Source organism: Schistosoma haematobium, chromosome 6 (genome assembly GCF_000699445.3).
Source record: "Schistosoma haematobium chromosome 6, whole genome shotgun sequence".
Taxonomy (NCBI): Eukaryota; Metazoa; Platyhelminthes; class Trematoda; order Strigeidida; family Schistosomatidae; genus Schistosoma; species Schistosoma haematobium.
Window position 1 is genome coordinate 15,004,190 of NC_067201.1, and position 72,089 is coordinate 15,076,278.

Sequence of the window (72,089 nt, forward strand, 5' to 3'; positions counted from 1 at the left end):
AAATCAACACCATATTTTGACCAATCCTCTAAAAGACATGTTATGCTACTGACCAATAGTAGCAAACCACGTTGACATTCTAGAAAACTCCATCATGCTCTGATTGGCTAGGACTCTTCGGCTCCTTTAGGGCCTCTGGAGGCTCCGTTGCAGTTCTCGAAAAGCCGACTCAACAGTTTGGCGCTTAATTTCTATCAAGTTATTCGTTAACTTTCTGACAAATATTCATATACAGTCCCTTATTGATCAAATGTAATAATGAAAATACTGTTATATAGGGAATTTGTTTCACATATATATATTTTTAGACAAGATTTTATTAGCTGATAAATAACATCATTTCCAAGTGAGATCTTCATAAACACTTACTGTTCGTTGATCGTGTTAATTTCATGATTTCTATCATTGACTATTAAATATTATGTACAAATATAAACACTTTGAAAATTCTTGTTCTAAATCTGTCATACTTTACCAAACAAGTTTATTTTGTCAAATTTAATCTTCACTACACTTTTTCCCATATCGAATCAGACGAATTATGTAATCATTTATTCGTTTAATTGTATTCCACTGTAACTTCCACATGGAGTATCAGTTTCCTCAAGGAAACGAATATTAAAGATACGCCTTGTCGAAAAGTGTTAACTAGCACGAAACCTAAGTCCAGAAGGTTCCTGATGATCGTTTCCAATCACCTAACACTAAATTTTTGTTAATGTAAGAGCATTTTCAACTGTCATCATACCGGTTGAGTAAATAAATAAATAAATAAAACCCATTTAGTGTCATTTGTACTATTATCTTCTCCAGTTTGATCACTAGAATCTATACTAAACATGTAGTCTATGCACGGTGAACCAACAAATTTAAAATTGACCTCCATTACATAATCTTTGCGTTACAAATAAGATGATCATAGTTGGTATTACCAAGTTACCGATGTCAATTAAACTTACATGTGATTATGAGATACATCTAGAATACTGATGTATAAAATCCAAGTAACTAATTAGAGTAATCATAAATAGAGGCAACTGTTATCAAACTTCTCCCATATAGCCTATGTGTATAAAAGAGAAGTCCGACAAGCCTTTCTTTGAATGATAACTATGACTGTAAATAAATAACTCTTTTGTTATCCTTTTTGTTTTTTAATCCAATTCTATATTTCTTATATTACTTTGTTGACCCTCATATATTAAGATAATTCTGGTTTTAATTTGTTCAGAGTAATAAAACAACTATTTAGTTCCCTCTCCACTCCATAATACTATTCCTTTGCAACGTATCAAACTTAAATGTCGTTATTCATATATATCGTGTGTTCTGTTCTTCTTATCATGATTTTTGGTTCCCTTTTGAACATCCATCTCAACTTCACTATGGTATGTTAAACCTTTGTCTAAGACAATTAATAATAATCCTTGTAGTTTTAGACTGTTTGAAGTTGATAAGATACTATGAAACTTTGTTGCTTTTGCTCTGTTTGGTCACAAATTAACCATACAAATGAGAGTTTAAAAATGTAAAGTTAGAATTAACGATTGTTAGTAATGAGATAATAACGAATTTTAAAAAAGTATAGATGAAGATAATATCTAACAAGGGACAAAGACCATTACTTAATGTTAGTGGAAAACAATTCGATTTATAGGAAGTATGTTGTGTTTTTGCTTAGAAGGTAAGTTACTGAATCATTCAGAAGAATAAGCACGAAAGTGTCTAAACTTCACATTAACGAGACTTTATTGTATAACAGTGACTCAGCGACATAATTGGTATTCAAGGTCAAAATATCTATCCATTATGACTGAAAAAATTGTTAACGGAACGGAAGAAGGCAAATAGAAAGCATCATACCTGTAAAAATTTAATTTTTTTAAACCATATTTCACCAGACCATGACGAAACAGTGACTAAATTTATCTTTGCAAATATTCTGGAAAACTGGCATACTAAAGTGAAACTAAGACATTCTATTCTTAAATCAATATTCAATCACATGAGTATGATTTAACATATTTCATATGTTTTAGTGACCTACTTTTATCAAGAGAACGCGATTGGCTTAATGGAAACAATTACTATTATAACCAATTGTACCAGTGATTGTTTTACTGTCCTTGTTTGTTTAACTGTACTAAAGACCTTCTTCCTTCCGTTGATTGTGACCGTGCGCGAATTCGGTTACGCTCAGTAACCGCACTTGTAAACTGGCACGATCTCGGTATTCTTTTGATACCATGAAATCGCCAACAACTACATCTCGACTACAGCCACTAACTGCCTTCTGATATTTGGCCTACGGGGGATCTTATCAGTTGACTGGCACGTAGTCTTCCTGTAGTGGTGATCATAGTCAATCGCGACTCGACACCACACTACACATGTATGACTTACACTATAAAAATGATAGAATAACTTTTTTGTGTAATTTATCGCTGAATTACTTCACATTGCTCGAAAGTTGTATGGTCGTCTAATTCAAATACTGATATACGCGCTTCCTATATATATATGTCCATTAGATACATAAAATACTACCATTACAAAGTACATCAGAGGATTTCATCCAATAACGTGCCTTGTTTCTCGTTCATCACCCAATGTTTGGTCCTTAGAGAGAATATGAACATGGAATGTGATATATCTGGATTATATCAGTCTATCAACTCTTCCTCCTCAAAGACAGACTCACCATTTTGGATTCAGCTGCGTAAGATGGAGTCGAGTTCCATTAACTGGTACAAGGTGATGCTATGTTGTTGTGATTATTTATTGATTTTCAACATTGAACTCACCATAATTAATTCAAAATGTGGTCTATTACAATTTAATACAGAAGTAACATTACCATATTAGTTGGCATAAAACGTCGCTTTTTGGCTATATATAACGAGATATTGTTGTTTACCTCTTGATTTATCTATTTTACTCATCATTCAGTTTAAAATCATAAATTGATTACCAATAATGCATCCTAGATGCAGATGTCTTTGGTGAATCAGACTTGCTTCGATAATCTAGAATTTGTATGTGTTAAGGATTGGTTTGTAAAGTAAATATTTGAAATAACTGTTCTCGACTTTCCCTTATTTTTTAGATTGTGATAAGATAGACAATTATAGATGGTTAAGAGAAAACTCTGCACCTAGTTTTCATGATAGTTTATACTTGTCAGAAAAGAGTAATTGCAATGTTGTATGTATTAACATTTCCTGTGTGATTCAAATCAGCGTCGCTCAATATCACAGTCTGAGCTTTTTGGGACTAGATTGACATGTTTACCATTGACTGATCACTGGGTAGTGACAAATGTTATGTTTATCTGGTGATTTAATGTTGATCAAATTCAATTGATGAAGATGACCTCCTCCTTCCTTAACCTGATTCTGTAACATATGTTTGTTTATCATCTATCTTATCGTCTATTAGTAATGCTTATGCAGATAAGTCTACTATTTACAAGATAACCTAAATTAAGACATCTAAAAATAATTTGCTTTACCATGTGTTACCTTGCTTAATATTTTGACATTATTTTAATTGAAAATGAATAATTGCTTGCTAATTTTTATTAATATAAACGAAGATACACCATAGCGTTATGTAGCAAAGTAACTACGGATTGTGTACCTTATCGTCCGATATAGTGATTCCAACTGGTAACATTTTCGTGTTTGACTTAATATGGATTGATAAGATTCTAAAGTTTTATGGTCTACATACGTTCCTTAACAGCCGCCTTAACCGTGTAGTTGTGATCGTTTAGATCTTTGGCCCATTTCGTGATTAATGATATGCACTGGATAAAAATAAAGAGAATTCAGTGAGGAAATTTTTCTTTTCGACAAAATCATTTACTTATGTTGTATATTCGTATTTATTTATCCATTCATTTGACTTTATCGACTCGATTAGAAATATCAGTGTAAATGATGGGAAAATGATCGTAATAGATTTCACTTCTCGCTTTACAAATGTTTCACACAGTGGTAGTTTCATTTTTCTTTACTATTATAAACTCATTGAAAACTCCTCGAAGTAACACAATTAGTCAAAGAAATTTAACATAAAATATCTGGCAATTGTTAACCTATTAAATTTTGTTTCTTTTTAAATAAGATTTAAGTCTACTGAATTCAGTGTACATCTTGACTTCTACAAATGATAGCTTAATAACTCTTGATGGTTAAAGTACATCATCACCTACATCAGAAATATATTAAAATAGTTAGTAGGAAATCGTAACTATCAAATTAAGGTACATTTTCATCCATTCATAGTAATGGTATACATGTAACATATTTGTAATTTGTCTTGATTAGATCAAGTATACTTTCCTTTCCTATGTAACATCAGATATCTTAGTATCTGTTATAACACTTGGAAAATTGAATTACTGAATATATTATCGATCAACTTGCCGTCTGAAGTTGTAATGATTCTACACTATGCACAGGTTTCTTACATCATAATAATAATAATAATATTATTATTATTATTGTTACTATTACTATTATTATCATTATTATATTATTATTATTTCACTAGTTGAAATCATGAGTCAATTGAAGCTAGACCACCATGGAAAACCTGGAAGCACTGGACGGTCGATTCGTCCCAGTATGGAACTCCTCAGCAGTGCGCATCCACGATCCCGCCCCCACGAGATTCGAACCCAGGACCTATCAGTCTCGCGCCAGGTGCTTAATCAACTAGACCACTGAGCCGGCATCCAAAGGTGTCAATGTCTAACCGAGACTGATAGGTCCTGGGTTCGAATCTCATGGGGGCGAGATCGTGGATGCGCACTGCTGAGGAGTCCCATACAAGGACGAATCGGCCGTCCAGTGCTTCCAGGTTTTCCATGGTGGTCTAGTTTCAATTGACTCATGATCTCAACCAGTGAAATTTCTAAAACTCTCCACAAAACCCATTCTGATTTTATTATTATTATTATTATTATTATTATTATTATTATTATTATCATTATTATTATTATTAATGATCTATTCATCCTACTAGCATTTTTTCCATTAAAATACTTTTAAAGCTAGATTTGATAATCCTGTCTTATTGATACACTTGAAAGTCATATATGTCTTCTGAAATTCAATCCCATCCGTTACATAGATATACCCTTGTAGTGACTAACGGGAATTATCATTTGACATTAAGTAGTGGAATGATATGATTAATAATATCGTTGACATTTTATATTATACCACTAATTTGTCTTTAACCTTGTCAGTGAGGTACATCATTTCTGTAGAAACTATCATTTGTAAAACTGATTAGTCATACTTTACAATAGGTGGTAATTACTGGATAATGTCATGCAAGCATAGCATCATTCATAAATTTATGGGAAACAGTACTCGATCAAAAACACTTTCAGTACATCAGAGATAACTTTGGTAAGTCAACAAACTGAATGGACTGACATAATTAAAAACGTTAGAATTATTGTCATATTTTTTATTATATGAAATCTGGTTTCTTTCTTAACTTACATATCTGAGGAAGAGATATATATGTATATACCAATGAGTTGTGTATTTCTATTCAGTTTACCGATTATAACTTCCTTATTATGCCTAATCTTCTCATTCACATACTAAGTTGGGCATAATTACTGAAACCGTGTATATCAGAATCTCACTTAAACAGTTCGACTACTCATACAACTAATATTTAAATCGTTCCTATCGGTTACAGATATGGTTGGTTGTTCTTCTTCTGATTAAATTTTTAATACACAACAGTAATATATTATTCAACTAGTTAGTAAGTTGATTGGATAATACAGTTGGGAAATTTGCATTCAATAAATAAATTTCACACGTCATTTCTAACATAAAACGTAATTGAAATTTCATTCTTCTGAATAATTCAGAGGCTTATTTGAATTATTATTATTATTATTATCATTATTATACTACATGGGTTGAATTCACTGTTTATTCTTAAATAACTTTGTATCTAGTGCCTACATATTCAGATTACAACACACATAAAATACAAGTGTTTTCATTCAGTGACCTCAATAGAAAATTTATCAGACATGGTGACTCAGAATGGTGTTAATTACACTTCATATGATTATATTATTTACTGATATGATGATAATTCGGTGTATGGTAAACAAATATTTGTGATCATGTTAGGTTAAAGATATATTTAGATATGAATAACATAAAAATTGGTGTGTGTGTGTGTGTGTTGGTTAGAAAGAGTGGAGTGATGTCAGTGAATGTGAAATTTTAATTACAGTTAGAATAAAAATATTTGCTGGTACCCTGATAAGATTAAAGTACAGGTTTCTAGTCGGTCATTACTACTTATATTTAACCGGAATGATTAGTCGTAAATTACTCATATTAATCACTTAAACTTGTTTGACAGATTAGAAAATGTACAAACATAGTGTGCAACTATCCCACTTGTGTAGAGTCGACATCATCAGAACTATACTTAGTTACGTTATTTAGAACTAGGATTATTTAAAACATCCAAAACTGCCAATAGAAGAAAAATAGTTAGTTGCTACTGCTACTCGTTTTGAATAGTTATTAGTTGATTACGTCATCTTGTAGCTTATTCGTATTGTTATCGATGGCGTCAAACAAGAACATAGGAATCAGATTATACTGGAAGTCCCAACTGATTACTTTATGGGATCTTTAACGATACATTTGGTATAGGACATCTATAGATAATGATTTGGATGTACTGATGAAAATGCTTCTCTGATACCCACTTGTTGAAATCACAACATTCGATCATATCCTTCAGAGAGAATGCAACATAAGTAAACGTAGTGACCATGGTAGTATATTCGTAAGTGTTCATACTGAATGATCACTAAGGAAAACCTAAACTTAAGTTTATTTTATCGCTAGTTGAACATTATATTGGTCACTATTTATTGACCAATTATTGTAATTATTTAAATCTTAGATCCAGGGTTTGTTCCAGACTACGACTAACCACCACACATATATAAATTTATTCTATCCAGTTAATATTCATTCCCTGTGGATTTAACAGCTTCGGTATCTTTAAGGAATACCTATGCTGTGAGTAACTAGCTCATTTATCTGAATCTGTTGTTGAAGTATAGTTGATCCTTATTAGTTAGTTTTGTATTTTAATAGATAGTTTCACTGGATAAGTGTATGATGTCAGGCCATCTTTGTCTACATGTTAAGATCGCTTTAAAAAAGACTAATTCTAGATTAGCTGATGCCAATTGTTTCGTATGTTTTGATAGATCCACAGTTTTATGCTTTTTTCTATAAGGATGAAAAATGAGGAATTTAAGCGCGATTTTTCAGGGATTATTTGACAAGATAAAAGACGGGTAAAAAAGAATGTACCAACCTATCACTGACGTAAAAAGATATATTTATGCTGATTGCTATAGCTTCATATATATGAAAATATTATAGGTTATCTAATTGACGTACCTAACAAACTCAACTACGTATAAGAAGGAGATAAATAGGTTTCTAAGAGACCTGATTCTAATGATTACTAATCATTTGTGTTTAAAGGTGAACATGCTGATTAAGACAATGGTATGTAGATGGTAACCTTAGCTAGATAAATTATTTACTCACTCATAACAATAGCACTTCATATTTGATTCTCATATACAATGGACTCCTGAGGTATTCTCAAATCTGTCTTGTCTTATTTTGCATATCAATAAGAGAAGTCTTGAAGTTGAACAAAATTCGATGGATAACTCCAAAAGTTATTTTTACAATAATATAAAGTATATTGTTCGTAAGATGTACAAAGTTATGACATTCTGTTTTTAATGCTTGTAGACTGATTGATCATGATTTCTCGAAATTCAACAGTGATAGAATCACATTAAAATGGAGATTTAACGAGAAATGAACTTTTACACACTCACTGAATCTGCACACAAATGTGCATCATGTCACTGTACTCTAAATATACTTTAAAGAAAAGGTTAATTCATGTTGACAACTTTAGTTGTATGATTCTATTAATTCAATCTAATTCCAAACATAAATTATCCCCTTCAATGTTGTTGATCTTCTTAGGGTTAGTGAGCGGATACACCAAATGCAGTTGACAGTATATCAGAATAAAACACGAATATTTAATTCAGACACAACCTAGAACCAGACTAAAAAGTATAGACAGGATCTACGATACAAAACTTGAAAGAAGGAAGTTGAAGGTTTTCAATAAATCTTTGGACAGACAAATCAAACTTAAAAACATGATCAAGGATGCAAATAATAAGACTAAGACACGAGTATTTCACTCATAACATTATACATCGCCTGATTAGATGATATGGCTAAAATTTGAGTCAATTTTTAGAAAATAAGTAATCTTACACTCCTTTTGTCATTCTCTTATTAATAATTAATGCACATCTGAAAGCCATCGTAATTAGTGTATAAACATTCAATTTAATTGATTAACCAACTAGAATCATGAAAGTGAAGAGATGGAATAAAATATAAGATAATAGGAAAATTGAATTCACTAACATTCCACATCAGCATTCAAATTACTACCTATTTTAATGATACATGTATCCTGCTGGGTATTATTTATTTGTTAAAAAACTTATTCTTGTTTCTAACACGTGGAATAATTCTCATGGTAAGAGCTTCACGTGTTATCTCCTCTGTAATATTTTTAGCAACAAAATACCAGTGATTCTACTATATTAGTTAATGGTTAATACTTTGTACTATAAACCTTGATCAGAATTACCTTTCAGCTCTGTATAAACTGTTGGAGTGATCCAGGAAATTTCTTGCAAAAGACAAGCAAGGATCAGGAAACACTAAGAAGCGTTTCATCCAACCAGCGTTCACGTGGATTTTTAGCCAAAAATATCAAGGAAGTGAAACGTCACATGTAGAGGTTCTGATTGCTATACTGCTACTATGTTCAGTAGCATTCCAGAATCTTCGTGCAACCTAAGGACATTTAAAAATATTTTAAAAATCCTATATTTTCTCTGTTAAAGTGGACCTTGGAGTATAGTACTTCTGGCATACTTGCGTCTTCTCTCTCGTTGTTCAGGTCGCTGTATAGTTCTAGCTTGGGGGTCACAGAAAATAGCTTAGGAAACGGATGTAGCGTTCAATTTCCAAGACTTATCACAAACTATTTAGTTATGTTAACGAATTTCAAGTTGTTCAAAAAAGAATTTTTCATGTATTCGTTCACTTGAGAAGTGTATTTTATTAGTTTTCTTCACTGATTGACCACAGTTACACCACTACTGAAAACCAAGAAGCATGGGACATCGGTTTCGCTCTGGTATGGGACTCATCAGCAGTGAGCATTCACGACCCTACACATGATTGAACTCAGGACCTTCATATTTTGTAGAGAGCGCGTAACCTCTAAACCAGTGAGTTGGCAATCAATTGTTTATATTTCTCACTTCATTCGATACGTGGTACTGCACAATTATTTCCTAACGTCATCTAATCCCCAACATATTTAAATTAGTCACCAATGTACATATGATTACTATTGGTGATGTAAATGGTTTGTGGAGATTGTCGAACTATTAGTATTAACACTACTAAAGCACAAGAGAAAGACAAAATGAATGTTTAAGAAATACGTTATCACTGTGGAAATTTAATTAACCTTTACAGAAGTATCGCATAAATACATATTGAGAGTAAGCTTGGTCAAATTATCATTCAGTAAAATTGAATCAAATGGAAAATAAAGGTTTATAATCGACTTGTTATAAAAATGACCTCAGGAAACTAAGGCTTCTATATAGAGGTGAAAATCATAGAAAAGATGATACTTGAATGGTTATCCTACAGTGAATTAGTTTGCATATAGTGTAAGTAAATAGTGAAGGGTTGACCAACCTAAAGTCAGTCCCTCAAGGCATCGCATAAAAGTGGAGTGACCACTTAACTAACATAAATATTGTAACCATGGTACAACTCCTTTGTTATGGTAGACATTAAGCACGTGAGCAACAGAAAATGTGAGTCACCCATATCAAAAGCATTTTTATACCGAACAATAAATTTTCTCTCCCTTATCGCCATACTGATTGGTTGATCAATTTTATTTTATTTTTGCCTTTATACGCTAACCAGACTGACCTATTGAAATGTTAAACCAATGGCAAGTCAGTTATTTTAATCGATATATTATTAATAGACAGCGTTTTGACATCAAAGTATCCGTCAAGTCGTTTAACTGTTGTTTGGACTATTTCCCTACTTGGTTAGTCTTCTTTGGAATATTATAATTGCCAACGAATATACGTAAGTTATTCAACTTGTTAATAAGTTTGCCTTTGTTAGATTCTTGAAATGAAGTCTCATTGACTTGGAGTGTTATTTTAACAATAAAAAAATGACTTGAAATCAATAAAGATAGTTTTGTCAGAACAAATTATATATTTTCCCGTATGATTGAAAATATAAGATTGTTACTACAACCGCTTTATTATACAATGCGATGAGAAATGGTTGACTGGAAAGTACAAATTGTTAGATGGTCTCTAGTTGATTCGACCAAACCATTAAATATAAACTTGATTCAAGATGTATATACATGTAATATAGTTGCGTACAGTTCCGATCAGTGTTTATACGTTTGCATATATTCCCTGCTAGGTATTCGTTCGTAGTTATACTAATGTTAAACTGATTTCATAAGTATATAGTCAGTTAATAAACCGGTTGTGTAAAAAGCAATTATAAACTAATTGGCCGTCCTAACTAACAACCAGTGGATTTTATCTCTATAAATCCTAGATACCTACCTCACATAGCATGTTATTCTCTATGGTATGTCAGTGATGTTTACAACTTGTAATTCATTGCTGCTTTCCTGTACTTTAGACATTGGATTTTTAGTTTGCCACCAAATACTAAGTGATTTTGAACAAGTCACTTATTACTTATACTATTTGGTCATAGAAAATTATAATTTGTTTTTTCCTAAGCGCCCACTGCTTTTTTCCCCACAGATTACATTTTTTAAATGCTACGGTGTGTAGTTAGGTAATATTTCCTATTTACACAGTATATTTTTTGTCCTAATGCAAGTATGTAAATGAGTTTGCTACTCTGGTCTTTTTAAGATGTTTTTGTAACTTCTGACATCTCTGAAAATTTTCACACTTCTTAAAAACTGCCCTTCACTATAAACAGTTAAAAATAGATTAATGATACCAGTACCATTTGTCATTCGTTACGTTCAGTACTTTCTTTGGGTAAAATAGTCTCTGTGTCATTCATCCCTATCAATCTGTTAGTGCATTAATTAGTTGTTTCTTTTCAACTTGGAATAATTTGACCAAAATATACGCGTCACTTAACCACTATTTACAAACATATATAGTGTCTGGATTCATAAAAGCAGAATTACCAATCATTTAAATAGCTGTAAATTGATCATACTTAGGGTAAAATCGTACAAGACTGTGTCTGGGGTAAATTCTGTTCAAATATGATCTTGCTAACCATAATTCAGGATTTTTAGTCAAATATTTCAGTGGTAGCTAGGATTGTCTTGTGTCCATTGGGGGTAATAATCGGTTTATTATTATCGCAATCTATGTATTCAAAAAGAGAGTAATAAACCTATTATTACCCTAGTAATTCAATCTTGATCATTAGTTTTATTTTGTTAATGTTTAGTTTGTTATATTTCTCTTCTATTACATTTAAACCACCCCCCTTCACTAATACATTTTCACTCACCAAATTATGTGAACTCATCAAGTCTTGTTTAATTATTACGCAACCCATCTTACCAGTTTTTCAATTCCAGGAATCTTTTGCAAACCTTTATTACCTCTAAAATTATCACACAATTTATCTTATATGTCTTTGAACCTCACTCAATTATTACATCACTCATCCCTCATGTTTTTTTTATCTTAACACCAAGTGACCTCCGACCTGTTCTTGCATATATATGGTTATTATTGATAACCTTTGTCATTCCAATTATTTACATGCACTTATTTCGATTGTTTCACACTATCTTACCTCAATGTAAAATTTTAATACATATTTGGTTGTAAGCAGCTGATAAGAAACCACGAAATATAATGAATTCATATTACCCTGCATCCATGTGTTTATCTACTTTTCATTATCGATTAAACTAGTTATTGAGACTCCTTTGATATTTATCTTTTCTGTTTTGTTTCACTGTACTGATGTTTGATATGGCAGCTTAGGCCGGTACATATTTTGCCAGATCATAAGTTGTTTATGAGATTTTCCTTGGGTATGTTGTGACTACGGAGTGATCAAGAATGAACTTAGATGTAGGGTACTAGGCAGAGATAACAAGTCGGTTGATTCGATTGTGAGTCTTCACTGACTGAGATGGCTGCAATATGTATTACTAATGCTCAACCACTACGTATCTCAATGCCTAATATACGCTGGAACAGGTTAAAAAAACGAGCAACTAAATGAAAATGTAAGATCAGTTCATGAAATTATTAACTGTTGTACTGATCCATGTTGGCAGGTGGAGAACACCTGGTTGGAGTCTGCACAACTATTTTTTCGAAATTGTTTTATACTTCTAATTCCACGAATTCATTCTTTCTCCTTGAATCATATTGTCTATACCTTATCTTTTTTATTATCGCTGATAATACCAATTTCATTTCGCTATACCAATGTGGTGTGGCTGCTTATGTTGACGAGAATTTTTACTAGTTCCTACTTTGGTTATGAGAGGCTAACATACATTGCCTTCTAAATACATAGGAAAACATTTTGTCAATAGCCGGATAACCATCAGTTGTCCCATCATTAAAACGTATGGTCCATATTACCGTTCAGAATGAACCATGTTAATGTCATCGCTAAAAAAACGCAAGTCCGATTATGAAAAATATTTACGTTTTTAAGTACTCACTTTTCATGACTTTAGTTGGAACGAGCAATATATCCTTGAACGATTCTATATCTGTATGTTTGTTTGAATAACTTGGTTCTGATGTTCACTGGTGAGTTGGATGTAAGAAATTCACTCTTGAGAATAGATAATATTACTGGAAACTACCAGCTAAATGATCTGTTAGACATTGAAAATTAGTGAAACTTATTATTGAAGTAGAGATTATTTTACTTGAATTGGAATTATTCTTTTTATACAAGTTAAAGCTACTACCTCTCTATTCATATTCAATTTATTATGCATTGAGTTTGGGTCCCGTATTTCTCATTCAGAGATTCTTCTAATATTAAAAGATATCTATGCTAACTGGATAAACTGGACGATTAATGCACAAAACTTTAACGATAGTTTCCAACATGATTGGAAATAAAAGAAGTCTTGTAAGCGTGTGTTGGAAAAAGTTCCAGAAGAATTAAATTCCACTTTATTCAAACTATGTATCGATTAATGATAATTAATAATGACAGAATTTTATCAGCTATTCAAGATTTGTTTTCTAAAAATTGATTTCTCCAAAAACTTAGTTCTTGAGGGTTCCACATTCCTAACGGAACTAAACATACTAAACTTCAAAATGATTGTTGAAAATCACGCGCTCATAAAACGAACTGAATTCGAACTTACATAGAAATTTTATAACATATCTGTTCACATAACCACTCTCACTATCAGATTGGATATATTTTGGAAGACTGATATTTCATAAGACTATCCAGTAAAGTAAACTTATCGGGATTTTATCAGAATGGGTTTTGTGGAGATTTTTAGAAATTTCATTGGTTGAAATCATGAGTCAATTGAATCTAGACCACCATGGAAAACCTGGAAGCACTGGACGGCCGATTCGTCCTTGTATGGGACTCCTCAGAAGTGCGCATTCACGACCCCGCACCCCGCGAGATTCGAACCCAGGACCTACTGGTTTCGCGCGCGAGCACTTAACCATTAGACCACTGAGCCGGGATTTTCCAAATCAATTGCCGAAAATATAATTTTATTGAATCTATTTATAAAAGTATTTTTTAAATTCGTTTGTTGATTGTTTGTGTCATTCGAAATTAAGCTCTTTTTTATATCAAATTAAATTACATTTTGTTTACAGTTGATAAATGAGTAACAACGAAATTTATGAAGATTTTAATGAATGTCTTAAGATAGGAATTCTTCATATTCCATCTGGACGATTTCTTACAGCTGAAGTATTTAACAATGAAATTAATATTTCTGGAACAGCATTACGACGACGTCAAGTTTGGTCTTTAATTACGGATCGGAAGAATGCTGATACTTTGTTTTTACAAAATTCATTGGGTCGATTTTTATCAGTTAATAAGGATGGAAAAATAAGTACATCTTTAAAATCAGGTATTCTAGTTATTTTTCCTCTATTTCTTACCCTAATTCATCCATATACATTGTATGCAACGGAATGTTACCTACGAATTGCTACTACCTGAAATCTATATTTATTTATTTATTTATTTCGTTGCTCTGTTCCAAAAAAATTGACCTAAATTGGAAATGTTGATCGTTTAACATTAACACGCTCAGTCAGGGGATCTGTAGATCTTGGATCCATGTATCGACCCATGGATTTACGCTTCTGATAGGTCCCGAATTAGGACGAAATAGCTTTTTTGATGATTTCTGATCTCCAGTGGTTCACCACCTATGAAAATGATGCCGAAATATTTGTTTTCTAAATGTCTTCTACCGTTTTCTACTTTGTTGTGATTCACTTTCTTCCTGTTATGTTAATTGCCACTGGTCACTGGTTAATAAATTTAAAGTCAGATTTATGTTAAAAATTGGTGTTAGTCGACTGAGAGCCTACAGAAATTGGACGGCTATTCTACTCGTTATCATGTGCCCATAATCGTTACAATCTGTTGGAATGATTAGCCTCTTCAATTATCATATTAGCTTCTTAATTATTAAACTTCATTCAGGTAATTAAATAAGTCACAACTTATTCTATATTGTAATGTTGTCTTTTCAATTCACACATTTTGAGTTGGCTGTACTCTGATTGGTGAGAAGGTGGTGAAAATTAATTCTGAATTAAATAATTATGGATTTCAAATATTTCAGAATTCAGTGTATATCTTAAAGAAGTATTGGTTGATCTATCATTGTAAGTGAGGAAATGCAAACATTATGTACTGATCTGAAATTCTTTAACGATAAATACTTCATCACACACCTCGTATGGATGAATGTATCATCTTCTGGTCCCAAGATAGTCAAGCTGACATATTGGAGTGATATAGACATTTCCAGAAGCGGTTTTGTGGAGATTTTAGTAGTTTCAATTGTTGAAATTGTGAGTCAATTAAAGCTAGACCACTATGGAAAACCTGGAAGCACTGGACGACCGTTTCATCGTAGTATGGGATTCCTGGGTTCGAATCTCGCGTAGGGCGGGATCATGGATGCGCACTACGGAGGAGTTCCACACTAGGACGAAACAGCCGTCCAGTGCTTCCAGGTTTTCCATGGTGGTCTAGTTTCAATTGACTCATTATTTCAACTATTGAAATGTAGACATTTATTATCATAACTTACTTTTCAATCCAATAGTCCGAAATTTATTATTTAAAAGAAAACTTGATAAATAAATGAGATGATTGTTTATTTAAGTTTGTCTGAATAGTTAAATCAAATCAGATAGTTTGGTTAAGTAATTATTCTGTTTGTGATCGACTTTTTCCATATAGGTGTTCTTGCTATTTTCGGGCTTGTTATTCATTGTACTGAGCTAACATAATATCATGCTGTTTATTATTTTCTTTAAAAAATCGCCCTGATTAGATTCATTTTTAACTATTTTGGTTTCAACTGTCAATCTACGTTAGATTTAATAAGTTTCTTAGTTCAAGGGATTTAAGATTCATTAGTATGTATTAAATTGATAATAATATGGATTATAGTGTTACGGTGTCAGGTGTTTCAACTGATTTCGTCCCCGAATTAAAAAATAATGATACATTCTAGTTCCTAATTGCCACCAAATATTTATCGATCAAGGGGATTATATTATGTTGTCACTGAACTAACTATTATTATTATTATTATTATTATTATTATTATTATTATTATTATTATTATTATTAATAGTGATTGACTGACGTAACGTAGTCTATTTCATCTCATTTAATATTAATTATCACAATATTCATGATTACAACTTATTATGGGAGCTTGTTTGTTCATGGATTTATTTCTAGTATTTCTAGCTTGGAGAACAAAACACCCTGATAATCTTCATCTTTAGCGATAAATATTCACCATCATGGCAGTTTTTTTCATTCTATTTGTTGAATAGATTTGGAATACTGATGTGTGCGCTTCAGGAAAATCATAATTTTCTACGTAGAATTTAGCACATACGTTCATGGTTTCACAAACTGATCATATCTAAACAAAATATATACTTAATTTGGTTTTCAATGAGTCTTACTGGTACTCATTGTTTATTTCAACTGAAATTATCATTCATTGTTTTTTTTTCTTCTGTAAACTCTTTGTACTGACAATAGTGTTAGCATGTTTTCGGTCATGGTTAACAGCTAAAATATGCCTGTTGAGTAAGGTTAGATATAGTGGAACAGTGGTTCAGTGGACAAAGTTTTCAACTTTCAGCCACTAAATCACTGATTCGAACCCTGGTTAACTTAAATTGGTTCAAGTAACCGTTTGGTATCACCAACCTTCAGAATTAGTGTGTGGTTCAAATCCAAGTGGATAAGTTAGGTAATAATATTAATTTATTATTATTATAGATACAAATTTGATCTTCAAAGTTATGCTTTAGTTTGTATCTTGGTTCTATTAGTATCTATTTCCACTGTAATATTTCTCTTCACATTTATATTGCAACGTATTTTGTCTGCCTAGATTGCGAAGAACGTTTCCGTTTAGAATTTGCACCAGATGGTACAGGTGAATGGGCTTTTAAATCAGATGCATATGGTTTCTATCTCACTGGTACCGATACTCAAGTTTCATGTTTTTCCAAATCTCCTGTCTGGTGGTCATTTCGTTTAGCAACACATCCTCAAGTGAGATTATGTATAACATTTTAAAACTTACTGTGTGAACCTCAGTTGAAGAAATTGGAGATGTGAAAGGTTTGGCTGAACGGTTTAAACATTTATCCTTTAACTACTATGTCAATGGGTTTTCCTACTTAATTTGATTGAACCAAATACAGTTCATGATGTCTCGAGCTTTCATACAAGTGTTCCTCAAAGTCTATTAAATTTATCTGTACTTGATTATTGAATTATACTCTCCAATAGATATGATTGATATCTCACTGGACGTCATGAAGCATGCATTTTTAGTTTAACAGCTATTTAGCAGGATAAATTCGATCATTAAATTACATATCTACCTGTCCATGGGCAAGTTATGTTGACTCTGTCTTATGCACTAAACTTTCAACTGACAAATCACAAATCTAAATCTCCCTTAAATTATTAAAGTTTGAGTGGACATGTGTACCTCATACTTTAACAAACCTGCACGTGATTACTGAGTTGTATCTAAACAGGAAAAATAGTTAACTCATCAATGACGCGATGAGCAACTACTATTTTAGTAATGAGTTGAATATGTTTGGTCATTTATATTTTATAATGTCAGCCTCAAGTGAAATGGAGTCTAACTATTCGTTAGTATTTTGATCTTTGATAAATTAAAATGGGTGCTAAACATTCAGACCTCATTAACGAGTGTGATGATAAAATGAAACTTAATTAGTGAGTTTCTCTTTGGTCAATTGTACATAAACTGTATAAAATCTGTTTAGAGAAACTTCCATTTTAAAAGGTGACTGGATATAGTTCTGTAGGAATCGACAAAACATGAGTTCTAAACAGTTTATTTCAGTTTTTAATTGATAAGTTTGCAATATACTCTGATATGAGTTATCTAGACGTTTACTAAACGTCAAACATCTAACTAAACTCAGCTAACTTTTGTGTTGATTATGTTTTCTGTCAAGGTACATATTCGTCATCAGTTCCGTTCACGTTACTTACGTCTTCTTAACGATGGTCTTGAGCTTCGAGCTGATCAACCATACCCATGGGGTCCAGAGTCTGTTATTTGGATTGAACAGCCTACAATGGTTGCAAGTCAAGGTTTTGGTCGTGGTCCAAATATCCCTTTAGTTGGCAAAGCTGCTGTTTCACGTCTTGGTCGTGTTGCCTTCCGAATGCCGAATGGAAAATATTTGAAATCTAATGGAGAAATGTGTGGTGAAATGGATGATTCCACCTTATTTTCTTTTGAATATCGTCCTGGTTAGTTTACTGTACCATTATCATGAAATGATGCTGGTGATATCGTATTTCTGGCATAGTAAACTTCATAACTGAACCAACCACACATTATAGAGTACAATGCTATCGTCTAGAAGTTTGTAATAACATAGTATTAAAAAAGCCTCAAAGGGTGAGGAATGAGAGGTCATCTTCTCTATAAGTCATTAATCTCATTCAGAATTTAGCTCATAAAATCCAGACTGTGTGCTGCGTAATACATTACTGTTGAATTATTAGTTTGAAATCTAGTTTTTGGTGTTTTTTCCTTATAAATAGTTTAGTCTAAACAGAATATTATAGTTCTTCAATATATTATCTTTGAGTTTCTGCCTAAAATGCTGGTTTTGTTCTCATCTTGAAAGGAAATGATAATGTGAATATTGAGTATAATTAGTTAGATTGATTATTATGAACATCTGATAAACTTGAAGTGTGCGATACGCATTATGAATGAAAGTATTCATCTTCTATTTTTGTAAACCAGTTCCATATACTTTTCTAAGCATAGGTTATTGATTAAACTATGTATTATTAAGATTTATTTTGAGCATACAATATATGTCGATGTAAATCTAATAGATTTTTTTCTAGCAGCAATTATTATTGGTTTCATCCTGTTTTAAATCGAAGCAGGTGGTTTTCTTAGAGGCCCATTCCCCGAGACTTTGACCTAGAGGTCTAATCCACAAGGCAGTGGAGCAACATTAGGAAATGCAGTCCCATGGTAGTCGGTGACCAGCAATAGGTTAATACGCCATTTGTTCCTTCAGGATCCTGGAGCCTATGTGCACCATCGATTTAGAATCGGAATTTTTCAACTCTAGGTGGATCCTCCATATCCACCAACCTGCTTAAAGCGTTGAACACTCGCTTTTCGCCCTCTCGACTTCTTAAACAATACCCCCGCCGCGAGAAGGCAGCGAGTAGGACTTCCTTGGAAGTGACTTATAGGTGTAGCTATTTGAGAGGATTTGGAAGGGGAGCGTGCTCTCCCCACCCTTAGCCGTACCAGGGCATTTGGGAGCAACAGAATTACATATAGTTTTGAGTTCACGTTTTAACTAGTAAGATTGTATATTACTTAAAAGTATATTTCTCAAATGAGCGCATATTATAGCTGAAGTTATCAGCACCTTTTGAGCAATGGATCTTATAAATGCATATTGATGTAGCCCAATGTGTTAGCTTACTATCATTTTCGTGTTAATAAATTAGTTGTATGGAAAAGAACAAAGCTTGAAGATTAATAGGGTAGAAGATTTTCTACCTAACGATTTTGATGACCATTTTTGAGAGGATATTCACATCAATTTCCCATTGAAATTTCAGATCCATCAGTAGAATTTTATTTGAAGGTAGTAAATGAATACTTTCTATAATCATTTTGTATTTTGAATGCATATCACTTCGTCAATCCACAGAAGTTGACTCTTTTTGAATACTACCTAAAATTAAACTGAACTATTCAAATAACAAATCAATAGGACATTGATGTGTTATACTGATGTACTAGCAATTCAGGAATTCGAACTGACACTATACATCCAAAAGAAATATTTGCGACCTATATATTTTGTAATCATTACTCACTTATTATATATTGCATAATATCTTTTCATAAACAATGAAATTATTACTGTTTCTTAAATAAATGCTACTCCTTGACTCGAACATATTCTGAAGGTTTCCATACTATTCCCTATTTGTTAACAAGTTTGTAAATATGAAAATGAAGTTGTCGAATAGAAAATTTTCTTCATTTCTCCTATTTTTCTTCCTATTTTAATTCAACTAGGCAAATTTAGCTTATTGAGATTAAAATTCAGTTAATAGTTTATTGTTCTGCTTTAATCACTAACATTATAAGCAGAGATGGATGGTGGGTAGCAACAAAATCTCGAATATGTGTTTCGTCTTATGCTTGCTGCCAGTAGTCATATGTGTTTCGTCTCATTCGGGACTCGTCAGCTGGATGTAACTGAATAAATAATATAATTTAGTTTAAGGTATTTTATGTACCGATCGTGTAAAAATTCTTTATTTAAAAGTGCATACCATTTGAAAGAGACTAACATATTCTAGGTTTTGTGTTAGTAGGTTCATTTAACATTCAATTTTTGTAAATAACAACAACAACAACAACAACTATAATCTAAATTAATTATTATTTGCATCCCCCTCCATGTATGAATAAACAATTCATATTTCCCAACCTTCTTTACTCTTCATACTTAGCACCCACTCAATAATATTAATAGTTGTAAAAATTGGTATAAACGGTTATAATTGTTTTATAATAAATATAAAGGTGAATAATTTATGCAGTGATTACCGTTTTAATAATAAATCTCTAGTTTAAATTCAAGTTCGAACTTGATTATAGTTAGAGGAGATAATTTGCATTTCAGTATGCTATAATATGTCTTTATTTGTATGTGGGTGAATAATAAGTATACACTTAGAAATATTGAGCAGATATTTCAATAACCCTGTAATCACACTCCAGTTTTTTAAGATTTATACTCATGATCATGCCCTTAATTTATAAACTAAATAGATAACGCGATAGTGTTTGAAGCAAACGATCCTGAGTTCGAGTTCCGGAGTGAACATCAACTCTGAGATGCAGGTACATCCAGCTGACGAGTCCCATATGGGACGAAACGCGCGTCCTGAATTCCACCGCTAGCTACTATCCATTTTTTGCTTATAAAAACTACATTCGTTTTAATATCAGCCAATTTTTGTTGTCATTAATAAAAATGAATCATCATTCATAACCTTAATATAAATATTCATCTGATTCTCATTAGATATCCACTCGGTCATTCATTCATCATTTATTACTACACTTCATTGTTTATGTATATATATATATATATATATATATATATATATATATATATATATATATATATATGTATGTTTTGGCTAAATGTGGTTTAATTTTCAACAAGAAAATTTTATGTTCTACTTCAGAGATTGCTTTTTCTATCGGGCAGTTGGTATTTTTTTCTTGTAAAGTTAATTTATAGCATAAATATTGTAGTTTTACAACATTTAATGGCAGTAGTGCATTATGATGAAAGTGTACACGTGTTTCAGGCGTTTTTTTCTTTCTTATGTCAGTTTTATAATTTACGAGTAATTTGTTGATTTTATCTCCCCAAAAATCATCTGACATGTTCTCTTATTAACTTTTTATTAAAATAAGTATCTAGGTGTTACCGATAGCATCAGTAACAAGTTACATAACAATGATTCTAAGAAAAGTTATTCAACATTTGATTATGGAATAGATTCTATGGGATTCAATGATGTTTGTTATTAACTTCATGTACTATTTGAGGAATGAACTGTTCACGTTCAAACACAAGTAGTGTATATGAAGTTGTAGAAGCTGTTTTTGTAGGTGTTGAATTGATAATGAAATGTTGAAGATAATCATACGGTGAAAGTGATTTATAATTATTACATTTTACAGTTCAATAGTTGTAAATTAAATGCTTAAAGTCGACTAATTATCTATTTATTTATTTAATTCATATAAAATTTGATACAAATAGATACCAAAAATAGTATACACCGTATGAAATAAAATAAGTATATGAGCTGCATTACTGCTAGGGGACCCAAATTGATTCAGGTGGCCTTTTTAAGAGGTCACTTTCCAAGGTACTAAAGTAACATCAGAAGATGGAATCTCATGGTTTCGGATGGCCAAAAGAGGTTCATATGCTATTTGTTCCCTTGGGATTTTTCAGCTAATGCTCACCATTAGCTTAAAATCATGGTTTACCAACTTCGTATGTATCCTGTCTAAAATCTAGGAGTCCGATCATCGTTCTCTTAATTTCATAAGCAACACCCCCGCTATAAGAAAGCAATGAGTTGAACTTCCCTGGCAGATTATTTATTTATTTGAACACATAAATATTGGTACAAGGGGGCACCGGATATATATGCCCCACACAAAACAATCAGAATGGGAAGAGGGAAAGAATGTAAGGTGCGCATAAGAGAGAAGAAAGGAAAAAAAGAGAACAATAACGACCACAGATTACTGTATGGTAGTGTAATAATAATAGTAATAAAAGTGGGGGAAACAGAAAGGTACAGCCAGAAAGAATTCTTTCAGTTAAGGAAAATACAACCATTTCTTTTATGAAGAAAGTAAAAGAAGGTTACAGCAGGATCGCCACTGGCTTCTATTCTGAGCCATATCTGATAACGTCTCTAGCCACTGTGTTGCACCATCTCTCGGACCCCAACCAGGGTGTCGAGAAGGACCAACACAAGTCAGCCCTTTGCAACTTTCTTTCATACCCCGACACTATGTCATACACTGACCACCTCTCCGCATTTTCCAACCAGTCCCAGCGTCCGCAAATAACGCACGACGTGGAATTCTCTGGGACGACATTCGTAGAACATTTCCAAGCCACCAAAGTCGATGTTTCAAGATGGTGACACCAATTGCATTATCGTCTCTCTACCGGAATACACAATTCCGAACCTCTGCATTACTAACATGGTGTTGCCACTGGATGTCAGCAATCCTTCGGAGACAACGATGATCAAACACAGAGAGTCGTCTAACATCCTTAACTCGGAGAGGCCAGGTTTCACAAGCATAGAGCAGAACTGCTCTCACCAACGCGTTGTAGATCCGACCTTTTACAGCCAGACTGACATCACGAAGGCGTCAAAGATGGCCCAGATTGGCATAAGCCGCTCTGGCTTTCACTATACGTGCATTGATCTCATCACTCACGCCACCACCAGCACTTATGCAACTACCTGGATACACGAACTTCTCAACTACTTCTATCTGCTCATCACCCAGTGTGAGTACAGGATTAGAATCCTACCAGTTTTGTAAAAGTACTTTGCACTTCGAAGGTGCAAAACACATACCGTACCTACGGACACTGATTGCCAAGTGATTAAGTGCGGATTGCATGGCTTGGGCATTATCACACATGAAGACAATATCATTCGAATACTCAAGATCGATAAGTTTTTCTCCAGGCAACAGGTCCACACCGCCATTACTTACATCCATCAGGGCTGTTTCCAGAATGTCGTCGATGGCAAAGTTGAAGAGGAATGGTGAGATTGGGCAACCCTGTCTAACTCCACTTCATGAATAGAACAATGGCAGATATCCTAAGTACATGATCGTATGAGAGCATTTTTAAAGAGGGAGAAAGAAAGAGGACTCTTTTCACACGTCTGTACTGGAGCATTTCGTGTTAACACTTTTAAAATGCATATTTACAACATGTGACCTAGCCTAATAATCTATTAATACATACTGCTACAATTTATAAACAACATTGTATGATAAATTCTATGGGGAATAAAGAAGTCTTTATAATCCTGATAAAAGTAGTATTGATAAAGGATTAGATTAAAAAACTGGAAGATAAATTTACATGACAGGCATAATAAGTATTGGATGTCAGTTGCCTGCTACTTGCAGAAAGATAAGATCTGAGTGCTTTTGCGTTACTCTCAATGGTTTTAGATAATCTAAAATATCTGACTACCGTATTTAATTGTACCTAAAACGCGATTCAGAAAACTTAAATTTATCTTTCTAATCAGTCTATAAGTACTTATATCATTCGTATTTTCTGAAGCTAGAATTTGTGGCATAACTGTTTAGTATGTGGTGTAAAGTACATTAACCTAACAATATTTACTTCTCACACCAGCAGTTTCATACAACTCTTAGATCCTACTAAGACGTATTATAAAAAGAAGCTAAAACAGGTGAATCTAAGATTCACCTCATGAGAAAATTGGAGTTATGGTACCGGGTAACATATTAATGTAGCGTTTCTTTAACATAAGCGTCTTCTAATTGAGGAGGAAATATTCTTACAAGGTTTAATTCTTCATTGACTGTCTTTCTTTATTCCGTAATGCAAGAATTAATGAATAACTCACACAATTACGAAAAATAAGTTTCCTAGTAAAGTTTATCTCATGTTTTTGGGCGCTGTAGTTTACGCAATTGTCGTAACTAGTGGTTAGAAATGCTAGATTACATGAATCAGAATTAGTCACAATAGCACAGATACATTCACTTGTTGTCTTTTCTTAGACCTCGAGTTCTAAAAATATTCCTTTTTTTTATCCCACGAATTCTTCTCTAATCACATTGTCTTTGTCTAGTGTTTTCAAATATCAATGTTATCGTTGCTACGTTTACTTAATTTGTCATTTGTCTTGAGGATTTCATCTCACTGTACTGATATTTGGGTGTGGCAATTCCAACCGGTGCACATCTGTGCCAAGTTATATGCTGCTTATAACTGACTTATTTCATAAGGTTGACCTACACGCTACCCTACTTGTAGGGATCTTGATTTTCGCATTGTACCAGTGTGTTAATTAAATGTACCTTAGATAACTTAATATACCACTAGCTTGCTCATTTTCTTTACTTCATCATTTATATAGGTAATCCTGGTACATTTGCTTTTCGTGATCAAACAGGTCATTATTTGACCACAATCGGACCTGGAACAACTAAAGTAAAAACAAATACAAATATTGGTAAAGAAGAACTCTTTCTAATAGAACATGCTGCTTTACAAGTTGGTATAGTAGCACATAATGGGAAATTCGCATCAGTTAAACAAGGTAAGTTAATTTCTGTTATGTGCAGTTCAAAATAACCAAGTAGTTCAATAAATATATATTGTGTTGAAATGACGAACTGATATTATCTAAACCACCATTGAAAACTTGGAAGCATCGGACAGACGCTTCATTCGAGTATGGGACTCAGAAATAGGAATTCACGACCCCATTACGGGGGATTGGACCTAAAACCCCCAGTTTCGTGCGCGAATGCTTAATCTCTATGCGACTGAGCTGGTATTCAATGGTGTTAATTTCGGGTGTGAAACAGATATCTGCTGCAAGCAATGGATGAAGGGTTGCACAGGATCATGGGTTGAATGAAGTTAGACAGTCACACCGTTGGATGCCAGCTCATTGGTCTAGAAGTTGGGCGTTTACGTGCGATGTCGAAGGTCCTGAGTTCGATCCTTTTCAAGGGGGTCGTGGATGTACAATTCTAAAGAGTCCCACAATAGAGCGAAATAGCTATCCATTACACCCAAGTTCTCAATATTCGTCTAGCTAAGATCAGTTCATGGGTTTAACTTTTAAAATACTACAATCTTCATAAACCTCCCTGTACTAAACGTATATTGTTCCATATCAGTAAGTCAGTTAATTCGTGCTTGAAGTTGTAGTTTAACTTGAATATACCTCTTCATAAACCACCGTTTTGTCTAAAACAATAATGATGGTTGTCTACTCAGTTATATAACTAGCATTGAGATGAATTCTCGGAATATTATTTTGGAGAAACTGTGATCTGTATGTGGTCAGTCATGTTGGGAGTGTGAGACACTGATTCATGGAACATCATTATTAATTGACTGAAGATCAGAATTTAGACTTTGTGATTCAGTTGTATAAGTGTGTTCAATTACAAACTTTATTAAAGAATCGTAAATTACAAAGAATCAACTATCTAGTATAGTCTAGTTTCTAAATGTATTGTCCAAGCTGATGAATCTGAATAACTATCCATAAATCACTTATATACTATGAACATCCCATTACAATTTTATTCAGTTTATATGGTAGCTAATATATTTTAAAATTATTATGGTGAATTAATCATACTGTAATTTAAATTAGTTTAGGTGATAACACACCGCCCAAGACACAATGTGTTACTTGTGTTGTTTTTTATTTCTCTCTATTCAATAAACACAATCGAATCAATAGTTTTGTTATAACGCTTGGTTTTACTTCGTCTAATGTTATAACGGTTGGGTTTCCACGTTTACACGTATGGGACGTTAATTTACCCTAAACGATTATCTACAATAGATTCCCTCCCAATATCTATTCTACAGGACGTCAACACAACTCAGATCAAGAACACGTGATTAGCCTGACCACAACGTAAATGTATTTCCACACCAAAAACCCGACACAATTCAACAACAATGAACAATCAATAATAAATGAGCCGAATAATAAGGATAGGAGGACACATAACTCATATGACACCTGTCAGACTATCTACATGTCGACTAAGCAGACAACCAATCATGATCATTTTGGTCCACACATCAAGTTTCTTTCAATATTAACTGTTGATTGGTGGTATAAGACCTGTGAACAAATATGGTAAGACATATGTCAGCGTGTCAAGTATGAGATGAAATCATCGATAAGAGCTAAGCTGTAGTTTAATTCATCTTGTATTGGTGATTTGAGTCTTCCGATTGACACTTAGAACTGCAATTGATCAATCTCTTATTGACATATATACATCCTGTAGGGATCGTCTTAGTATTGACTTAAGTCACAAGCATTATAAGCAGAAACGGATAGTGGCTAGCAGTGGCTATCTGTTCTCAGTAGCTATGTGGATAATGACGTGATGACGTCTGAAGTGAATGATACTGGTTTCGAATCCCGAATCGAACATTGGCTCTGGAATGCAGGAATATCTATCTGATGAGTCCCAAATAAAACAAAGTGCTCTCCATGGATTACACTGCTAGCCACGATCTCTGCTTATAAGCTCTGATTTGTTTATATTAAGTGAAAATTATTCACAAAGTCTGTTGAAGGTAGTAATAATAAGTTCAGATAAAATTAGGTCATTTTTTCGGTTCGATTTATCACGTCGTCATATTGTGTACCATAATAATTCAAATTCTGTGTATGATTCAGAATTAATTGATATGATCTATAGATTACCCGGTCAACAAAACGATCTGGAGTACTGATGTAATAATAGATCGAGAGAACAAGCCATGGGCAACCACATCAATACTGAGTATCAGTCGTTGACTGTTGGTATGACCCATGATGGTGGATGCAGAATGCCTGTGAGAGACCTTCTCGTTTTGTTTTCATTTCTTCTCAATTCTTAGTCTTTCTCATTACCAATGCCATCTCATTATTTCGACTTCTTTAAATAATCATCTTGTTAGGTTCATCTCTTCGTTAGGATTTGTGGTATGGCAACATGAGCTAACACATATTTGTGTCAAATTACGTTGATTATGACTGACATAGCAAGCAAACTAAGACGGACAGGAATAAAGAAGAGAGAATTGTTCAAATAAAGTTAAATATGAGAACTTCGTGTGTTTAATAGCTATCGACTTAGACTTACATATATTTTGCTGAACTATTTGAACGCGTATTTCCTAGGAAGAAATATGCATTCTTTACAAGATTTCGACTTGTGTTGTTCAATGCAAATATTAAACAGTTTACAAATATGATTATTTGAATTGATTATAGGATCAAAACTAAGGAATAGAAATAAGGGATTGAACAATAACTATTTCTAAGGTATCATTACCAAGGTTTGACTTGATAATTTCGAACAAATTGAGCATTGGGTAGATTGTTATAAATAAATAATATATTTGTAATATCCAAATGAGTAGAAAAATTAGATTTTTCGACGTTTCGTGACTTAGTGTCATAATACTCTTGCTGTTCCGTTGTACTATATAGACTTGGATTAATTTTGATGTAGTTATTTATTCTCTGAAGAAGTGACTTACACTAAGTCACGAAACGTCGAAAAATCTAATTTTTCTACTCATTGGGATATTACAATTATATTATTTATTAATAACTATTTATCTTATAATGTTTTTCCCAGCACTGGCTAACTACAAGTTTCTTTTAGCTTGTAGCTACTTTAATAATTCGTTTTGTTTTTTGGTAAGCCACTCTTTGTCTATGAATTTCTAAGCAGGTAACAGTATACTGCAATCTTGCATCATTTTGCAGTGATGGCATTATATTTTTTAGATGACTAATTTCATCGTGTCCCACGTAACCTTGATTATATTCTGGTATTATGAATTTGTGTACTCGTTTCATCTAAAATACAAATATGTTTCATTATAAAATTTTATTTCTTACATTCTTATTGCCTTGGGCATCATGTGTTTATGAATCCTTCACAATTATTGTATCTTTAGTGCATTTATTTTTGTGTCTTATCAGCAAACCATACTCTGGATACATATTTTCTTTTTCAATAGTCATTAGTTATGTATTAAAACAAATATCTGATAAAAACATCTTTCTTAATACAGTACAGATTCTTCTGTGAAAATCTGTTTCCTCTTAGCTATTTTCGATCATTACATGATGTTAATTGAAAGAGCTTTCCTTGTCTATCCATGTTTTTCTTTCGAATATTTCACATTTTATGACTTCTAAATTATCATTATTTGTTATTACTCTTTATTTTCTATACTTACTAGTAACAAAATAATCCGTTAGTATTAAGAAACTGACTATATCATATAGAGAGATATAGGGTTTTAATGTGTATCATATAATGTAATTGTTTTTCTCTCCCTCTTCTTTTTTTCAAGGTATTGAAATTTCTGCAAATCAGCATGAATTAGACGAAACAGCTATTTTTCAGTTGGAATATATTGGTGGGATGGGTTTTAATGCTTTAGAGGCTATAGCATCTAGCCCAGCATCGACTTTATCTGGTCCAGATGGTGGAGTCAGTGACTCTTCTGCTTCTAATTCAAGTTTAATCAATATTAACCATTCCATTACTAATGGTGTTCATTCAGATGTTTACTTTCTAACAACCGGATTTTGGCGTCTACGTTCTCGCAGTGGAAAATTATGGAAACTTGCTTCATCATCTGGTGTTAAGAATACTTCTTCAGATGGGTAAGTTTTTCTGGAGCAACTATTATTTATATATATGGTCTTAGTCGATTCCTCTTTTATTTAAATATCTGACGTATTGTCATTTTAGTTAGTCGTCCTTACTTTTAACTAATAGTGAATTCATAATTTCTATTTTTAAACTTCTCATTTCAGTCAGTTTCGTACAGTCACACTATTAATAATTAAAACCGATTTTTAGCCAACCAGAATGCAGGTGATCTATGTGGTAAAATCTAGAATTAAGTTAGAGTTATGGTTTAAAGTTAGGATTAGGAGTTTGGATTATAGTTAGGAAAAGAATCTAACAACCACTATATTAGTTCACCAGTAAGGAGTTTTTTTACTTACATTAGAATAAGCAGAAGGTATGGTTACTAGCAATCTCCATCCTATTTGGGACTCGTCAACCGGATGTATCTACATCCGAGAGTTGACGTCCACTCCAGGACTAGAAACCAGTATCGCCCGCTTCAGATGCCATCACATTATAATCCATTTAACTATTGAGTCGAAATAGCCACTGGTCTTTGGAAGAGGATGAATCTCAATTCCCATATATTAATTGAGATCATGAACCGATCAATGTTGAACCACCATTGAAAACTTGGAACACTGGACGACTGTTTTCTCTTAGTATCAGACTCTCCAGCAGTGCGCATCCGTGATCCCGCGCGCAGGATTCAAACTCAGGACCTTCGGTCTTACGCGCGGACGTCCAACCTCTAAACCACAGGGCGATCATCCAACGATGTTTATGTCTAACTTCAACCAATCCACGATACTGCGCAAACATCCTCCATACTAGGACTAACCGGCCGTCCAGTGCTTCCAGGTTTTCGACAGTGGTCCAACATTGATCGGTTCATGATCTCAATTAAAACTCAACAATCTCCACAACCTTATACTGGTCCTACATATTAGTTGTTTGGATCTTCCGATTGATGTTCGGCATTGTATTTGATTCTGTATTATTGTTTTTAAATTATCTTTCATGTCCTTCTGTTTGTATTTCCAACTGTTGTTGATTTATCTATAGTACTTTAAAATATTTCTACTTGAATCGTTTTATAGCGTATGGAAAAACTTTTAAATTTTTCTTGTCTATCTTTTGTTAATGTATGATGTAGAGAGATATAAAAGCGCTATTATTTACCAAAGACAACTTAGGGAAATTATATTTCCTTTATGACGATACGCATTCGAATTCAATGTTATTCTGTATAATTGATTTGTTTAAGTGAATTATTGACATTTAGATTTATCTGTACTCTCTGTCTCCTCTCTTTTTACTTCTGTTTTATCTTACCTTTTATTCGAAATTAATATTAGAGATCAAGAAAGTTTATTTGAAATGTTAACTGTGAATAAAGTCAATGATAAACAAATTCGTCAAATTGTATTTCGGTCAAATGATGAACAGTCTTTGACAGCTCGTAAACTTGGTGCTGTATCTACAAGTGGTCGTTTAATTGATGAAACTCAGCTACCATCACCAGATGAACTATTCAATATTATTTTAACGAATAGAACATCAATTGTGTTTTTATCTTCATTAACTGGTGGTTTTTTAGTACGTGGTAAACAAAATATTCTTGATTCAAATGGAGTAGCTTATGAACCATTTTATATTCGAGTAACTAAACGGCATACTTATAAATTTTTTGCTCGTAAGTGTGATTTTTTTCGAATTGAACTACTTTTAATACTGTGTGATCTGTGATATATATATATATATATATATATATATATATATATATTATATATATATATATATACATATTGTTAGCAAGATATATGTTAGATTAAAGCATGTTCGTGCAGGATTGTGTTGGAGGCACGTTGAATGGCTACTTCTTAACCAATCAGCGCTAGCGGAGACTTGGAGAAGTCTCTAGAATCTTATGTATTGATTATAAATAAACTAATGTTTTTCTTATTGTGATTCCAACTCCCATCCACCCTTGTTACTTCGGTTATAATTAAGTTCCCGTTCAACCGTGTTCTGGTTTGGGAACTTGTCAAATGAAGCTCTGTCCAAGAAATACTAACCAATGAGAGTAGCTGGGTCATAGTAAGAGGAATCATAACACGTATATAAGTTACTTATAAGTTTACGATGTTAGTTATGTTGATGTATTAACTAATAAGGTTGTTGGACAAATAAAATGGCCTCATTTTAAGAAGTTCATCGGGTCACACGATACGAACAACTATTAGTCATGCTGGTATGCTGGTTAGAATGGTAACCAAGCTAGAGAATTTCATTAGTTCAAATTGTGTTGATTAGTATAGACTTACTGGTTGGAATTTGTCAGATAATCGTAGTTCATGTATGATAATAGATTTTAGGCCATAGTGACAGATTTGTATTCACTTTTTAAACTACAATAGTGAAGTATAATAATGATTGTATTTTAAAAAGTAATTCGAAATAACTGTCACAGGTTTACATAATCTTAATCATGTTAAAGAATGTTTACGCTATTCACATACCAAGCATCAACTTTAGTTCTCTCGACCCATTAAGGTGTTTACGCATAAGCAGGATGAATGCAACATAACAAACTTATTGCGTTATTCATGAAACCTGTACAGTTGTATCGAGACAATTAAAAAAGACCAAAAAATTTAAAAGGAGTGAATATATTGTTTCTGAACAACGAGACCGATCCGAAGCCAGTGAATTGCCAAAGTTTCACTCGTTCATATCTCTGAAGCTTTAGTAATTCGTAAATTCACTTATAGTCTCTAAGCTCAAATGTAATTTGTCCAGTCTTCCATTTTACCATAGTTCTAAATCCCCTTCTTACTTTTCCTGTTTTTCTGACGTACGTTTATCTCTCTCGTGTATTCGCAGAGGGATATTTATGGAGATTTTAGAATTTTCATAACTTTAAATTACAAATTGATCTCGGCTAGACCACCATCGAAAACCTGGAAGCACTAGATGAATATTTTTTCTCAGTATGGGACTCCTCAGTAGTGTTCATCCTCAACCGTGCACACGAGAAGCGAACCCAAGACCTTCAGTTTGGGAAATAAACTCTTATCCATTGAGTAAGCATCCAAAGGTTTTAATGTTTGGTTTCATACATTTCACGATACCGCTCAACCCTGCCTGCAATGAATAACTGTTTCACACCCGACACGAATCGGACTCCACTTGTCACGGCTTCTCTCTAGAACTCCCGTAGTTAGATCTTGAAGATAGTCACTGGTAAGTACATGATCCATTGGATATGGGCTCAGTTGTCTAAAGACTAAGCATTCGTGTTCCAGACCGAAAGTTCTGGGTTCGATTTCCTGTGGCTGAATCGTAGGTATACAATATAGAGAAGTCTCATACTAGGAAAAAATAGTCATCCAGCGCTTCCAAGTCTTCAATGTTGGTCTAGCTAAGATTAATTCGTGATTTGATCTATTAGAATTCTTCATATTCGTCAAGTGAACAATTATCTTCCATATCTCTCCCCCCATATATCGTTCCTATTTTATTTCTTTTTTTATTACTCTAATTATTATATAACTGGCATTCAATAATTGAAAATATTTTCCGACTAGATTTTTTGTTTTTGTAACCTTACTAATGACGCAACAACTTTCTACTTTATTACAGACTAGTATGTGATAAAAGTAACTTCAAATATAATTGTATGTTTATGAATTTTAAGTCCATCAAACCGGTTTTCGATTTATTTTTTCTGAAAAAAACTATAAAACTTTTATTATCAGTATGAGGATTTGTGGAGATTGTCATATTTTCACAGTTGGATCCACGAGTCGATCTAAGCTAGACCACCATTGAAAACCTGGAAACACGGGACGGCCGTTTCGTCCTAGTATGGGACTCCTCAGCGGTGCGCATCCACGATCCCGCAAGGGAGACTCGAGCCTGACTTTTATTTAAATTTAAATAATATTCAGCTTCTTGTTGTTGTGGTAGTGGTGGTTCAGTTTTCATAACAATAATATAAGACATGTGCGTAGTCCGAATATATTATAGATCTAAATATGACCATCTTCTTAGTCGTTTATGCAATTTTCAATCGTTATGTCGTCAGTGATAGGTGCATCCGTTGATTAAATTTATTCTATATTGATAGGCAGATAGACAGTAAGCAATAATGTAGAAGTACTTCTAAAGTCATCACACTTCTCTACAATTCAAAAAGAAAAAAAATCAACTCCAAGTGAAAGCAAAGAGGAGGTTCCTATAGATTTTAAAAATTTTGTAGTTAATATTAATATTAATTAGACATCGATGAAAAAAACTAAGCAACACTGGGCAACTGTTTCGTACTGGCACGAGATCCCTCAGCAGTGAGGATGTAACACTTCAATGAAGATTAGAACCAGAACGTTTAAGTATCAGAGCAAGCGATTAACTTTAAGACTACTTAGTCGATATTCAATGGTTAACATATAATACTTCAGTTAAGAGTAATATATAGTGTAAGCTACATAAGAATTGAACATTTTTGACATGGATACTGAGAAAATGAGTTTGAGGTCAGTAAATAATGCCAAAATCGATAAGATATTCATAATTTTTCATGAAAGATAAACAATTAGGAAACCTATGCAAATATGATTGATTTCGTTCCAGATAGTGTCTAGATCATTGAACTATCGATAAATTTATCATAGAAGTGTATATGTTTAATGTAATAGTATTCTCAGTCATATTTATTTATTTTAACAAGTGCGTTACACATAAAAGTTTCTTATCCCTAAACCGATTTTAATATTTTCCGAAATTAATTTATCTAAACTATGCCTCAGATGACTGTGTGAATTACATGAACAAATAATGTCTTTTAAATCTTAAATAATAGGTGAATATGTGTATTGAGTATAACTGCTTCTTGTTTTCTGATTCGTATACAGTTTAATTTCCTGTTTGTACAATGTAAGTCTAATGTTTACAACTAATTGTTCAGTTTCCGCATTATGTACATGAGCCGTCGAAGTCTTGTTAGTTAGCGCGGTTTTCTGAACTTCCATAACTTACTAATCATGAATATCTTTAAACATAACAAGATGATAATATCTTTTACGCAACTTGAAAACTAAATTTTCGATCATTTATCACTACTACTAATAATAATAATTAAAATATACCTTTAAAATAGTCAAATAAATTTACTTCATCTTAGAATACAACATTTATATTGTTATATGATATACAATTGGTTAGCTGTTTTTATTTAGAATGTGCTTTTCCATACTCTCTACCTCTCATATAGTTCAAATAACATTTTATGTGTATAGTTATGGTTTTTCTTTTTTTTTCAAGCTGGTTTTATTCATCATTTTTTCTAAGATTGATAATTATACCCTTGGATAAATAAGTAACTTTTAATGAATTAAGGATAAGAATTGTGTTTCCATGTGATATTTATATTGAACAGTAAACTTCTATTCCGTTATCATTAATCTTATTGAAGGAAAATCAGCTATTTAAATTATACTGGTTGAAATCATTAGTCGATTGAAGCTAGACCATCATGGAAAACCTGGAAGCAATGGACGGCCGTTTCGTCCTAGTATGGGACTCCTCAGCAGTGCGCATCCACGATCCCGCACCCCGCGGGATTCGAACCCAGGACCTACTGGTTTTGCGCGCGTGCACTTGACCATTGGACCACTGAGCCGGCATCCAACGGTGTTAATGTCTAACTTCGACCAATCCACGAAGTTGAGCCACCGTACACCATTGTCTTCAGTAAGTTCTTATCTCACAATAGACCTGGTTGGACTCCACTGGTAACGACTTCTCACTAGAACTCCAGGAGTGTCTCCTGAAGTCAGTCACTAGTGAGCAGGTGATTATTATTATCAGAATGGGTTTTGTGGAGATTTTTAGAAATTTCACTGGTCTAGCTTCAATTGACTCATGATTTCAACCAGTGAAATTTCTAAAAATTTCCACAAAACCCATTTTGATAATATTTAAATTATGTTTGTCTGTTCGTGGTCAATTTTCTAGTTGATAACAATACCTCATCAATTTTTCTTGAACAAATAAAGTTTTTCAAATGTTTTTGTCGATTTTTTCTATCCTATTCTGAAATTGATGTTATAACGCTGGATCAGATATCTTCGATGATTAGTCGTCTTTCATCTTTTTAATAGTTCCATCAAGTAAACATTATGTTGAGGTAACCGGAGTTGGATGTAATTCCATATAACTACTAAATTTTGATTGTAATTACTAGACTATGCCCCTCTTCAATTTTTTGATAATAAACCTGATCAAATCACATGACATAAAACTGTTTTTAGTTAGGTTCCATGTTTGAAATATATTATCGCCCACTAAATATATATTCTTGTATTCATATACATAGATTTCGAGAAGTACTGTGGATGTTTAACAGCGTGTTATATATATTGAACAACTATTTCCTTCTAATTTGTCTTATTATTTGATTGTCCCTTAACTATTGCTAATCATTTATCTGAACTTTCCTAGATTAAATCTAGACAGAATTCAAGTTTTTTTTTTAAAAAAAATCAATACTTGGTAGTTTCTGTACATGTCAATTAATGGATCTGTTTGTCAGAATCTGTACAACACAGCGACAACATTCCCAAATATACTGTTGAATCAATCACACCTCAGATCTATTAATTGTATATCTTAAGGTTGGAGGTAAATCTTGAAAAAATTCCTAGATTCAACAATTAATGTTGTAGATTACCTCTGAAAATCTGACGTCCTAGTTATCATCCCAGTTAGAATAGTGGGCAGTTTCACTATTTTATCAATAAACTTCTGGACTAGTATACTTTACGACTGTTTACATTGTGTTAGAAATATTTTGTCTGACATTTATTTGTAACTATTGAGTGACTTGATTTTTAAAGTCCAATCTTCTTGTATTATTGTAAATTGGTCAGTCAGTATATCTCCCTGCCTATCTGTCTGATAATTCATATCTTCCTATTCTTTTTTACGTATCGATTCGAAATTTAATAATCATAATGACAATAATATAAAACCAATATTATTTGAGATAGTTTTTTGAAACAAACTATCACATTCCAGGTAAGCATATGAACGACTAAGTTTACTAGTAACATATTAGTATCAGGATAAACAGGCATATTGGTAGTAGTTCTTTAACAAATCAGTATTTAACATGATATTCAAAGGTTTTCACCAAACAGTTATATTTCCTTCTATACATTAGATCTTATTACTTGTTTTAAAATTTCTATCTATGTGGATAGTGAAATTAAAACACCATTGACTGTCAGCTCAGCGATCTAGGAGTTAAGCGTTTTCATGCGGGACCGAAGGTCTTAGGTCCGAATCCCGGTGACAGGATCATGGATCCTCACTACTCTGAAGAGTCTCATTCTAGGACAGTGCTTTCAGGTTTCCGATCGTAGTCTAAATTAAATCGGTTCATAAGTTCGACGAAAAGTAACGAATTTAATAAGTACATATGGCGCTGAATAAGTTTTCTTTGTTTGTAAATCCAATAAGATGAATAGTCACTACGTGAGAGTAAAATTATTGTTAGATGTAGGGATTTGAGAACTAGAACTTATATCAAATTGTTTACCTAGACTAACTAAAATAAATGAGTCATTCATTCTACATACACGGAGTAACTAGATAACCTCTGAAATACAATGTTATTTTGAATAAGAGTGAGTAGGTTAGGGAAGAAAGATATAACTTAGATGTAAAAATATCATATAACACATCTCAGCATCGTGCATGCAATGCTGAGTCATTTAGACTAATGCATTTATTGTGACTTATCTGATAGAATTCAATTATTATTAAAATACTTGACAAACATAACATCGGTCACTGCTTAGTGATCAGTCAATTGTAAATACGCTTCAGTTCTTCGTGAGCCTATTCACATCCCGACTAACCCAGTGGTAACATCACAAACTGTAGGACTGGATAGTGTGTGTTCAGATCTCACGGGGAGAATTACAGGTATACCAAATACCACTAAACTTAAGTCAAGTAGATTCTCACTACCTCATGCACGTATTTCATCTTATTTGGGACTTGTCAGGGAAAATATAAATCCATATAGATAAAATTCATACCCGTTCCACATGTTGGTGACGTTTGGACTTAGCAGCTCAATGGATACCTCTTTGAAGTTTAAGGAGAAATATATTGAGTTCTAGTCTCATTGTGAACATGAACACAAATGAAGAAGGTAGATCCAACTAACAACTCTTAAGTGGGACGAAACATGCGTCCTGGATTCTGCTACTAATTAATATCCAACTACTGATTGGTTTTAACTGCCTTCACTTTATAATTCATTTGCACACAATTCCCATTCCCTTATTTGTTTGGATAATATATATTATTTTACTGTCAGGTTCCATACCATCCTCGTCTCACCGAACAATAGCGCTTTGTCACGTCCTTGATCTGTCTACCCACCAATATACAGAAGATAACTTATCTCAATGTAGATTAAGACCTTGACACGATAGGTTAGCTGCTTTAACCTTGAAGCTAGAAACGTGTGAGTTCAAAGTTGACTAACTGAGTTGGGTAAAGAGGCGGAAATTATCCTATCACCTGTTTGGTTGAAAAACGCACGAGAGAGAAGTGAAATAACGTCCCCAACAATAGCTTCCGTTGTTTGCCTTAGCTTCTTTGTTTCTCTTATCACATCATGTTTCATACAATATATATAACACATCATATAGTAATAGGAAGAATTTCTATATTATTTTTTAAAAATAATTTTCTTCTTTTAAGGTAATCCAAATTCAACATATTCCATATGGGCAGCTAGTTTAGATGGTACATTACAACTTGAACCTACACATCAAACTCCTACTGATGATGAAAACAATAAAGACACTGAAGACACTATTAATAATGATTTGAAATATGAATTTCAACTTCATTTCCTTGGTCATAGTCGAGTGCTTATTCAATCATTGAATAGTCAACGTGGTAATTCAATTTCTTTAGTCAAATCTGAAGTTAAAGGTGATGTAAAATTAGATATACCAAGTGGTGGTGGTGATATAACAATCAATTATATTTGGGAAATTTAAATCAATAAACAAACTAATCAATTTTTCTTTTCTTATTTTTCAAGAAATATTTATTGATTTATTTATATCTATCAATTATGATAATTAAAAATGATCATGGAATTTTTTTTATATATATCAGCAACATCATTATATAGAAAACAAAAGTAATTTTCTTTCATTCCGTCTGAAATAACAACGCTAACAAACGATGGATATTGATTGGGTTATGTCATTGTATTTTTCTTCTTCATGTACAACTACAACAACTACTACTACTTTAGATATGCTTTTCAGTAGTAGATTCTATCTACTAAGTAAACGTTTCTTAAAAGACTTCGTATATGCATATTTATGTTTTCATCGTCGTGGGGAGAAGAGAGCTGGGAGTAGAACTTTTCTCATATGTTTGAATTTCTTTTTTCACATTACATTCAGACACTTTGCCTGTTTTGTGTGTTGGCATTTACATCTAAAATAATTTCGATCATGTTCTTTTCCTTTCTAAGTGGTAATTTAAAAAAAACCCTAAACGTATTAACTGTAAATTTTTAGGGGGTTTGTGTGTTCTGTGATGACTTCTTATTGCTTTTACAGTTAAAAAATAAAATATTAATTATGAATATTACTTACTTACTTACGCCTGTTACTCCTCGTGAAGGAACATAGGCCGCTCACCAGCATTCGCCATCCAACCCTGTCCTGAGCAATCCTTTCCAGCTCCTTCCAGTTGTTATTCATCCTTTCCATATCTGCTTTTATTCCCCGACGTAATGTGTTCTTTGGCGTTCCACTTTTCCGCTTCCCTTCGAGATCCCAAGTTAGGGCTTGTCTCGTGATGCAGTTTGATGATTTGCGTAATGTATGTCCTATCCATTTCCATCGTCTTTTCCTAATTTCCTCTTCAGCTGGAAGCTTGTTTGTTCTCTCCCACAAAAGGCTGTTGCTGATGGTATCCGGCCAGGGGATGTTGAGTATCTTGCGTAGACAGCTATTTATAAATACTTGTACTTTCTTGATTGTGGTTGTTGTAGTTCTCCAAGTCTCAGCTCCATACAGTAAAACTGTCTTGACGTTCGTATTGAAGATTGTGACTGATATTGGTTGAAAGTTGTTTTGAGTTCCATATTTTCTTCAATTGTAGGAATGCGGCCCTTGCTTTGCCAATCCTCGCCTTTACTTCTGCATCTGATCCTCCTTGTTCATCGATGATGCTTCCCAGGTATGTGAAGGATTCTACATCTTCCAGAGTTTCGCCATCAAGTGTGATTGGATTGCTGTTCTCCGCTCTGAATTCGAGGACCTTGGTTTTCCCCTTGTGTATGTTGAGGCCTACTGATGCAGAGACTGCTGTCACACTGGCTGTCCTTATCTGCATTTGTTCGTGTGTATGCGATAGGAGGGCTAGGTCTTCTGCAAAGTCCAAATCGTCTAATTGATTCTGAGATGTCCATTGTATTCCGTGTTTTCCTTCAGATGTTGAGGTCTTTATAATCCAGTCGACCACCAGAAGAAAGAGGAAGGGAGAGAGTAAACAGCCTTGTCTGACTCCAGTCCTTACTTGGAATGTATCTGTCAGCTGTCCTCCGTGCACTACTTTGCACAGAGTTTTGCTGAACGGGATGAAAGACGCAGTAGACGCCCAACTTCGAGATTAACAAGCTGGATTCCGTAAGGATCGGTCGTTCACAGACCAAATTGCGACACTACGGATCATCGTCGAACAATCAGTTGAGTGGAACTCGTCACTGTACATCAACTTCATTGATTATGAAAAGGCATTTACAGTGTGGATAGGAGGACATCATGGAATCTTCTTCGACACTACGGAGTTCCTGAGAAGATTGTCAATAATATCCTGGTACTCCGCCTGTAGCTCTTCCAGAGTTACTGCCGACCCCAAGCCCGGGTAAAGGAGGAGGGTTGGGCATGGGGTTAGCGTCCCCATCCCGTAGAAAACTAACTCGCTAAAAAACGCTTACCAGGAAAAATTATTCAATTATGAATATACACTTCTTAAATATCATTCCATTGTGTTGACAAAATCTTTGGGAGGAAAAATCCATGTAGATATATTTGTAACTTTCCAAATCAGACTATTACACATGGCTTATAGGTTTTCATTGTGGTTCCAAGGTATGAGTTACTACTTTCTGTAATTTGTTGTATTACGTAATAACTGATAGGTTAGGTTTAGATATGTATGTTTGTACTGGTACTTCTATCTGTGAGTTATTTAGGTTTCTTAACGGTTGTGCTCCAGAAGGACCACTGCTTTGTATTTTACTTTATAACTGCGAGAAATGATCATCAAATCAAGTATTATGTTGAGGTTTCGGTTGGACGTGACGTTGAAGACTGACAGTAGCTTCACTGCATAGGTAGCTCAAGATGATAAACGTTGGTTTCGCCTGTCTACTTTATTTAAATGACTACAGTGGGAACCGAGGTTTATAAGTGATCTTTTGAAAACTGTTCTTAAAGATACGTGAGTTTGTTCATCGTTTCTTGTTCTTATGTTGCTTATCTCTTATTGCATAGGTAAGGATTTCAATATCGTTATGCAAAACTAAGTATTTCATAATATTTTTGGACTGTCTTTGGTGATAGAATACAAAACACACATTTCGATTAACTTAAGGTTCATCGACACATCTACTTAAACGGTCCATATTCTATCTAAAGCTGATCTAATTCAGTCGTTAACGTCGACAACGCGGAAGAACAAATCATTACAACTTATGATAACTGATTGAATTCCGAAAAAATAATTTTAGCTGAGTTCCGAAAAGTACCTGATTTGTTTAGAAGTTTCAAAGCCGTTGAATGCTAGTACCTTTCTTATAATTTTATCACTCTAAGTTTTTTTGAAATAAGTTTCCACAAGGATCCAGATGTTATCATTTAAGTATGTATTTCTTGAATATATTTATACTTAGAGGGGATAGTTAGGGTTAATTATCTCTGATGTGTGGGCGAGAATGATTGGTTGTCTGCTTAGTCGACATGTAGATAGTCTGGCAGGTGTCATACGAGTTATATATTCCCCTATCCTTATAATTGTTATTATTGATTGTTCATTGCTGTTGGATTGTGTCGGGTTTTGGTGTGGAAACATATTTGCGTTCTAGTCAGGCTAATCACGTGTTCTTGATCTGAGTTGTGTTGAAGTCCTGTAGAATAGACACTGGGAGGGAATCTAGTGTAGATATTCGTTCAAGGTAAATTTACGTCCCATACGTGTAAAACCAACAGTTATAACAATCTCTTCCCCTCATCCATACACTTTATAATGTCCTGTTGTATAAACTATAATTAGATGAAGTTATCTTCACCTAAGATATTTTTATTTTAAATTTTCGGTTGGACGTAATCCAATATAAGAAAAATTCATCCATAAGTAGCTTTGAACACTTAGAGAACGTACCATTATGTTTGGTTTGAGATTTTTCACCAGTACCTATATTAATTGCCTCCAAGATCCAACATAAGACTTGATAGTAATCATATTTTATCAAGTACCATATATTTCCCATTAATAGTAGTTGAGTACCACACTCAAACCGATTTACACATATCGTCAACATTCACCTCAATCTCGATAGTTTCATGAACTTGATCACAATGTTTCAATCTAGCAGAAAACTTGTTGATACCAGTTCATTAAATGTTTCGAAAATTGCTGTTGATATCGACGTTACGATTTTTTAAGCAATTAGTAGATTGTTTTACATCTTTCACATTATGCTAATTAATTCAAGGAAGATGATCCTTAGGGAATATGAATTACTCTTCTGGTTTAATTGGAATTGTAGATTACTATTGATTATTCATTTACCTATGTTTTGCCCGTCCCAAAAATCAGTGAGTAGAATTATACTACTTACTAGTACCAGAAAAAATATTATTGTTTAGAATTAACTAATACAAGCTGAGAATACGTAATTATTGAAAGCTTTCAAGCTGATTATACCACTTAGAGTCAATAATCTGTCCTGATAAAGGGTTTTACACCAGCTTGAAACAGCTGTTTAGTGTTCTCTGGTTCGTCAACTACCAGTTCGTAATCAAAAAGATAACTAAGTAGCCCTCTATTATGTTCCTTTACTGTACAGTATTCCATGGACATCATACTTCACTCAACTCTTACCAAACCTGGACAATATATATTTCAATAAATCCAAGCAACAAAAAGGTAGCAGTAAACACATCAGATCTTGTGCAGAATATATTTTAGAATATTCTGACACAAATTTGTCCGTTGATCGTGGTTGGTTGAAAGTGGACCGATCAGTACATTCTGTTTTCAGTGTCCAATAGTCAAGATTCCATCATGTAAATATTACCTACTTCAATTGTCAGGTAAATAAAAATATGGATTTTCATACTTTGCTGATCAAAATCAAGAATAATTCAAATGAACTTGATTACATTGATTTGCATAGCATTTGCTAACTTTAGGATAGAAAAATCCAGAGATGAAAAGTAATTTACTTTTTATTAATAAGAAGTAATTATAAAATCAACTTGATTCATTAGATTTTTCATTAACGCATAGAAAGAAAGAAAAACGATCCAAGCAATGAAGTGCATCGATTTCAGGAGAATTACTGATTTAATCAGTAATTTATTTATTGAACATTTTTTCTGCTTCTTTTTAGTTTCAAATATTTTACAAGATATATACTAGGCTTAGTTGTAAAGTGCAATCGATAAACGAACCTACCAGTCACAGCAAAAAACACCACAACACCACTTAGCTCTCTTTGACCTTGTAACCTGTGACTCTTCTAGGGTTATTGTTGGGCCCAAGCTAGGGTAAAGGAGGAGGGTTGGGCAAAGGGTCAGCAACCCCATCCCGTAGAAAACAACACTGCTAAAAAACCCTAACCAGATTAAACAATTTAAACCATTTTAACTCTGCTCTTCGAGTTCAAGGAAGAATTATGACGCCAAATGATGAAAGCCGAGATTCTCCGAATGTCACGTGCTCCTTCTAACAACTAGAGCACCAATTAATATAGGTACATGTAATGTTCAGACAATGTGGGAAAGCGGAAGGACCAGTTAAATAGCTGCGGAAATGAGGAGATACAATTCGATGATGCTCGGAATCATTGGAACCCATTGAACCCGAGCTGAACAGAAAAGGATAGATTCAGGAGAGATGTTTCTGTACTCTCGTCACAAGAAAGCTGTTCACACATTCAGGGAGTTGCTCTGATGCTGTCCAAGGAAACACAAAATGCACTTATAGGATGAGAATCTCATGGACCCAGGATCATCAAAGCATCATTCAAAATAAACAAGGAGAGAATCACAATGAATATTATCCAATGTTATGCACCCACCAATGACATCAATGATGACGATAAAGATCAGTTCTACGAGAGGTTGCAATCGACCATAGCTGAGTTTTCAGGGAAAAACATGACAATCCTAATGGGTGATGTAAACTCGAGAGTCGGAATGGACAACACCGGATATGACGGCATCATGGGACGACATGGACTGGGAGAAGGAAACGAAAATGGGGAGGAATTCGCAAACTTATGTGCATTCAACAAACTGGTTATAAGCGGCATAATATTCTTCCACAAACTCATAAATAAAGCTACATGGGTCTCACAGGACCACATTACACAGAATTAGATCGATCATATTTGCATCAGTGAAAAACTCACGAGGACAATGAAAGACGTGAGAACCAGGAGAAAAGCTGATACAACTTCGGATCACTACCTGGTGATCGCCAAGATGAAACAGAGGCTAAGGAAGCACTGGACAACCGGACAGACAGCACCACAAAGGTCCAATACAGCCATCCTTCGAGGAATTCAAAATAGCTCTCAACAACTGGTTCCAAGCCTTACAAGATCTACTGAAAGAAGAAGAAACTCCTATGGGGACAACCGGGAAGGGATCAAAGAAGCACTAACTTCAACGTGTCAGGAGGAGCTGTGATGCAAGAAGCATCATCATAAGGAATAGATCTCTATTGAAACCTTGCACAAGATTTAAGAAAGGAAGAACAAGAAGACAGCGATTAACAACAGCCGGATAAGAACAGAGACAATCAAGACACAAGCTGAATACACAGAAGCAAACAAGCAAGTGAAGAGGAGCACTACAGCCGACAAACAGAAACATGTGCAAGAGCTAGCAACGACAGGAGAAAGCTGCAAGGGAAGGAAATATGAGACAACTATATGACACGACGAAGAAACAATCACTAAGACTGAAGAACAAAGGAACAGATGGGTAGAACACTGAAAATCTCTCCAATATATCAACTTCATTGAATCCACCGAACATCAAGGCAACACACACAGACTTTTCTACACACGTCACACCACCGACGATCGACGAAACCGGGCTGATCATCAGACAAATCAAGAATGGTAAAGCAGCAGGACCTGACAATATACCAGCTGAAGCACTGGACCCAGACATAGAAGTAACTGCAAACATACTCCACATCCCATTCAGGAAGATTTAAAAGGAAGAACAAGTGAGGACAAACTGGAAAGAAGGGTATCTCATCAAGATACTAAAGAAAGGAGAGCTGAGCAAGTGTGATAACCACAGAGATATCACACTACTGTCGGTATCAGGAAACGTTTTCAACAGTGTTACTGAACCGGATGGAAGATTCAGTAGACGCTCAGTCTCGAGATCAACAGACAGGATTCCGCAAGGATTGGTCATGCCCAGACCAAGTCGTGACAATATGGATCACTGTTGAACAGTCAATTGAATGGAACTCGTCACTATACATCAACTTCCTTGACTATGAGGTGTTTGACAGTGTGGATAGAAGGACCTTATGGAACCTTCTTCGACACTATGGTGTATCTGAGATGCTAAACATCACACGGAATTCATACGACGGACGGAGGACAGCTGACAGACGCATTCCAAGTGGGGACTGGAGTCAGATAAGGCTACTTTGTCTCTCTCTGCTTCTCCTGGTGGTTGACTGGGTTATGAAAATCTCCACATCTGAGGGGAAGCACGGAATAGAAAGAAAATCTGGAATGCAACTAGACGATTTGGACTTCGTAGATGACCTGGCCCTTCTATCCCATACATATAAACAAATGCAGATAGCGACAACCAGTGTGGCAGAAGCCTTTTCATCAGTAGGCCTCAACATACACAAGGGAAAAGCAAGATCCTCAAATACAATACAACACCAAATCTATTACACTTGGCGGAGAAACTATTGAAGGGGTGGAATCTTTCATGTACACCAAAATCAGAATCTTCAATATGAACGTCAAGAAAGTCCTATTGTACAGAAGTGAAATTTTAAGAACTACGACATCCATCATTAAAAACGTATGGATACTCATAAACAGTTTTCCACACAAGACGTCTTATATCCGTTGGCCGGATACCATCAGCATCAATCTACTACGGCATAGAACAAACCAGATGCCGGCTGAAGAGGAAGTTACGAAGGACACTGGAAGTGGGTAGGATATTCATTGAGAAAACCATCACTGCATCACGAGGCAAGCCGTAACCTGGAATCCTGAAGGGAAACGAAAAAGAGAATGGTCAAAGAACACACTGCGTCGAGAATTGGAATCAAGCATCAAAAGGGTGAATAGCAACTGGACACGATTGCCCAGGACAGAGTTAAATGGAGAATCCTGGTGAGTGGCCTACGCTTCACCACGAAGGTTAACAGGAATAAGTAAGTAATGTTATCCATGTCATTCTTTTTTTCCTGTTTAATAGACTGTACTAGTTAATAGAAACATATGGTTTATCAAGCCATATAGTTTATTTGTTCTGATTTGGGCTAAGACTTTGTACTTGACAGTCTGTGGAACAGTTTAAAATTTCATCTGCAGGAAGCTACTTCCTACAATTGTATTTATGATTACTTTAGAAAACTAATTTATGGGTAATTCTAGTCGAAACTTGATTAAATCATAATTACAGTTAATAATTTTCATTGGACATTGATCAATGGATGTAGTTTGACATGACCTTTACTCTCATTCTCATAAGTAATCGACATTATAAATAAAAATAATATATTTGTGATATCCCATTGAGTAGAAAAATGAGACTTTCTGACGTTTCGTTACTCGATGTAAGCCACTTCTTCAGAAAATATATAGCCAAATCATATTTTGATTTGGTTACAAATATATTCGTTTTATTTATAACAACCTACTCAATGCTCAATTTATTTGAAATTATCATGTCAAACCTTGGTAATGATACGTATATAATCGACGTTATATTGATTGTTAAGATGTAAATAGCTTTCTATTAATTGTACTTAATATTATCTAGGAATGTAGTAGAAACTTGTAAAAAGAAACCATATAAAGTTTTAAGTGTTAAAGTAATATATACATTATGTAAAACCCTTCATAAGTAGATAGTTTATCATGTTTTTGTGTGCGGGCTGAGATACCGCCCGGGTGCCCAAACCGAAGCAGGTGGTTATCTTAGAGGGCCACATCCAGAGCCTTTGACCTAAAGGTCTGACCCACAAGACAATGGAGCATCGTGAGGAGATGCCATTCCGTGGTAGCCGGTGAACAACCATTGGTTCATACGCCATTTGTTCCCTCAGGATACTCGAGCCCATGTGCACCATTGGTTTGGGATCCGGTTAGAGCGCCGGACATTCGCTTTTCGTCCTCTTGATTTCGTAAACAACAGTAATGCCACGAGAAGGCAGTGAGTAGGACTTCCCTGGCAGGGGCTGTATATGCGTGGCCATGTGAGGGTATCTCAAGAGGGAGGGCGAACCCATCCCGCTCTCGGCCATACCAGAGCATTCGAGGGGCCTGGAGAAAGACTTCTCGACCTTGAGTTGGTTGGTTCGCCAGTATGTAGTGTATGCTATTTAAGTCCATCAACATAAGTAGTAGGTAACACCAGTCGGAAGTGGAAATTCTGGAGGCGGAAGGCTAAGGAGATCGAGTTGAAGAGAAGGGAAGATAGAAAGGAATTTTGAAGTTGAAGAATCAGACAGAATGTGAATGACAAATGATGGATGTTTGCAAATGAATTATTCAGTGTATAGTTCTTATATTTTATCAAGACACTGTGATTTTGTATTAAAACACATTGGTTGTCCCCACCCGAGTGTTCATCTATTACAAGTATAGTATACTCTTACTGTGTAACTATTATCATCAAAAAGTCAATATATATATATTTTTTAATTCAGCAATATATTATTACATGAGAGATAAAGAAGGGAGACTTTACAGTATGCAAAAATAATTGCCCTCTAACACAACATAAATTTATCACAATCCAATATAAAAATGGAAAGTGAATATGTACACATTAGTTTTCAACAGAACGACATCAAGGAAAAACATACCTAATTATCATTGGGATAATAATCAAGTTGATAATGATATTTCATAAGAGCATAGCACAGTCGATTGTGAACCAACCATAAAGCATAATTGTTTCATAGTATTATCCTTACTGTGATTATCGGTTAGTTTACCTATAAAATCGGCATATTGTAAATTAAAACTACTATTAATTGGTTGAGATTTCCTCATCGTGATATTTGATGGCAAATAAGACATTGTCCAATCTGATTGATTTGAATGGAAAACTGTTGGATAATTTTGATTATTGTTATTATTATCATTGGTATTACTGTCACCGAGTAGTAGAAATTCATCAGATGAATTAGTCTGAATTAGAATCATGTTGAAAAAGTTTTTACCTTTTAAAATCTTATTATCATTATCGTCACTATTAGGATTATTCGTATTAAATTTAGAATTCCATAATCGTGTTTTCTCAGTTAGTTCTTCCTCATCTTTTTCAGATAAACTGAATGATTCTTTGTCTTCTTTGAAGTTTTCTTCTTCAACCATATTATTATTATGTAACATTGATGGGTGTATTGGCCATGCCTTAATATTTGATCGCATTGTAGTTGTACAATAGACGCCAACAGCAGCGGAACTAGAAGATAGATCATTATGTGATATTAACCAATCACATGAACTAGCCACTGATTCTGAATTGAACATCTACAGATGAATGGATGGAAAAAAACGACAAATCAAATGGATTAATATCGCAAATTAGAAAATGAAATAATCAAGAAGTGATCAATCGCAATTTGAACAGATTATTATTAGTTAAGCTATCGGTTGTGATTATGGGTGGTACAGGTTCAAATTCAATAGTAAGTATTTAGTTACTCAGGATTATGGATATCTTGCTGAAGCAGGTGACAACTAGCACGAAAACTAGATACAGGAATTTGTATCAGTTACTTCCAAGCAGGATATGTATATCTACTGAATGGTCACAGAGTAGTAATCAATTTTAAGTTTGTCTAGTCCGTAGTACTGATCGAGTTCTTCCGATCAAACAGTGAATTGCGATATCGAGCTACTTAGGCTAGCGGTCAAAACATAGTGACTTGGTTGATAAAATTCGATCAGGACTAAGGACTACTGTAATATCACATTTATCAGTATTCAGTGGTCTACTAGTGTAGAGATAATTGCAGCTATAGTTATTAAAAGAAACTTGACAGTAATTCATTGAAAATAAAGTAGTTTCTAAACCTTTTCTTATTTAAATTAACATAAGATAGGTCGTGGCTACTGAATTATTTTTCCAGTGGGGCCTTTTGAGATCAATGGATAAATGATAAGACCGAAATCAAATGCCATCTTACGGTGAATAAATAAGTCTTGGTTAGATTATGCTAACAGTTAGAAAGGGTTATTTGATACTATTAGTGATTGAATCAAAATGATATTTGATTAATGGCTATTTGTTGTAAATTAAGTGATAGAGGAAAGAATGGGTAGACGGTAAGTCGGTAGTTCAATTTGGCTTATGATTCCGACTTATTTCTTATTTCAAGGATCACACCAGTAACTAGCATTATGAACTAGTCTACGTAAAATTTCCCAAAACAAATTCAGTAATATTCAACAATGAAACATAAATAACTTCTCATAAATTTTCTTACTCAACACCAACAAACATTTCAAGTTTGTAGGACGTAAGAAGAATCAAAGTAGAAATCCGTTCTTGACGTAATAATTGGCACTCATTAGCAAGATACATATGCAACTGCAATGGAAATATTGTCTCTTTATGAACTCGAGCCTAAGTTAGCATCAGTCAAAGGTGTCTTTAATGAGCCGATCGGCTCGCAATTCCTTCTACGTAGGAATGACTTAAGTATAATCTGATCGGTTACTGGTATCTAACGCCACACTGTATAGTTAGTACTCAGTACTGACTCGATTCTATCGAGCAAAGTTTCAAATTGTCAGATATTGACAATTTTCAGTGGATGATAAAGTCTAAAAATCCCATTATGAACTTATTTCAAAGTGACCTTGATTATATTTACCGATTAGAAACAAATTTAATAGGGAATAAAAAATCAATGCAGGTTCCTTGAGTTTAGATTTGTGAATAAAACCATCAATTAAATTACTTCCGAGAGACTTGGTGGTATTACACCTATTGGGATGCCTTTTTAAAAATTTATTTAGCACATTTCTAGGAGGGATTAGTCGTCTAATTCAGTGGAATGTTCCCTAAACACATATAAAAGGATACCTGAAACAGGATATATATATATATATATATATTGATGGAGTTTTGTTCTCTGAGCTGGATGGTCTGATCGATGAAAGCATCGTTCTTCTGAACGACATCATCAGCAAAAACATCAGGTAGAAGTAATCACAATTGATTGATCACTGGGTGGTGATCAATCTCATGCTTGTCTAGTCCCTATTAGTGCAGATCGAATGCTATCGAATGCTATCGTCTCTGACTGTGAAGCTGGGTGACACGAGATCGAATCCGCCAGGGAGCACCAGTTCCCTCAAGATTACAGGTACACCTTGCTGACGAGTGCCAAGTAGCACGAAACCCGGGTCCAGGGTTTCCTGTTGACTACCTCCAACCACCATCTAATCAGGTAGAAGTCTTCTACCTGATGTCGTTCAGAAGAACGATGAAAGCTCCATGACCAAACTATTCAGCTCAGAGAACAAAACTCCATCAAAATCATCCACCTGAGCTACAAATCTTCCCCACCATTTCAAAATATATATATGATGGTTTTGAGTTTTACATCAAAAACATTATTGCCAACTAGGATTCACACTAATGAGCTGCTCCTGATAAAATAACAATTACTTTATGTCCTCCTTCATTGCCAGCCTCGAAAGATAACATGAGAAGTTATTTCCAATTTAAACTCACATATAAAAGAGAATTATCCTGTGAAATTGCCTCTGCATTCATATCATACAAGCATATTACGCCATCTTCAGAACAATCCATTAGGCGTAGATAACCAGGAACAGAAGTAGGGTCGAATTTTACATCAACAATATCATCTGGATGTAAATCTTTAATAATGCCCAACGGAGATGATAAATTTCGTGTGTCCCAATAAACTAATTGAGCTGTTTCCTCATCGTATTCACTAATATTTCTGGAGTTATATTTTCGACGTTTCTTTTTCAATCTGTAAACTTCTGTACCACAACAAATTAGACTGCCATCTGCACTGATAGAACAACAAGTGAAAGGTACATTCATAAACTGTTTATAAGACTGGATAGTGGGCTGTTTTGTTATTAAAGAAAAAAGTCAAGACAGTTTTCCATTAATATATGGATGAAAGAAAAAAATAATATATTATTAACAGTATGAATAGTTAATATAAATCACTGACAAAATTGTATCTGAATGTAACGCATGAGGTCCGTATGATTGGAGTAGATAATTTAAAAATATTGATATTAAAATTAACTTCAATCTTAGGTGGCGACGGGGTAGAAAAAAATTCTGAACCCTCAATCTTCAACGTCAGCCTGTAATTGGACGAAATTCAGTCTAATTATTTCGAGGAATCAGCATACAAAATTCTCGCCGGTGTCCTTCAACGACATCGATTGTTAATTAGTCATTACCGCGCTGATTCAGAAAATGGCTATCTCTTCCGATCAATTGCAGTTGCTATTTGAGCGACAACAGCGTTTCGAAAATAGCCAGTTGAATGTTTTAGACAATTTACGCACACAGCTGCTAAATCATCCATGTTTTGGAGATGTGACAGAAGTTGATAAACTAATTCCTAACTTGCATACAGAGCTGGAAAATGAATGCAGAACGTATGAATGTGTCGATAAAAGCCTCTACGAATCCTTGACGAGCAGTAGTGTAAGCGAAGCAGTAGCAGTCATTCACGATCCTCCCAGTGGTCCAGAAATGTCCATTTCAGAGACATGCCATGTCGTGGGTTCAAATCCCATCGCCCACGAAGAGACAGAAAATGGATCAAGCAGCATTAGATGGAGCTCATCATTCCAGAACAAAAAGTTCTGATGAATCTACTTATTGGAGTTCTCTAGTTGTTTTATCAAATATGAGTTATCTTAATGACTCATCTGCTTTTGATCAAATTTCTTACAAAAATGAGAAAAATTTGTCGGATGCACCAAACGATGATTAAGAACCTAATAAAATTTTGATAGATGCTGATTGTTCTAGTGACCGACTATCTACTAATGAGATTTTCAAGAAATTTGATGACAATGTTCCAGAAGAATCAAACTTTGATGACCTCAAATCAAGCGACGTTGATCCTCACCATTTAATCACCTTTAGTAAATTCTCTGTTCAATGTGACAAATACGTTTTAAATAAAGTCAAATCAATTGTAACTTGGGAATATGAGGATCCAACACTGTTTTGTTGGGGAGGATAAACCCGGATCTTCAAAAAGGGGAGGTGTTATATCCCGATGAGAATAATGAATGCTGATTTTCGGGATCCATTTATGGACCAATACTGAGTATATTTTTATCGTGTAATTGTTATGTAACTAAACTGTTTATATTCATGTCCCTGTTATTATGAGTTTTATTTTGACCTATGAACTATTATTATACGTTTCACCATTCTTGAATTATTCTCTGTCTGTTAATCACTACCTCCCTCATTCACAGCCACTTTTGGCCAAAAACTGTACAAATGTTATTTTCTATTTTATGGTACGTTGTGGTCTGTTTGATTGGTATATAAACCCCGTATGTTTGAAAATAAATGATCCATATTGCAGAGGCTGAAACTGGTGTTCTGGACTTAACTGGCTGGGCTAGACAGGGAGCGAGACCAATTAGGACTCTAGGCTGCTCGCACTTGTTTTATGCGTCACTGGTTCGATCGATAATTCGCTGCTCTCTGACTGGCAGTATCGTTGCGTTAACCATAACAGGGCACACAGTTTCACAAGTTATAACAAAGTGATAAAAATATTGGAAAGTTGTTGTTATAAGGATCGCACCAGGACAATTGCAACTTTTAATGTCTAGTAACAAGAAACCATAAGCCGTTAAAAGTATGAGAGCGGTCGTCACTTCTCGGCTGCCCACACTGTGGAAGGGTTCTTCTGGAGGCACCTAAAAAAATTGGATTACGGGTGGTCTTATTGACTTGAGAGTGTGACCACAGTGCCCAAGGGACAACTACTTGAGGTCGGTCACACACGAATTTTTTGTGAGTAATTTTCGTGTTGGCTCCGTATTTGTTGAGACCTTACCGCCAGAGACGGATATCCGTAGGACAAGGCGAGGTGTGCATTTTTAGGATCGACCTTTTCTAATCCCACCCCTCCTTGTGGAAAGGCAGCACCGCTATTATACTGGTTGTCTGAAGAAAACACCTTACTCCCGTCACACCTCCGTACAGTCAGCAGTACGACTTTGCTCTCAGATCTTGGGTTTGCTACTTTTAGTCTTACCGCTCTTCAATCGACCTGCCTGGAATGGTAAAACATTGGGGAACGATTGTTCCAGCCAGTATAGCCCGACTGGTTCATCACAATATCTAAGCCCTACCACCATTTCAAGGTAGCTGAAACGGTTGGGAAGCTGTAAGCACCATTTATACTTGTCCAGTTTCGATAAACAGGGCGTATCTGTAATTGTCGAAGTATTAATGCTCTTATTTGCCATGAATAGAAATGTTACCACTAGATTATTTAAACCAAAACAAAATCATGTTACAACTAGATTTCTTTAAAAAAAGCCAATAAATGAATAACTGATCAGTGTTTGAACTTATACATTTGAACTGTTCCCTCCACTGTGAGATATGTCGCACAAAAAAGTGAAAACAGTGATGAAACTCAAGTTTAAAGTATTTTACTGACTGACTGAGAACATCTAACATTCAACCAGTATACTATATAACGTACTCCCATTTGGACTAGTGAATACAAACACAGTATCGTTCGATTGCTAAACCCCAATCAGTAATTATAAACTGTTGTGACTTTAAACCCGGATAGTTATCACGTGATTTATTCGCCAATCGAAATACGACTTATTCAATCTTAGCACTGTGCTAAAACAATGACGTTCGACCGGCATGAACAGCCTAGTATCCTTATTGGTCTTTTGTTTGCCTAGCTCGTCCAGTTGAGTCCAGAACGCCAACAACAGCTTCTACTATGCGAATCATTTATTTCAAACATACTTGGTTTATATACCAGCCACACAGACTGTATCCCACCATAAAATAAGAAATAACATTTATACAAGATCAAGCCAAAAAGTGGCTGTGAACATGTGAAACTGTAGTTAATAAACTGAACATAACTGAAGAACAGTAAATCGCATAATAATCTATAGGTCAAAATGAAGCTTACAATAAAAGGAATATAGACATACATAATCTAGTCACTGAACAGTTAAACAATATATATATATATATATATATATATATATATATATATATATATAATATTAGACTATTAATAGTTCTCTGAAGTTACCCGTAATTTAACCTTCACTAGGATATAACACTATAATTTGGTAATCTGTGTTCAATTTTAACTTTTAAGATAAATATAAGTGAACAGAACTGATAGTATTTACAAGTCTATGACCTAATAGTAGTTTCATTAGTGACAATTCTGTCGTTGGTGAACAAGTTATTCAGAAGACAGTAAAGCTGATAGTGATTACGGACAATCTACTTATCAAGTCTAAATGGCATTTGATAATCAGAGTGAGCTTTAATTTACATATATTGGTTGTTTGAATCTTTACACTAATGTATGTTTAGGACTGCAATTGATCACTTTCTTTAAGTATGTGTGCATCTTGTGATTATTGCCTCTATACTGCCACTAAGTTTCAAGCATTTTTAGACAGGGATGGATGGCTAGCAGTGGAATTCAGGACGCGCGTTTTGTCTCATCTGGGAACCGTCGGGTGAATGTACCAGCATCGCAGAATTGGCGTTCACTCCGAGACAACTCAGCTCTTTGATCCACGTGCATTCCAGATAGGACGAAACATGAGTCCTGAATTCCACTGCTAGACAATATCCATTTCAGAATAACCTGTGTGTGAAATAAGTTATGATATATATAACTCCAACTGAAGCCTTTCAAGGGTTAATGCTGGTTGCAAATCAGGATAGAGAAGGATTTGAAGCGAGGTTAGCAACCTCTTCCCGTAAAGAAGGCCTTACTAAATAAAATTCTAGCAAGGAAGAATCAGTTAAACTATATAAACTCTACCATGTGAACTCAAGGGTCATCATATACAAGAGTTATGATACCTTGTAATGAAAGCTGAGATTCTTTGGAATTCACAGAACCACGCCTCTTCTGAAAATCAGAGCAACATTTAATATAGGTGCAAAGAATCTTCATATAGGGGAATGGAATGACCATTCAAGTAGACGCGGAAATGAGAAAATACACTCTGGCTCTTCTTGGAATAAGTGTAACCTATTAGACACAAGCTAGAAAGAAAAGGTTACCATCGAGAGAGTTGATGTTGTACTCTGATCATGAAGAAGAAATTGCTTCGCACACACAACGACTTGCACTGATAATGTTTAGAGAAGCACGAAAAGCATTTATATGATCCTTCAAAACAAAGAAAAAGGGAACCACAATGAATGTTATCCAGTGCTATGCACCCACCAGGGATAGCAATGAAGACGATAAAGATCAATTTAATGAGAGACTGCAGTCTATTGTAGAGAAGTGGCTATGAAAGGACTCGATTATCCTGATTTATTTACTTATTTGTTTATCTGAACACATAAATATTGGTACAAGAGGGCATCAAATATATATGTACCACACAAATTAATTATATTTGTGTGAGAGCTGTGATACTGCCCAGGTGCCCAGACCGAAGCAGGTGGTTATCTTAGGGGGCCACATCCAGAGCCTTTGACCTAAAGGTCTGACCCGCAAGGCAATGCCATCCCGTGGAAGCCGGTGACCAACCATTGGTTCATACGCCATTTGTTCCTTCAGGATACTCGAGCCCATGTGCACTATCGGTTTGGGATCCGGTTAGAGCGACGGACATTCGCTTTTCGTCCTCTCGATTTCGTAAACAACAGTAATGCCACGAGAAGGCAGTGAGTAGGACTTCCCTGGCAGGGGCTGTATACGCGTGGTCGTGTGAGAGCATTTCGAGAGCCATACCAGGGCATTTGGGGACAAGTGAAAACCTTGGGTAAAGTTGGATGATTTAGGGTTTGCAAATGATATAGCCCCTCTATTTCATACACATTTACAAGTGAAAAACAAAATCCTGAAGTATAACGTAGTGAGAACCAACCCAATCACATTATGAAGGAGCTCTGGAAGAGGCGGAAAGTTTTATGCAACTGGGTAGCATCGTCGATGAACAAGAAGGATCCGATGCAGGTGTGAAGGCAAGGATTGGCAAACTAACGACAGGATTCCTACTATCGAAGAATATATGGAACTCAAAACAACTGTCAGCCAACATCAAAGTCAGAATCTTCAATATGAACGTCAAGAAAGTCCTATTGTACAGAAGTGAAAATTTAAGAACTACTATACCCATCATTAAAAACGTATGGATACTCATAAAGTTTTCCACACAAGATGTCTTATATCCGTTGGCCGGATACCATCGGCATCAATCTACTACGGCATAGAACAAACCAGATGCCGGCTGAAGAGGAAATTACGAAGGACACTGGTAGTGGGTAGGATATTCGTTGAGGAAATCATCAGTGCATCACGAGCAAGCCCTAACTTGGAATCATCAAAGGCAAAAGGAATAGAGACAGACCAATCAACACATTGCGCCAGAAGCTGTAGGCAGATATCAAAATAAAAAAATAGCATCCGGCAACAACTGGAAAGAATACAAGATCGAGTAGGTTGAATGTCCCTGACCGGCGGCTTGTGCCGCACGAGGAGTAACAGACGCATGTACGAAAGTAAGGTTATATGTAACTTGGTAGGCATATTGTCCTAAATTTTTGTTTTAAGTAAGTGACGAATTTTAATTATCATTCGCAAACTTATTATAATAATACTTTATAATAAAGTACAGGTTTATGTATTAGCCAGAATTGGTGGTTGGAGATATACTATTCCAAAGACTGAAGTCTTGGGTCAATGACCCAGTAACAGTAATTTGTGGACTTGAGGTTGTAACCTATTTTGTCCTTTTGAAAAATAAACAATTCAGATGTTGAATTCTGAGGACATCTTTACAATTGAACAAGAAACACATCACGTACCTGTGGAATGTTATCTCTTATATCCCATATCTGGACATCTTTATCGGAACAACATAGTAACGAAGATATTCCAGGTGAATAGTCGATATCCACAAGATTTGTTTCAGTAGGTATCTTTTTGCTGTCATTATTTGTTTGCATTGATGGTAAATGAAGTGAATGCAATTGAAATCCTCTAACTTCATATACCATATCATGATTATTATGAGTAACAAGAATATTGTCACTGTACTTTTGAGGTAAATGGCCCACAATATTTAACATATTGTGCTGAGGAAATGGTAACTTGTTGAGAAACAAAACTGTAAGGATTAAGAGTTAATAAAAACATTTGAGGTTAGTGATAAACTTCAGAATAGATATCTATACAATAGGATTTATTTTGATTCAATAAAGAACTGGGAAACTGTGACAAGAAAAACAAGTATTTACAAGAACATAACCGGATTTTTCCAAATCCTTACGAAAATTGAGGTGAACGTTTATCATGAATACGGTTAAAACAATCATTCATAAATATGAAAGTCATACATTATTTCGACTGGATGAACTCCAGTTTGTATCATGGATTATGATTTAACGAATGATGCATAGCCTGAGGACTGTTTAAATCAATTAAATAGAATGCTTATCGATAGGTGATACACAGTTATACGACATATGACAAATGTTTATAAGAAAGGACAATTGGTGCAAATTTCGGATTGGACTAAGGTTAAAAACAAGACAGTAAGAAGATTAGGTTTCTCTTTAGTATAATGAAATATTCAAATAGAAACAGTAAGATACAAAATAAACATAGTTATACACCATAGGGATTGAAGGATATGAATTTTGTAGGTCACTCACTGGCTAATGCGATTACGAAAAGGCTGTCAGGTTGTTTAAACTTGTTACTACCAGAAAAATGTCAAGAAAAACTTTTTTGCAGTAGTAACAAGCAAAATAGTACATTTTTCTCAAGACTCAACGGACGAGTATACTGTATACTTAGGAAGTTCGCCTTTAATTCCCCAAGTCAATCAAATCATCTGAGTACAAAACATGAAACAAAATAGTGGTTTGGATGAGAACGATTTATTATTAATTTTTACATGAGTAGTGGTCAATAATGTTTGCATAGGAAGATCGGAGAAACGTCAACATCGAAGATGACAGAAAAATTAATTGTCGTCAACCATCATCTAAAAAATAATTAATGAGTGGTTTGCGTACATATGTGAAGAAAACTTAGTCCCGACGAGATGCTCATATATTTCAATGTTGAGACGCTACATTCAATTAGTTTCAACATACTCGATGCAAGCGAGAAGCTTGATATGGGTTCAAAGAACATTTATTTACTGATCAGTATAAGTGAATGTAACCCAATTTATAATTTACTCAAGTCAGCGATTTTTCCTAAGAATGATCAAATTCTTTCCCGAAAATTCACCCAAAATTACCCGGAATTTTTTAAGCAAGGAAAAACATGGTTTTACGAAAGGTCTATCATGCGGGAGAAGATTGGGTTGCAGTGAAAGACAGAAATATTACAGTGAATGTAACTCTCATAGATCTGAATAAAGCCGTTGAGTCTCTCGGCGATACTATAATTTATGGACGACCTTTGAACGAATCTTAGGTGGACTTGATAAGTGTTAACCAATCAGCAAACAGTCAGTAGAGTAATAATATATTATGCAAAACCAAAGAAATAATGTGGATACATTTCTTATACATGGTTCAAAAAACTTGTCAAGGCTAGAAAAAGGTTCAGAGGTTCTAAAATCGTAATGCATGAAGTAGAGGAAGTCATCCATATAGCTAGAGAACAGTTGACATCTGGAGCCATGATAAAGTTTCAAAAACTTTTTCAGCCTCGACCACATAGTTTCAATATTGTTTGTGTGCACTCCAGTTGTCTAGTACACAAAATACCAATAGCGGATAACGACACGATGTACAAAACCAAGCCCATGCAGGAGTCTGTACGCTCTCCAATCATCCGTATATATTGTAGTGCCTGGCTACAGCCAGTGTTACTGGTGATTTTATTATCCAGTTCTCAATAATTATCATGATTTGCTTTAGTTAGGAATTATATATAGGGTTTTCATCACGAACTGATATCAGCTATAATGCCAGAAATCTACTTAGCCAAATAGATAAAAAGCTTTCGCGCCAAAATCCGAGATCCGTTATCTTATACCTACTCGATTCGTCCACAAATTATGGTCTCACCGTTTTATTTGTTATAAACGCTCAACTATCACGTTTTGTACAAAATCCCCTGTGAATCGATCGCACGTTAGCATTGTAAAACGTGTAATCAGCAGTCACTGGAAGACGAGAAGACCTAAAGCCACAACACACACAATGTTAACTGAACTCTCTACACCACAGAAAGAACGAGGAATGGAGGCCAATAGACGTTTATTTTAAAAATCAAAATCCGTGGGTTCTGTACAGAAAGACAGCTAGTTTACAAAACGGTCTTATGAGTCATCCTGTAAGTTCAGTGCGTGTAGGGCTTGCTCTTCTTCTTCTAAAGCGTTTATTCTTGCTTGCCCTGCAATAGAAGGAAAACAAAATCTATTAACAACATCATACATGATGATTTTAATCCCGTTACAGCATTATGCACTGAACTTGGCGCTGTGACCTTGAAATATCTAAGACGCTTTTGATTGGCTTGTCCATAAGTTGCTTGTCAAGGTAACTCAAGAATCGTTCAAAATTCGTCCACAAATTATAGTCTCGCCAAGTTTTTAAATCATGTAAAAGAAGAATATCCACTATAATTCATTACTTATTTATAATATATTTTCACTTTATACTAACTGTCTTCTGATTGGCTAATAATTATCAAGGTCATTTAAGATTCGTTCAAAGGTCGTCCCTAAGTTAGAGTCTCGCCGGTTGTATACAATGATGCACAACATTTCTTCACCTATTACTGATTTGAGTACAAATGTAAAGCTGTTACTAGCGAAGTTCAGTGAACGCGAACATCTGCATCCATCCGATTGCTGACTATCAAGTCAGCAGTTCCCTTTGTCATCTGAAGAGGAACTGCAGATGCTGGACACTGGTTTGCAGCAGAAAGAAATCAGGGACAGATTTGTAAGTCAACAACATTAATTGAATAATTTGTTCGTATTACAGATGGCAATGGTAACGAGGTTAGTGGATAATGATCCTAAAACCTCAATGCGATATATTTTGTCGTACCTCATGACACCTGAGGTGGCCAGTAATTTCACGCTACTTGGCACTTCTTCAAAATGAGCACTTCAGAAATGCCGGTTTTACGGCTGCATATGAAGTAATCTATGTCTATTATTTAAACTTCAGGTGCATTGACAAATCGCTTTTTGTCATCCTCTGTCAATGAAAAAGACGTTTCGAAGCTGTACGACATGGCGACACAAGGTTATTTTCACGATATCAGAGACAAATTGATAAAGCGTAATAGGAGGAAACAAGAGCAGGTATGCACTAATTTAAAGTGATAACTTGGCTATTGCTCTATAGTTATAGTCAACAGTATTAACGAACATAACCGTAAGTGAAGCTTCAAGTATCTGGCTGTGCCAAAGCATGTCATCTAGATATCGTTGTAACTTCTTTTGTTCTTTACACTTCAGAGTTCACAGGAAGATTATTTTCATTCTCAATAGTGGAACATACGTGGCTAAAGGAAGTAATTCGTGAAATGTATTTTACGTTCTACTTATTTTTTTTTTAACAAACATTATTTTGTAAATGAGCTTACTTTATTACTTACATGGGAAACTATTGAAGTGTTGAGAAAGTGTGCTTGATTGTCAGTGAAGTTGCGATTAAACACACATGCTTTATTAATAATACATCACCTGTTTCTTTTTTTGGAGATCTTTTCAAATAACAATGAATTGGCAATTACAATGAAAATGCATAACGATTGATACTCAAGCTTCTGCCATAATGTTGTGTAGTGATACGCTTTCCCTTTTCAATAAATTTATTTGGACATATACCATTTTTCACGTAGATTGCAGTTTCAGTGTGGTGTGTTGTGGGAATAGAGGCGAACACAGGTGACCTTTGGTGTTATGCAAAAGTAGACAATCCAGCGTATATTTAGGCGAAAAGTAGACAATTCTGCGACATTCGAGAAGCAGAGCGACAAAAAGGGTGGAACCCGCATCATTTCTCCCGGACAGGCAAAAAAGCAGACATTTTTGGCGCGTTTCCCTTTTATTTTCCAACGCATGTTCGCCTTTTATTTCCGCTTTATTAGTTGTTTGGGTAAATACAAGCTATGTTATGAAGATATACACTGGTCAGGTACTTGTAGTTCTCATTTTGTTAGTGTTAAGTCAGCGCTAAATCTCAAACCAGAGGAGTGGCTATGAAAGTTGTACTAACTGATGACTCCTTTATCCTTGATTGTGTGCATATTACGAATCCCAAATCTAATACATCCAGTTTTGCTCAGCTAGATCTGCCTGCTTTAAGTTGAACTACTTCAGGAGTTCTTATTTATTATATCAGGTTGAATACTTCTAATTATCACAGTGGCTTGCCTGACTTTTAGTTTTTATTTTTATCTGACACGTGGAAGTATTGCACACTCAATTTAACTTGAGGTAAAGAAATATAAATCTATCCGACTTCTATTCGGTTTAATTGTAAGTTACAGTCATAACCAACGTGGAGTCTGGTACAAATGTTTGTAGCTCAAATCGCCATAGCAAGATGAAAAGAGGGTTCAAATAATGCAGTAGTAATGATAATGAGAAAGGCAATATTAGGGATATGGTATTTAAAAATTAGAATAAAGCAATAGATCTAGATTAGGATGAATATGCACTCATTCATTCTGTATTTGAATCTAGAATCGACGGATCGTCAGTATTGGTTTTCGCATTTAGTCGCTCATAGTCTCCAGTTGGACAGCTACCTTAAAAGACGTTCGTGGAAGTCAGCTGCTGCGTGGCAGACCCAGGCTTCGATACTGTCGGGCCAACTGGCTTTAATGGAAATGAGGGAGGCGAAAGGGTTCTAATCTTAAATAACTTAGGAGTGTGTTCCACCATGAAGAATATTAAATATACCAATGAACGAGAGAAAAATATCACAGTATGTAAAAATCCAAGTGTAAAAGTTATATGTAGTGTCCCAACAAGGAACAGACAGTCTACGAGTTAGTGTACCAGATCGCATCGGGCCGACCACTAACGATGCCACAAGTATCCGGAGTTTGACAACGCCTTAACTAGTAACACCCTTAGAATCGAAGTATGCCAACCCACTCAAATCAAAAGTCATGAATGAAGGAGTTCGAAGATATATTTGGAAGGTTATCAGTATGTTGAAGGAACGTCTGGTTTAAGCTGGCTAGTAGTTGAAAAGAATGAGTAGCACAGCGTACCCACTCGTGGTCTGGTGCGGATGCGTGACCGAGCGCCTTCAGCTAGGTGAGTCCATTAAAACGAATGTGGTCAGCATCCAATGTCGAAGACATAAAGAGCTATTGATTTTGGGGATTTATTTGCCGCTATAGAATCATCAGTTAGTACAACTTTCATAGCCACTCCTCTGGTTTGAGATTTAGCGCTGACTTAACACTAACAAAATGAGAACTACAAGTACCTGACCAGTGTATATCTTCATAACGTAGCTTGTATTTAGTTAAACCATCAACTGGGTAATGATGAAAAGGTTGAACATAAATATAGACCAACAATAATAAACACTGCAACAAGTCTAAATCGAATCTTATACTTACTACAGTATTTGAGAGTCCAATATCCACATTATTCTTCTGCTAACTAGTAGCAAAGTGAGTAAAATGATTGTGAAACGTTATTTTTTGAGGGTATAGAGTGAGAATGACAATGCTAAATATAGCGAATGTCTCATTTCGTCTCTTTAGATCGTACACGGCATACATATCTACAGTGCCTCTAGTTCCTAATCCTGTACCATTTATTCTAAAGACTTTAACTAGTGAAACTATATTTCATGGACGAAATAAACAGATACCATCTCCTAAATTTTTTTAAGCGAAGTCCACTCATGCACACGGACACAGTGCATTTTTATGTGATAGGTGATGTCATTTCGTGATGAAAACCGTAACTCTGATCCTAATTAGGAATGATTTTGAGACTTAAAGATCTGTTTGGATCTATATTAGTGTTAAAGAACATGGACAAACTAAATCCATTAGGACGAGTTCGTTGTTTTTTATTTACAGGCAGATTAACTTGTAGATGTTAATAGACTAAGTAATCGTATAAAATCTCTCCACGCTTTGCAATATTATTGTTTTCTTTTCTATAAACTATCCATTTATAAAAGCTGCCTTCTGATTGGCTAGAGAAGTAGATGAAAATTCATCGCGATTGTTTTAATTTCGTTCCCATACAATACTTTAACCGCCCAGTGAAGTTTGAGTAAACAAAAAACTTAAAAGGAAACTATGAAGGTATATTGTATGTACATTCTTATAACAGAGAAATCACGTTTCAAATAGAGTCTTCTGAATAGGAAATGGAAGGACTATAACTTGGATGTATTGATTCATGGTAAATATCTTGTTCAAAATCATCATCAACATCAAGGCACAAGCTTGGATCGAGTTGATTTGAATTAGTTTCATCTACTATAGAGGGAGGAAAATAAGTTGGGACTGGTGGTGGATTAGCAATTAATTCACGTCGACGATTTCTTAACCAAGAGTCGTTCAAATGGCAGTAGGCATGTACAGGCCCTGGTGTTGTACCTGTTACATATATAAGTCCAAGTTTTGGATTAATCCTCACAATCTGGAGAGAATAAATATACGAGAATATAAAAAAAGCACGAGAAACTGTCTCAAGGTATAGATATATATATTCTTAACAAGTTCAATAGAATAAAACTAATAAACGTATTAGGTCCTAGTTCAAGTAAGCTTCCCATTTAATTGGAAGCTGAGTTACTTGCTTATACTTGTGCTCTTAAAAACTACTTGATCACTTTCCTTTTATATTTGAAACAGTTCTGTCATTACGTTTACGTCAAAGTTCAGGTGGTTTCATTTGAAATTTATTATCTATGGGGTTACATAACCTTGTTGTAAACTCACATTTAGTTGCTAACAGATGGGAGCAATCGTTCGGAAACTATGGATATTTAAATCAATTGAACAACCTCAGGCCAAAGAGATTATGTTTATCAAGTAATATATAACGTCGTTGATCGCATAGATGGAATGTATCCTCGATCAATGGCAAACAGACTAGCTCTATAACGAACCAACGGTGACTGATATTGATAGAATCTGCTAGAAATCTACCAGTTTCAATTGCTAATTTATATGTACACGTTTTTCGAGCAATTTTGATAAGTCACTACCAAAAGAGTACAGACCTCCTGCTTCTGATAATTTTTCATAATTACTTGAAATTCAAATAGTGCTATACAAAAAGCGTAACCAGGTAATCTAGAAAACCTAGAAATTTAATGCGAATTAAACAAACTTGATTACAAAGCTAGATGAGTATAATGTGATGTAATTTACTTACTAAGCACATATTCATGTGCTCAATGAATGATACTACCTGACTGCTTAGGCAAAAATGGAACTCGAACTTAGAACCTAGTGTCTCTACTAATTAATATAAAGACTTCATCTAAAAACCTAATCAGTAGGCTCAAGTATCCAGGTCATACCAACAATGAAATGTTAACATATATTGAATGATAGAAGTGATTGTTCGTTGTATTCTTCCTGTGATTATTTGCTAAGCTCCATACTATTTCTGCAGGTCTATAAAACCATAATTCACAATAACATATTGGAGCACATTATCTTCAAAGTAACTGAATTGCTTGATCATTGAGATTTAGAATCTTATAATATAGAATCAGAGGAAGCCAAAACAGTTTTTACTGTTAGATATTATTTACTACTAGACTAAATAAATTTTACTGGAAAAATCAGACGTATTTAGGACATTTTTATAGTGCATACAGCTTGGTGATATGCATCAATGATCTAAGGTATTCACAAACACACAATAATCAGACATATATGTTTGCACAATATACAGTAGATTTTACCCGGTGTAAAGTGTAGTATAATCATTTATATTGATAAATCGAAAATTGGGAGGGATGTGAATTGGAATCTATAATTGAAAATCACTAAAAAAACATCCTCATCTTTATCAAAAAAAGAGTAATATCGGACAACGAATGCAATACCTTTTAGTAACAAAGAATGCAAAAGTTCATAACGTGGGGTTGATTAATATAATCATTGGCAGTGGGAGTGATGGTGGTAAACGTTAAGAAAATCAACAAAACAGTGGATAGTAAATAGTGTATTACTGTTTCAGATTGATAAAGTACTTACTGAATAGAATATTAGACACAATCAACGTGTAATAAGCACTGTAACATGTATTATTAAGTGTTAACACGTGTACATATTCAGTCTTGTTTTTGTGTTATTTATTTATTTATTTGAATACATAAAAAATGACACAAGAGGGTACCAGATATATATGCCCCACACAAAACAATGTAAGGTGCGTATAAGAAAGAAAGGAAAAAAAAGAACGATAACGACCACAGATTACTGTATGGTAGTGTAATAATAATGGTAAAAATGGGGGAACGAAAAGGTACAATCAGAAAGAATTCTTTCAGTTAAGGAGAACACAACCACTTTTTATGAAGAAAGTAAAAGAAGGTTACAGCAGGATCACTACTGGCTTCTATTCTGAGGCATATCTGATAACGTCTCTAGCCACTGCGTTGCACCATCTCTCGGACCCCAACCAGGGAATCGAGAAGGACCAACACAAGACAGTCCTTTGCAGTCTTCTTTCATGCCACGACATCATGTCATATACTGACCACCTCTCTGCTTTTTCCAACCAGTCCCAGAGTCGGCAAATAATGCACGACGTGGAATTCTCTGGGACAACATTCGTAGAACATGTCCAAGCTACCGAAGTCGATGTTTCAAGATGGTGACACCAATTGCATTATCGTCTCTGTGCCCGAACACACGATGCCGAACCTCTGCAATACTAACATGGTGTTGCCACTGGATGTCAGCAATCCTTCGGAAACAACGATGATCGAACACAGAGAGTCGTTTAACATCCTTAACTCGGAGAGGCCAGATTTCACAAACATAGAGCAGAACTGCTCTCACCAACGCGTTTTAGATCCGACCTTTTACAGCCAGACTGACCCAGACTGGCATAAGCCGCTCTAGTTTTCACTATACGTGAATCGATCTCATCACTCACGCCACCACCAGCACTTATGTAGCTACCTAGAGACACGAAATTTCACGTTTTTAGTGGAGCATGAACCTTATTATTACCATAATAATGATCTTTGCTGCGTGGTACGTTTTGCTAACAACTGATTTTAGCTTTTGTTTTAATACAAGGCTATTTAATTCACCACTGAACGGTAGGGTGATGTACGTACGGTTTTTTGAGCCAGAAATGTAGTAGGTTTCACTCTGCTATGACCTTTCCATCGATTTATAAATTTTAAATGATAACCATGTTTCGTCAATGTTCTGTTCAACATCACTTCATGTTTATTTACTTATTTTATGTCAACACATAGATAATGGTACAAAGAGGCACCAAATACATATGCGCCACACAAATCTCATTCGACATGTGTGAGGGCTGTGATACTGCCCGGGTGCCCAAACCAAAGAAGGTGGTTATCTTAGGGGGCCACACCCCGAGCCTACGACCTGAAGGTCTGATCCACAAGGCAGTGGAGCATCGTAAGGAGATGCAGTCCCATGGAGGCCAGTGACCAACAATTGGTTCATACGCCATTTGTTCCCGCAGGATACTGGAGCCCATGTGCACCATTGGTTTTGAACCCGGTTAAAGCGCCGGACATTCGCTTTTCGTCCTCTCATTTTCGCAAACAACAGTAATGCCACGAGAAGGCAGTGAGTAGGACTTCCCTGGCAGAGGCTATATACGCGTGGCCGTGTGAGAGCATTTCGAGAGGGAGAGCGGACTCTCCCCACTCTCGGACGTACCAGGGCACTAATATATCACATAGTTCTAGTAATCTCCGTCTTCTTACTACATTATCCAAATTTATCAAAGGGACTACAAGTATCAAAAGTCTAGAACTAAATTTGTACAAACCATCGCCGAGCTTGCTGTTCAGTCACAAAATATTGATGTTCTACTTTAAATGGACACTGGATTATATATTTTATAATAATTAGTCGAATAGCATTAGTATCACTTCCTATATAAACGTAGAACCTGATACAGGATACTGGGAAATTTCTACTAGAATCACAGATTAGAAATAGAAATCTCACTAACGTCTAAGACTGCACTTGATTTACAAGTTCATCTATCATTGAGGAGATACCACATATAAATCAAACCATCAGAATGGTCGAGGGACGTCGAAAATAAGATTAAATAAAATAAATAATAATTTTAATCTAAACAGAAATTAAAATCTATTTATCAATAACTAATTAGAAAGTCATTTCGAGAGACTGCTTTACAGTTGTAGTCCATAATTGTTAACTTAATCATAAGTGATGGATACGATCGACGTTTATTAGCCCCTAATTTTACGCAGACATTAGTGATTGTGAAGATTTATTTGCTGTATCCGGTTGACTGTTTTGTGACTAGTATTTCTCTAAGTGATATCGTTTGGTACACAAATAAAGATACTGAAATAGCGGGCAGGAATCAAGCCTAATCGTCAAGTTTTCGTTTTACTGGTGACTGGGTGACTTAGTTTGTGTTAATAATTAGGTTTCGTGAGCACTTAAAACCCAACCACACTACCACTGTTGCACTATCTACCTATCAGTCAGGATTCAGCTCATCATTTTAACATACTAAAACATGCACATTATCATAAATCCTGAGAACACCTCTAAAACAGAAGCACCAAAAGGGGTTCATCTGAAAACATTCATCTTGTCTTTTTTAATATTCACCATATATATTACCTCAAACTGAGTTATATCCTTAAAGTTTACATCACGGACTAACCTTAATTACAAAATCAATGAAAGCCATGAAGCACTGGATAACTGTTTCGTCTTAGTACTAGACTCCTCAATAATGTTCACCCGTGAAGCCATCAGGAATCAAACTCAGGATATTCAGGTCAACTATCTCCACAATCCCTTATACTTAGTCATGAGACAAATATATAAAAGATTCTGTAAATTGTTTTAGAAAAAAAACAGAACTTGGCTTACCATTACACCACGTAAGCTTCTGAATCGATTACCCATAACACCTGCCATACGTTTGCCTCGAGGGATTACTCCCTGAAAAATGGAAGAATAGTTTAAATGTGATCAGGAGAAATAAAGTAAAACGTACAAATTATATATACACATTTGTAATATGTGATAGCAATGTGCTACAATACTGATAATCGCATCTTTAATTAAAATATATCAATAATAATACTCCTAGTTTAATGAAATATACAAAAGAAACGGAAATGCAGAAAAACTGCCCTCTTTATAATATGTTGAATATATATATATATATATACTGATTGATCACAGAGTAGTAACCAGTGTTCTGCTTGTTTATTTCCTAATCTTAGTCGAATGCTATCGGTCAAGCATAGAGCACATGATGACAAGTTGTTTGGACTAGTGAATACATAGTGGTTTGATTTTTAGAGCTTGATCAACACTAACAAGAGACTAAACAGACATGGTATTAGCTACTACTCAGTGATCAATCAGTGCAAATTTGTTAATTATATAAGTCAGTCGCGACCCAAAATACCAATATTAAACGTCCTTAACTGTAATTTTTAAGTGAAACTGGTTCGAATCTTACAGGGAGGTAATTAGTTTGAATAACTGTTCTACTTACTTCAATTCCTGCATTACTTCCCATTCTACGATGAAATTTAGTAGAACCATGAGCAGCAGGTCCGCCTTTCATTCCCCAACGTTCAATAACACCTTCAAAGCCACGATTAGTGCTGTAAGAAGAAAGATACTGAATTAAAATTAGTAGGTAAATTGTAATTACTGTACAGACGCCCAACTTTGAGAACAACAGGCTGGATTCCGTAAGGATCGGTCGTGCACAGACCAAATTGCGACACCACGGATCATCGTCGAACAATCAGTTGAGTGGAACTCGTCACTGTACATCAACTTCATTGACTATGAAAAGGCGTTTGACAGTGTAGATAGGAGGACATCATGGAATCTTCTTCGACACTATGGAGTTCCTGAGAAGATTGTCAACATTATTCAGAACTCATACGACGGACTACAGTGCAAAGTAGTGCATGGAGGACAGTTGACAAATGCATTTCAAGTAAGGACTGGAGTCAGACAAAGCTGTCTACTCTCTCCCTTCCTCTTTCTTCTGGTGGTCGACTGGATTATGAAGACCTCGACATCTGAGGGAAAACACGGAATACAATGGACAGCTCAGAACCAATAAGACGGTTTGGACTTTGCAGATGACCTAGCCCTCCTATCGCATACACACGAACAAATGCAGATCAAGACAGCCAGTGTAGCAGCAATCTCTGCATCAGTAGGCCTCAACATACATAAGGGGAAAACCAAGGTCCTCAAATATAACACGGAGAACAGCAATCCAATCACTCTTGATGGCGAAACTCTGGGAGATGTAGAATCCTTCACATACCTGGGAAGCATCATCGATGAACAATAAGGATGTGATGCAGACCAATATCAAAGTCAGAATCTTCAATACGAACGTCAAGGCAGTTCTACTGTACGGAGACGAGACTTGGAGAACTACTACAACCACCATTAAGAAGGTACAAGTATTTATAAATAGCTGTCTACGCAGGATACTCAACATTCGTTGATCGGATACCATCAGCAACAGCCTTTTGTGGGAGAGAACAAACCAACTTCCAGCTGAAGAGGAAATTAGGAAAAGACGATGGAAATGGATAGGACATACATTACGCAAATCGTCAAACTGCATCACGAGACAAGCCCTAACTTGGTATCCTGAAGGGAAGCGGAAAAGAGGAAAGCCAAAGAACACATTACGTCGGGAAATAGAAGCAGATATGTTAAGGATGAATAAGAACTGGAAGGAGCTGGAAAGGATTGCCCAGGACAGGGTTGGATGGCGAATGCTGGTGAGCGCCTATGCCCTTTCACGAGGAGTAACAGGCGTAAGTAACGTAACAAGTAAGTACACAAATAGTTTGACATTATCTTTTGCAATTCAGATAGCAGTTTAATATTGCTACTGTTTTATGAGGGGAAAAACAGTACAACAATACAATGCTGTCACACTAGTTAGTTAATTAAAGACAGTTATTTCTTTAAAATAAATTGTTAATAATTCGATTATGTAGAAAATAATGATCTCATGATAACTGAAACAAATTTAGGCATAATCAACAAAGTCTACATTGTTAATATACATTATACAATGGAAAAATATAACATTATACAAATTGGCGATGTAAAAATGTTGAGGGAAACATGATTAGATAAGATCATCAGTATATACCAGCAAAGAAAAATCTTCTAAATAAGAAGACTCAGTAACAGCTGATCTTCATTTACATATATACAGATGATTTACACATTTTTACAAAGTCAAAGAGCGGCAAGTATATTAACGTAATATCCACTTCTTCCACATATATTAGTTTTATTTTTTAGCTACTATTCGATTTTGTAGTATTTTAGATTACACATTTATCGATCCATTATATGATTATCACTTAATTTGAACAAGTTAGTAAGAAAATGACTGTGAACTAAAGCTTACTTACGCTTGTTACCCCTTGGCGGCATTTGACTCTGTTGATCGTAAGGTTCTATGGTAGTGTTTGTCACTGAAAGGAGTACCAAAGAAGTACATTAACCTTATACAGGCTCTCTACTCGAACACAACTGGTAGAGTGAGAGCTTATGGCGAACTGTCATCAGAATTGATTACCTCAAGTGGTGTTCGTCAGGACTGTCCACTCTCCCAATTCTTGTTCAACTTTGTCATTGATGTGCTTTTAGAGATAACACTCTCCTCATCTAAATTTACAGGGGTTGAACTTCTACCGGGAGGTTCACTTGTTGACTTAGAATATGCAGATGACATAGTTTTATTTGGTGAAGGCGCCGAAAAATGCAGAGTCTTTTGACCACTCTAAGCAACAATGCAAGCATGTTCGGGATGCGATTCTCCCCCTCGAAATGTAAAATGTTGCTTCAGGATTGGGTTGCATTGACACCCGAACTAGTGATAGGGAGTGAAGTAATTGAGCGTGTCGATCGCTTCGCTTATCTTGGAAGTCTCATCAGCCCTTGTGGTCTGGTGTGTGACGGAATCTCAGCACGGATATAGAAGGCTCGACTAGCTTTTACCAACTTGCGTCATTTATGGCGTAGGCGAGATATCTGTCTATCAACCAAAGGACGGGTTTACTGCGAAGCAGTTCGTTCCGTCCTACTTTATGGCAGTGAAACATGGCCGGCAAGAGTAGAGGATATTCGTAGGTTACTAGTATTTGATCATAGGTGTCTTCGAAATATTGCCCGTATATCCTGGGACCATCGAGTAAGTAATGGAGTTGTTAGGAAACAGGTACTAGATAAGGATGGCAAATCAATTGATGACGTAGTGAAACTTCATCAGTTGAGATGGCTTGGACACGTGTTACGTATGCCCAACCACCAACTGCCTCGACGTGCGATGTTCAGTGGTATAGGTTGGAAGAAAGGTAGGGGCGGCCAGACTAAAACATGGCACAAGTCCATGAAGTCACTGACAAGTGGTCTGAGTCATGTCGGTAGGTGTAGACTACCTGGTTGGGGACCGCGAGATGATAGCAACCGATGGTTAGAGACCCTGAATGACATGACTCAAAATCGTTTGCAATGGCGCAGGTGCATAAACTCTTTGTGTTCTCCCAAATTTTGATCTCCTTATTCCTCCTTGTCTTTTTTTTCTCTTCCCAAATTTATTTCACTGTATTATACCCTTTAAATAACATCTCCAAACACTAATTTTCCCGATTACTGCTTATACTCTTATTACCTCTACCACTACGGGATATGAGTCGACCACTGCATCTCTATGCTAATGTGGTGTGGCAACTCGAACTGATGTACGTACGTACGAAGTTTTACGTTGTTACTGACTGACTGACTGTCGAGGAGCATAGGCTGCCCACCAACACCCTCTATCCAACCCTGTCCTGAGCAACCCTTTACAGTTCCTCCCAGTCGTTATTCATTCTTTTCATTTCTGCTTCCAATCCCCAAAGCGATGTGCTCTTCAGCCTTCCGCCTTTCAGTTTAACTTCAGGATTCCGAGTTAGTGCTTCTCTCATGGTGCATTCTAGTGATCTCTATGATTTGTGTCC

General features: G+C 35.0%; 2 protein-coding genes across 4 annotated transcripts in view; one reads left to right on the plus strand and one right to left on the minus strand.

Moving 5' to 3' along the window:
• Positions 1-2,121: 2,121 nt before the first annotated feature.
• FSCN1 (Fascin) lies at positions 2,122-39,107 on the plus strand. Its single transcript, XM_051216932.1, has 9 exons — positions 2,122-2,754; positions 10,140-10,310; positions 14,081-14,343; positions 16,876-17,039; positions 17,987-18,287; positions 24,780-24,962; positions 28,763-29,078; positions 30,408-30,745; positions 37,831-39,107. The coding sequence occupies exons 3-9, from the start codon at positions 14,088-14,090 to the stop codon at positions 38,133-38,135; spliced, it is 1,863 nt and encodes a 620-aa protein (XP_051065568.1). The 5' UTR covers positions 2,122-2,754; positions 10,140-10,310; positions 14,081-14,087; the 3' UTR covers positions 38,136-39,107.
• Positions 39,108-47,497: 8,390 nt separating this feature from the next.
• The window catches only part of MRPL3_1 (54S ribosomal protein L3), a gene marked incomplete at both ends in the record, with an annotated part of 34,284 nt that continues 9,692 nt past the window's right edge, over positions 47,498-72,089 (minus strand). Inside the window, 6 exons of one of the 3 annotated variants that reach the window (XM_012941090.1) lie at positions 47,498-48,148; positions 50,364-50,732; positions 56,703-57,004; positions 63,235-63,499; positions 67,951-68,022; positions 68,588-68,699. In XM_012941090.1, coding sequence (XP_012796544.1) covers positions 47,498-48,148; positions 50,364-50,732; positions 56,703-57,004; positions 63,235-63,499; positions 67,951-68,022; positions 68,588-68,699 — 1,771 coding nt within the window. Of the gene's footprint in view, positions 48,149-50,363; positions 50,733-56,702; positions 57,005-61,713; positions 68,023-68,587 lie in introns of those variants that run through there. The other 2 variants (XM_051216937.1, XM_051216936.1) reach the window with 2 other exon arrangements.

Bases quoted from the DNA above. Each gene is read 5' to 3' on its own strand.
- FSCN1 (XM_051216932.1), top strand. From the start codon at position 14,088: ATGAGTAACAACGAAATTTATGAAGATTTTAATGAATGTCTTAAGATA. The intron at 18,288-24,779 runs GTTAGTTTACTG...TCATTTATATAG, and splicing joins TTCTTTTGAATATCGTCCTG to GTAATCCTGGTACATTTGCT. The intron at 29,079-30,407 runs GTAAGTTTTTCT...AATTAATATTAG, and splicing joins AAGAATACTTCTTCAGATGG to AGATCAAGAAAGTTTATTTG.